The sequence below is a fragment of the Carassius gibelio genome, chromosome B2 (genome assembly GCF_023724105.1).
Source record: "Carassius gibelio isolate Cgi1373 ecotype wild population from Czech Republic chromosome B2, carGib1.2-hapl.c, whole genome shotgun sequence".
In the NCBI taxonomy this organism is placed as follows: domain Eukaryota; kingdom Metazoa; phylum Chordata; class Actinopteri; order Cypriniformes; family Cyprinidae; genus Carassius; species Carassius gibelio.
The window spans coordinates 14,163,256-14,233,889 of NC_068397.1; the positions used below are offsets into that span (position 1 = coordinate 14,163,256).

A 70,634-nucleotide genomic window follows, 5' to 3' on the forward strand; every position below is an offset into this window, starting at 1 on the left:
GAGATGTGTTGCACTGCCTGAGTCAAATGGTGGTTACACCAGATACTACCTGTTTTTAACAAAAGTGTTGCATTTTATAGTTTTCTTCAGTGTAAAAAAAAATGCAAAATGCAATGCATATACTGTATAAGATATACAGTATCATGGATATTGTACTGTTTATATAAACACACAACAGTAAATTATAAATCTAAAATGAGAAAATGTATCTTCAAACTAAATATAAAGGAATTTAAAAATATACATAAAACTAATTAGAGAGAGTTTTATTTAGTCATCACACATAAAAGATACAGAGTGACAGTGAGTGTCAGGGTAAATATTTTATTACTGTTTGACATCTTGGACCCAGGGAAGATCTGCTTTCCTTTCCAGTTCCAGACTATCAACACAAGCTGTCTATAATACAATATGGTTATATAAACATTTCAGGCTTTTTCACAATCAACATTCCTTTCACAGCTTTTGCATTTGGTGCATCAAATCCATTGTAAACCAAATATAATGTAAATAGCCTATCCTGTATACCAACTTTTTTAAAGCCTGTTGAAAAAAAAATCTTACAGTTGAGTTGTTACCTCATTGCTTTTATGACTGAAACATAATATCAAACGAATATGCTTATTGCATTCCAATGCGCATAATTGTTATTTTTTCTTGTCTTTTTTATTTATTCTCACAACTGTCACTGGAAATAACCCTGAATTAAAGTCAATGTGCAGGTAATGCAGTAGCTCTTTCCAAATAATTGTAAATTCAATTTATATAGCACTTTCACAAAATTGCTTTACAATTGAGTTCTTTAGAAACCCCTCAGTGAGCCAGCCGAAAACTCTCTAAAAAGGTATTTTCAAAAGCTTTCCTTGATGAAAGAATCAACTAGCCTAACGAGACAAACACTGGACATAAAAGGGTTCAGGATGTTCAGTAGTAGTACATGAGTGAAATGAATTGGATAAATGATTTACATCATTAGGAGAAACTTAATATATTCAAGCATGAATTTGAAAATCAAATCTCATCACTAGTCAGTGAGAGATCAAACATATGCTTAGTATGGTGTAAAAATTCACTCTGCAGAATGTAAATTCAACCAAACACTGCAAAGCTTTGATGCTATGAGGTCTATGATACAACAAAAAAACATATGATTGTGAAATCGAAAAATGAATCCAAATGCAAATACTGCCATATATCTGTGTGAACTCACTAAGATACATTGTTTTGCATTCATTGAAGGTCCATCCCCTCTCTCTTTCCATCTTCACATCTCTTGCTTTTTCACAGGTACAGGTATTATTCCAGCTCTATCGAGAAAACAAACGGCCTTCTCTAAGCCACCAGAGACTGCTTTCTCACTGAGGCGACATCAAGGACAGACTCACAAATAAGCACAAACATACACATACACTGGCCAGGTTAAAGCACACAAAGGGATCCTTCATACACATCCTACAGCCTCTTTTGGGCAAAAACTTGAGCATCTAATCTTTTGTGAATCCTGTAATCAATTGCCAGTCACAATTAAATTCATCAACTCTGCCCAAGGTGCTCTCTGCCATAATGACATCAAAATCAATCATGATTTCTGCTTATCACCTCATGTTCACATCAGCCCTCTTTGAAGACCCTGTGAAATCAAAATTATTATTATTTTTTAAGCCCATCGAGACCATATACTGTATTTGCTAGTATATTCCTATATGTTCCTAGAAAACGGAGCAAAAATATTTATGACTCATCCTGTACTACACTGAGTATTGACCAATCAGATGCTCTTTATAATGAGAATTTCCCTCACCCAATAGTGTCTCAACTAGAAAGTAGCAAATCATAATTCATGACTGTAACATAACTAAACCCTATTGGCTATTTAAACATGCTTAGAAATACATAGCATAACATCTGATGCAACACTAGAACAGTTTGCTGTTCTAATAAGAAAAACTCTGTAAATGTGTTGATGCGAAATGTTTTGGCGGGCAGAAATAAAAAAGAAGATCCTGGTTTCTTTGAGGATCAACAACAGTAATTCTTGTCAGTCAGAAACCTCTTCAAATTTAATTTAACAATTTAACAAATGACTCATTGTTCTAAATAGTACATTAGGATATGTTCAACATTTCATTGGACATCATGTTGTAATTTCACATTCACACAATACCCTGCATATTCAACCACAAAAAAAAATGATAACAGTAATATGTTTGTATAAAAACAGGGATGCAACCCTACCCTAACTAACCCCCTCTCCACCAAACAAAAAGTTAAAAGGAGGACAACAAGGTATAGATTTTTTTTCCACGCACTTGAAAATAGAAGTGTAAAAATAGCACATATTGACGTTGCACTCAAAGTAAGAAGTCGCACTGGAGAGCAGCAACATTATCCACAGCATTCTGGCTAGTAGGCTTTTCACTGTCATGTGATCTCAGCATAGGTGATGGGATTCTGAAAATCAGACAAAAACATTTAGTTTAACATCTAGGTCAATTACATAACACTCATTTGTTGTCTGAATCTGTTCAAAACATTCAAATGCAGTTTATACATATATGATCATTTGAATAGTAGGTGTAGAATATGACATGCTGACCATGTTTTTGATGTCTGAATTAAAATATTTCTTATCATAAGGTCAGAAATGTCAGGGTGATACAACAGTCCTAATATCATAATGAGAAAAAAAAAATGTTAATTGTTAAACTGGAGTCATACAGGTCACTTGTGAATTATTGTGATGTTTTTATCAGATACTGTATCTGGACCCGGCACCCATTCACTGCAGATGATCCCTTGGTAAGCAAGTAATTTAATTTAAATCCCTCCAAATCTGTTCTGATGAGGAAACAAATTCATCTACATCTTGGATGAACTAAGGGTGAGTAAATAAAAATTTTGGGGTGAACTACCTTTTTTAAAAAGGTTTATATGATGCTGCATGCACTTTTACAAACTGTTAGAACTGAAATGTGTGTTGGCAATGTGTGTACACAACCACCCTAAAATTATTTCGATTTTTTTTTTATCTGCTCATATCTTTACCCTTTTCTCAAATTGAGACGATCTCAGATGCCTGTCTGTGTGACTTCACAAAAACAAGCCATAAAAACCAGCCACATCATAAAAAAAGAATCTGATACCTGCTCTAAAAATTGTCACAAAAATTTACGATTTTTGGTCTTTGAGACTCGAGGAGTGTTAAAGTCATTTGGACATGAGTTGCTTTTCTACCTTCATTTCGTTGAAATGTTAAAGAGCTGGTGCACACTTAAGGCTGTGGGAATAAGTAATATCTACCTTAAAGATTAATGATGTAGCCTTGAAATAACCAAGTGTGGTGTGAGTGCTAGCCATGCATTGCAGGTGCATATGTCTTGGGCTTACACGTAATCTTGATGAACTGCCTCACAGAGCCCCTGGGCTCACCCTTATATAAATCCAAAATGAATCTTGGGAAGTCATATTGAACTATTAATCAAAGATGGGCGGGACTCCAGCTGACTGTAGTGCATAATAGAGTTCAAAGGTGACAATTTCTGATTACCAGACTGTGGGACCATGACCTCAAGGGGACTGACTACCTGTTGAATATTGTATGGCAGCCCTACTGAACAATGCTGTTGAATACTGACACAATTACCAGTGCACATCTGATCTGTGGACAGCGAGGTTCGAAAACATTAATAAGTGGATGACATTGAGGATGGATAGTAATGTGGAAAACATGGGATTTCAAATCATTAAATTTGAAAATAAACAACAACAATAAAAGGTCTGCATGTCTAATCAAACGTTTTAGCTCAAAAGCAGTATGTACTGTAGAAGTGATATATTCAGCTGGATGTGCCTATTTTTTCAGAGACTGGAAGATAAACCCACTGACTAACTCTGATCTCTTGTGACACAGATACAAGAAATTCTGGCCTGAGGCAAAGCAACCGAATGAACATACTGAAAAGAAATAATGGGGTTTACTAGAGAAGAACATTTAACGTTCAGAACATAATATTCTGTGTCCAAAGGCTGTTCAGAGTGATGGTTGTCAACATAATTATTTTATTATTCTATTAAAGAAACTGAACTGAGATTGAGTACTAAAAGAGTACTAAAAAAGAGGACTGTTTCTCAAACATTAAAGATTTCATCTTTAAGCCCCATTAACTAAACATGTAATACCGTTTAAGGTTTTCAAGTCACAGCCATTCAGTAAGAGTTAAAATTTTAATGCTGCAAACTGAAAATTGCCTCAGGCAAAGTCATAAGATGACCCACTTAAAGATGACATGTTGTTCTGCAAATTTTTGAAGTGCGGATGAATGATCTTGTACAAGACATTTGTAAGAAGCTCATCTACAGTGGGTAAACTAAGCAGTGAACACCACGATTTTTCTCAGTAAATATATTTCTAAAGGTGCTGTTGACATGATATTTTCACCAGATTCCGGTAACAATCCAAGTAATCCATACAAATCTATCAGTAAATAGAAAGCAATCCTGCCCCTTGTCAGTATAAATTAATATTAATTAGTTCAGTCCCAAATGATGGTCTATAAAAGGTGTCATGACCAACGTCTCACACAAGAAACATTTCATTATGGGTAAAAGCAAAGAGCTTTCTCAAGACCTTCGCAACCATATAGTTGCAAAACATACTGATGGCATTGGCAATTGAATGTTCCAGTCAGCAATTGGGCAATAATTTCTGCACTGGCAAAATCCATATAATAGAAAGAAGGATGAATGAGAAATGTACAGTCATTCTTGATAAAGATATGCTGCCATCTACCAAGATGTTGAAGATAAAACAAGGGTGGACATTACAGCGAGATAATACCAAACACGAAACCAAGGTAACTCTCATTTGGTTTCAGAGGAAGAAAGTTAAGCTGTTAGAATGGCCCATCATCCATTGTTGTGGATGTTAGTGTTTTATAGTTATTAAGGTTTTCTTTGGTCTTGTCTGTTAAAAATTTTGATTATGATCTCTATTCCATCGTGCTGTGGAAAAAACTGGCCAACCAATCAGATGAATGCCTTTGGTCACATGTCCAGAGCCGCTGCTGTTACATAAAACTATGACTTGATCGCATACATGGATGCACTATTTTGCTAAGTGACAGTGAATCAGAGAAAGAATCCAGAAGCAGCTGTCTTGTGTCGTTATACTCTTGTATTTGGTGTTATTTGATAAACACCAAGGTGAATACAAAAATCTGCACTGGTGATTGAAAACATCACTTGCTAAAAGTGGACCGAATTTTTGCACCAAACATTCATTATTGGTGTAAACAGGCCTTAATACACTGAAGGAGCAAAAAAGAAAGAAAAAAAAAAACACTTTTGAAAGTTTTCTTAGACATTTCTAATAAACAGATAAGTAACGTTTACTGTAAATGGGAAGTATAAAAGCTAATGTACACACTAAAACTAATGATCATTATTTACAACTTTCAAAAATATTTTACGGTATACAGTTAATGATGTCCTATACATAGAAACTGGTCACAATAACAAGGTGTTTTAGTGTACATTCTAGTATACATGAATGCTTGTGGTTAAATACCTGGGACGCTATGTACTTCTCCATAGTGTGCTCCATCCTGGGCTGAGTGATCATGGGACCACTGGACACACTCTCCTCCGGTGGTATCTCACTCAGTAAGGGCTTCCCTTTGAAATTTTTCACCACACACACCACCTAACACAAGAGTGCCCGTAGGGAAAACAAAAGGAAAGAGGGAAGTTTTACACCTCTGAAAGGCTGTTGTAGCACACATACACAGCTTCTCAGGCTGTAAATTATGATTTATGTAAGTCTTGAAAGGGCAAAGATGCTCACATGACTTGTTGCCCAAAGTAAAAAAGACTCTGTGCTCTTTTGGGAAGAGGACACATGCGAGTTCATTTCCTGGAGGAGATTCATCCATTATCAGACCAAAATGAATACTTTCAATGAGACACTACAGGCAATGCTCTGTCTCTGCAAGACTGTGGCATAACGCATGGGAGGGTTTCAACAGAGGACATCTCAGGGCGTTCTCCACTCATGGAGCCCTAAGTTGAACTAAACAGATGGAGGAATTAATTTTCTGAACAATGTGTGCTGCCATTACCATTTTATAACCCTATACAGTATGGTTCAACAATAAAAATAATGCTGGGCCAGTCTGAGAGTGTCATTGTCTTTTGTTTGTTGATTATCTAAATGTTTTTATGCTTAATAAATTGTGATGTACTGAACAGTGTTGTCAAATAGTCCAATAGTGCTTATGTAATGTCCCTTTGGCTGAAATAGCTGTGGTTCCCTTTCAAGTTTAGACAATGTGTGCACCCGTGTCGGAGTTATTTGACACCCGATGACAAACGCAATCTTTGCATCATTTGTTTGGGTGAAGAGCAAACACGCGATGTCTTTGAGGAGGCAATCTGTATGCATGGTGAGCAGGCCGTCTCCGCCATGGGCAGGACTATGGGAGCCATGGTGGCAGCAGAGAGACATCTGTGGATGAACCTGGCAGACATCGGAAAGAAAGAAAAGGCTTTCTTCTCGATAGTCAGGTTTTGCCTTCTGAACTTTTCGGTATTTCCGTTGAGATGGTGATCGAGAAGTTCGGGGAGATGAAGGTGCACTCTGCTACTTTCAGATCCTTAGTTCCACGAAGGTCCAAGTCTGAGCCCGAACAACATAGGGGTCCTGGCCTGTCTCGATCTGAGGATCAAAGACGGGCACAGAAGGCTAGTGTCGTGACTTGCGCTCCTCCCCCATCTGCGGGCAGGGGAAAGAGGAATCAAGGGTCACGAGGAGGTAAGCAGAAACTAAGGGATGTGATCCAGATGAGGCAGTGTTCTTGTCTGAATCAGAGTGATACCGAGGTATCTACTCGTTCCCTTTAGGGATTTTTAACTTCTGCTTTTATCCTCCCCTTCCTAATTCCCCTGTAACCACCAGCTCTCCACCTGATCGAGGTTAGGTGGAAACCTCTCGCGTAACAGTCTCCTATGCTGGACCTATAATGTTTTGGGGTGGTTCTATGTTCATAGCAACCACCTTACTGATGCTCCAGACTAAAAGGAGGCGCCCCTTGAGCGGGGCTCCAGCGCAGGAGGGTGGGTGAGTATGTAACCCTTGCTATATATACTTATGTGTATTAAATTGCTGGTGGTTATGTGTCTACTAATAAACTCTGTGAGTTTCCTTTGCAGTACTCAATTACAGTGTTTACTAAACACTCGCCAGCACCAGCCATCTGGCTTCATGTTCCGGTATTAGGTGGCTGAGATCACAGGTTTCTATGGGAGACTTCTTGGTCATCAGGCCTGGCACAGCACTGAAGGGAATTTCATGGATGTCTGGCCATGTCATCCTGAGGGGTCTCCTGGCCGCTTAGTGGTGCTGTTGCATCTAGCGAGAAGTGGAGGTGGCAGTTACAGAAGTCTTCTTGCATATGCTGCCTCAGGTGATGCTCCCCTCGCCCGAGGTTTGTAAAATTTGAGCTTGTCTCTCCCGTGCCATTCAGCGCCTCTGCAATGCTTAGGAACCTTTAGGTACACACGCTAAGCTTTGTGTACTTTCTTAAAAACACATAGTGGTCAGTGTACACGTGAACACTTTGCGCACTTTCTAAAATCCAAGTAAGTAGTAAGTGTGCACGCAAGACTGCGCACTTTCTGAAATCCTGTATAGTAAGGGTTACGCGCTCTGCTTCATTCCCTTTCTTGAGATGTTTAGACCTTGGTTCCTTGGGCTCCATTCAGCCATTGTGTATTTGTTTATACACTTCAAGCATCGTCTCCCTCAACATGAGGGGCTATTTGGGTGATTCTCGTGGCAGTTTAGCAGTGCTCCCCTTTTTCCAAGGTGGGAGGTGGGCCTTACATGTGCACCTACTATAAATAAAGACATAATCCTTTTCACATACTGTTTGTTGCCTGCAATATAGTAGCCAAGTATGTACTGTATATCCTGTTGCAGCAATAGTCTCTATAATTGAGTCATTGAATCATTTACTCAATCAATTCATTCAAAACACTGATTCATTTAAAACCAGAAAGAGTAACTATGTTTATGTTTGAATCATAAAATAATTTACTGTCATTTACTCTAATTAAACGACTGTGTATTGTGCACAGACATGTTCTCCTTTGGCATTATTTGGAACAATTTCCTCAACCGATGAACTTCTGATGCTAATATTCTAAAATATTTTTTGCTAATACATACAAAGCTAAAATAAAATCTGAATACTCTCCCGACAACATTAACAGGAAAAAAAGACTTCTTATTGTTGAGCCCTGAACTACTTGTAAACTCCTTTGCAAAACAAACTTCTGAGGAATCAGGAGACAAACATTTGCAAGATTATCGCAATAAATCACAAACTGGTCTTCCCCTTTACTGCCTCATGGTGATGTGATTTTTTTAATAAGATTTTATCTGACCATGATTTTGATGGCTATATTCACCTTTCTCCCACAACACCCCCTCCCTCAAACCATCCTAACAGCAGAAATAGGTCAGTGCATATCCCATACAGTATGACCACAGCACCGCAGAAAATAAAACATCCATGCTTCCACAAAGTCACTCACAATGCATTTATGCCTAATGTGAGGCAAGCAGGCATGAGCTGATGTGTGACCTTTCTCTAGGCTCACATTGGGTTTCTCATCTTCACTGTTCACTCTTTATATAACAGTGTGCCCAGCACAGCACAAACGGTAGTGTTTTGTTGAAGAGGAAGGATACACATGTGCCCAATCCTGTGCCCTGACCTAATTACCTAGCCATATGTCACATTTCATCTTCAGTATAAAACATTACTTCATGATTCATGTTTTTCCCCCCATATAAATAACACAAATAGAGTATTTACTGACAAGCACATCTGAAACCTTTTGTCTTAGTATGCAGTCATGTGCACGGTGTGATGGGCAAAAAAGTCAAACCAGAATGACATAAGCAGTTTGATGCTATGTGGCTTCTTTAAATTTAAGATGTTAAGGGCAACTCAGTGCCGCAGATCCCTCCAAACTCCCTCCCCAAAGATACGATGTGTACTATTATACGTACAGTAAAGCACTTTCAAATCTATGAGGCATTTAAACAGAAATTTGAAGCTTGTATTGCTAAAGCACTGCTAAATTATTCAGTACTATGATGTTTGTTGTTTATAATTTGTCTAAATCAGGAGTTTTCAACTTTTGATGTTCCCCACTTCCCCAACAATGCTTAAACAGGTCTGCTTGATTTTTACATAAGACCAGATTCAACAGGAGTTGCAACATATTATTTTAGTTTTTATTTTAGCATGTCTCATCGTTGGTGACTTCATAGGCACTTAGATTTGAGCGCATCACATTATATAACCTTTAAATAACTTCATTTGCATGTTTTATGATTCACAAAATGAGAAAACTCAAAAGGAACAATGTTGCATAATGCTATACATTATCCATGTTACATACAATATTGTTCAAAAGTATAGGTTCAGTACTGTAAAAATAATATTTTTATTCAGGAAGGATGTAATAAATTGATCAAAAGTGACACTAAAGACTTTCATTGTAACAAAAACATTTTATTTCAAATAAATGCTGTTCTTTTGAACTTTTATTTCATCAAAGTATTCCATAAAAGGGTTCCAAGAAAATTAAGCAGCATAACTTTCAATAAAAATATTAGAATGATTTCTGAAGGATTGTTTGATACTTTAGACTTCAGTAATGACTGCTAAAAAAAGTATGCTTTGCTTCACATGAATAATTTTTATTTTAAAATATATTCATATAGAAAAGTTATTTTAAATTATAATAAGATTTCTTCCAAAAATATGAAAAAGGTCGAACCCACTCTAAACATTTGAACGATAATGTATACTCTAATCTAATGTTTTGTCTGTACTGCCATAACTAAATTTATATATAATTAAAAGAATCCTCACAAAATACTATTAGTGTGTGTTCTCAAAAGTGACCTCACCATAAAGACAGCAATGGCTCCTCCTATGATGAAGCCAGCAATGACATCAAACCAGTGGTTGCGGTACTCCACCACTCGATTAATCCCAGTTAGTAAGGCCAGACACATGAGCCCCAGAGAGAGCACCGGCTTTGCCAGCCTTGTCCCTTTGGCCTTCACAGAGCATGTGATGTACATCTGAGGAAAAACAGAGCACTCTGTAATGCATCTTCATCTTAACCACTGTGTAAATGCTTTTCATAGCTCATTTATTCCCTGCTCACATGTGGGCATGTTTGTCTGAGAACACAGATTTCAATTTAATCGTTTAAACAGTGGCTTTCACTATAATAAATGGCACGCTAACATCCACCCATTACTGTGATCAGTGTACAGTAAGTTGTCACAGCACGGTAGGATGCGCAGAGGAAGAAACAGGGTCTGGATCCAAATGCAGGGAAATAATTATTAATTATAAACAGGAACAAAAAAGGCCAACGTGGCAAAAAGAAATCATGGGAACATAGCAGACACAGCCAAAATGCAAGACACGAAACATCAGACATATAATACAGCCAGACTGAGTGGTGTGTGAAACAATATAAAGTCCATGACAATGAGCAACAGCTGTGTGTGTGATTGAGAGACAGGAGTGCAGAGTGAAGGTAAATGAGTCCAGGAGCAAGGGAGAAACACAGGTGTAGCAAATAAAACAATGATGAGATAACAAGATAGGCGGGGGAAGAAAAGAGACAGGACAAAAGCACATGGCACCAAACAAACACAACACTCACAGAAGACAGTGACAGAAAGACAGAAAACTGTGACATAAGTAAACATCTGAATGTATCTGATACTGTTGCAGGTGCATTGAAAATAAAAATAAATTTCCATGGTTCAGCTACATCATTTCATTTATCCAAGACATTGGCATTGACTGGAAGGGTGGCATTTGAAGGCTAGTCTGGTGGTATTTGAAGACAACCAGCTTTGCTTTTGTCCTGGATCAAGCCTTAGGGGAGAGAGCGAAGGTGGGCTAGTCTGGCATTCATCTCACTGTGACAATTTGATCGAGTTCAACTATTAATGTCTTGAGCAAGAAGCACCAGGAGCATTCAGACAGATGTCCTCTTCATTCTCCCAAGCTTCCTTATAATTTTTAGGAAGCTTGCATTTTATAGGTCTAGGAATACATTGATTAAAATGATGGTCAATGAAATAAGCTTGATAATTCTTTCCATGGTATGACAAATTAACAATAAATTATCAATCTTATAATTTTATACTAAACAGGTTTAAAACAACCAACAAACGACCTGCAGATACCCTGACATTACTCATTCTAATTTTATTCAAAACACATTTTTGAGTGCAAAAGCAGATATGAATATGTGTTAAATTGAACTTGGCAGATTTTTATGTATTCATTTATTATCTGAATGTGAGCTAAATGCAAACTTTGCCAGTGTTCTGACATATTTTAGAGGTTTTGAATACTTTTGTCCTACACTTGACAAAGATAACAGGAAATTGGATTTGAACTAAGGTGAATGAATAAATAGTGTCAGAATTGTGATTTTCAGGTAAAGTGCTATTTTTATATTCCATCACATGCCAACTGAGGCAATTAAGTAATACAGCAGCCCTTAGGCAAGCTAGATCTATTGATTCTCCTCCTCTGCTCTAACTATATGTCACAATGCCATTTGGATATGACCAACCCGTTCTCATCAGTCTGCGTATAAATAACACGACTTTACACTTTCTATTTGCGTGTAATGCATACGCCAAATGCCATTTTTGCGTGCATATGATACGCCAGTCCTTCCCATTAATTTCGGTGGAGAGCAGATGCGTCCAAATAACACGCATCATCTTCAGCGGCAGTGACGTCACTAGCGAGGCTCGTTCAGTTCACCTGATGCGCGTACACCTTCAAACAGGTAAGCAAGGGTAAATATATTTTTTTATTCTTCTTTTTGTAATGATATCACGTGGTTAAGCGTATTGTTTTAATTATTTCAGTATTTCTGCATCACGTTAGACAGGGCCGTGTTTTTAAAGGGCAGTTTATGCTCCAATTATGGGTCAGTGGGCTGCTCAGCTAGCCTACCATTGTCATTAGCCTAAGCTAACCTGTACTGTTTATAGACCTGTTGCAGTTTTAAATAAATTTATGATGTGACATATGGGTCTTCAGCTTTTAGACATGACTAATACAAGCACAACAAAGCACCCAACCCAATATCGCGTGATAATCGTGATCGTGTAAAAAGTCCACACATTTAGCATATTTTTACAATACTAGCCTAACTTTTGCTTGACCACGTCATGTGTAGCCAATACACACACAGTAACTACAGCATATTTACCATGCTTCTCCTACTGTAACCGTAGTTTTACTCTGGACTTTGTAACGCACATAACCACGACATTTACTATGGGTTTACCATAGTAACCATAGTTTTACTCTGGTATTTGTAGTTACTAACACACAATAACCACGACATTTACTATGGGTTTACCATAGTAACCATAGTTTTACTCTGGTATTTGTATTTACTAACACACAATAACCACGACATTTACTATGGGTTTACCATAGTAACCATAGTTTTACTCTGGTATTTGTAGTTACTAACACACAATAACCACGACATTTACTATGGGTTTACCATAGTATCCATAGTTTTACTCTGGTATTTGTAGTTACTAACACACAATAACCACGACATTTACTATGGGTTTACCATAGTAACCATAGTTTTACTCTGGTATTTGTAGTTACTAACACACAATAACCACGACATTTACTATGGGTTTACCATAGTAACCATAGTTTTACTCTGGTATTTGTATTTACTAACACACAATAACCACAACATTTACTATGGGTTTACCATAGTAACCATAGTTTTACTCTGGTATTTGTAGTTACTAACACACAATAACCACGACATTTACTATGGGTTTACCATAGTAACCATAGTTTTACTCTGGTATTTGTATTTACTAACACACAATAACCACGACATTTACTATGGGTTTACCATAGTAACCATAGTTTTACTCTGGTATTTGTAGTTACTAACACACAATAACCACGACATTTACTATGGGTTTACCATAGTAACCATAGTTTTACTCTGGTATTTGTATTTACTAACACACAATAACCACGACATTTACTATGGGTTTACCATAGTAACCATAGTTTTACTCTGGTATTTGTAGTTACTAACACACAATAACCACGACATTTACTATGGGTTTACCATAGTAACCATAGTTTTACTCTGGTATTTGTATTTACTAACACACAATAACCACGACATTTACTATGGGTTTACCATAGTAACCATAGTTTTACTCTGGTATTTGTAGTTACTAACACACAATAACCACGACATTTACTATGGGTTTACCATAGTAACCATAGTTTTACTCTGGTATTTGTATTTACTAACACACAATAACCACGACATTTACTATGGGTTTACCATAGTAACCATAGTTTTACTCTGGTATTTGTATTTACTAACACACAATAACCACGACATTTACTATAGGTTTACCATAGTATCCATAATTTTACTCTGGTATTTGTAGTTACTAACACACAATAACCACGACATTTACTATGGGTTTACCATAGTAACCATAGTTTTACTCTGGTATTTGTAGTTACTAACACACAATAACCACGACATTTACTATGGGTTTACCATAGTATCCATAGTTTTACTCTGGTATTTGTATTTACTAACACACAATAACCACGACACTTACCAGGATTTTACCACAGTAACTGTGTTTTTACTCTACACTATTTGTAAAGCACAGTAACCACTAAGTTTGCCATGCCTTTAATATCTTTTTGTGATGTAATTGTAATTCAGTGTTTTTTCTGTCTTGCAGTTACGTCGGATTACATACTCCACAACAACCTGTAATCCAGCAGATCTTTAAAGAAGCCATCTCTTATAAAATCTCTCTCTCTCTCTCTCTCTCTCTCTCTCTCTCTCTCTCTCTCTCTCGCTCTGCTAGAATTAACAGGGAACTTCAACTCCACGCTCCCAATGCTGATATTGAAGAAGCTGTCAAGGGGGCTGAACAAGTCCTTCAAAGGATCAACCCTTCACAGGTAATGTTGAAGACTCTTAGTTATAACTGATTTGCTTTAATGAACGCATCCTTATATTATGTGTTAATCAAATATTTTGGTCACAGATCATTATAACACACTGTCTCAACATGTTTATATTTCAGGAAGGCCTGTCATGAGATTTGAATTTGACCATCTTGTGCATTTATGAAGAAGACCAAAAGCTGCAAAGGCAAACACTTCCAATGGTACGTCAGATACATTTTTCTCAGCATTTGATGTTTCTTAAATTTTGGTTCACTTAGCCCATCAGGAAGAACACTCAACAAAGAGCATGTTGTAGTAGTAATAATTCATCCAATAATCATATTATATTGCACAAGCGTACTTGTACAAAATTCTACAACTTTTACTCCTACTGCTGTTATTGGCCATTACCACAGCTCCCATCAGATTGTGCCCATTGTAAGAGTGTTTATATCATGAAGTTTAAATGAAGTCCATTGAATTCTTTATTAATCTTTACAAATTGGTGCCCCCTCTTCCTGTTTCAACAGTACATGATATCTGTCCACACCTCATAGTCTGCCTTTCTTTCTATGGTGATGTTACTGAACACATCTGTCTTAGAAGCAAGAGAATGGAAATCCTAGTTTAACTTTTCAAGTGCTACAAATCAGATCAATGAATTTGGGCAATCAGATCACTTAAAGTTGTTCACACAAAGACCAATAACTATAATGAGAAGTATTTTAGCATCCACACCAACAGACAATACTGTACAATTACTGCTATGCACACTGCAGTTACAGTATGTTGTATTCTGCCATTTGTTGTTGTCAGTGTTTTTGTTGTTCATAATGTGATAAATTATCTTTGTTTCTTCTTGCAGGATTTCTCACAGATTACTTAATCATTCTTCATCAGCTCTTCACAATATCAGCCCATTCAAAAGCTTCCAGATCTTCCTCTCTTGTGTGACACATCTGCTCTCAGTCCTTTACTGCCAACCTCCAGTCTTAGCATTTCTGCTTGTATTCATTTTTCCTCTACATTCATCACTCCAATCTCTACTATAAGCACTCCTGTATATATATATATACACATAATAATAATAATAATTATTATTAACCATTTATTTGTTTTGCATTTATTCACAATAGAAGCAAACAATGATTACAGGATATATGTTTTAAAGGTGATAATTGTAAAATATTGGAGCATTGTTCTTAATCATTTTTGCCTATTTGGTTGATAAAGGGAAGAAAACAATATATTTTCAACTGTAGCCTTGATTATTCTTTGGCATCTTTTGTCAGGATTTCTGTAAACAAATTCCCTTTTTATTTTTGAATATTAAACTTATGTTTTTTGAAGGGAGTTTCTGTTGCAATTTTGTTTGTTTGTTTCCACTTAGTTACCTCTATGCATTTTTTTTTTTATCAACTTTTCTTTTTTTTTCATAGTGGAATAAACTGGAGAGAGACTGTTCTGGGCACTATGTTTATCTGCGAAAAGTTTGACATATCAATAAACACTGTAAAATGACTAGACAATGAGTGATTGATGTCATGATGTTTGTTTGTTTGTTTTCTATTCCTATAGTTCAACTGGTGGATCTAAGAATGGCAAGTTTTTAGGGTCCATTTCCATGAAACGTAGATGTGATAAATTGTTTACCTTTAATACACTATAAATACATTGTAAATATTACAGAAGGAAAATTGAGTAGTAGAAAAATATTGTGTTTAAATAATCTTCAGAGGTGTTTTTTTTAAGCAAATGAAACATTTTGACATTTATTTTTCACACAGTATATGCAAACGTTTGAGTTTAAGTACTGTACACTAATATTAGTGTAAACAATGTAGCCTATTCAATACAATGGGAATCATTATACCTTCGTTAAAACACAAAACAAAAAAAACACCTTTAATCAACGTATTTCTTGCTGCATCAGGGTAACTGCAGCTTCTGTCCATTCACTACAGGAACCCGGAAGCTCCCGGCATAAATGACCATATATGTACAAGTTAGTGTGACGCCTCTGCTCAACTGGGTTGCCATTGGCTTTGACGTTCCCCTGGCTCTCGCAGAACTCGCTGTGATTGGACTATCTTTTAACCCAAATTATAAACCGCTTAATGTTGCAAAGTCCGTTTGACTGTAATTATTACGTCAGTAACACCTTCAGTTAACAATGCAGTGTTGCTATGTCGTGAGAAATTACCTCTTTACCGAAATCGTAACCCTAACCCTAAGCACAACTCCAATAAACTCCAAATACCAGCGCTAATATTACTCGCGTTCAAACGATAGAATGGCAGAGGCTTATGGGTAATGTAGTTTACAATGTTTAATAATTAAAAAAATGGGAAAATGCAATCTTTTTTAACAAAGGGTCATCTAAACATGTTCATTGTGTAAACATTAATGACATATTTAAGAGGCAGGCTGAAATTCGATATTTTACTAAGTGCACTTTTTTAAACACCTTTATACCACCTTTCCATATATGTTTGAAAACTCTGTCCAACATTATTTAATTAGCATAGCATAAGTAGTTGTCCTGCCAATTTTTTCTTTGACACTATAATCAGACTTTGATTTACAGCCATTTGAAATTTACATTTTTTTGCTCTTCTAGGGGACTCTACTGGGCCCTTGAAGATGGAAGGGCAGTAAAACATACACATACCTTTTCTCATCATGGACAACAGACTGTGCTGGGTCATAATTTTTAAGTTTTTCTTTTCAACAAATTGCCAATATGTAAGTTGTAAGTCATGTTTATCTTAGAATAAGAATAGAACCATAAAAATATACATCAGTGCCTATTTGGAATAGGCTCCAAATATTGAATTATATCAGGTGCAAGGATACAGTATTGAAAGTAAACAAAGACACCAATTTAAACAACCAATACATACTGTGACACTTCATTGTACTTTCACAGTGTCAATGTGTCATTCAGTAAGACAAGGTACAGAGAGTGTGTAGTTTATAGTGCAAAGCCATACAATTCATGCAATGCAAAGAATCATAATATTAAGAGCTATTTTGTGTCTCTGTGTAAAATACTCCTCATATTTGTCCTCCTCGGGTACTAAACATCAGTAATGTGCATGCTCATCTTGCTTATTATACAGTACTGGATTCATGTTGATCTTTCCCTTGTCCATCACCTTCAGTTGTACATGAAATTCCTGCAGCATTATAGTCCATGCAGTATCTTCTAATGCAGCTTTCAGCCTGCCCTTCATCTAACTGAATGTCATTAACGTAACCAAATGTTCATTTCTTAATTAAAACACATTTATCTATTGTTTACAAAATTAAATGGTGTATTTACCAAACACCATTCTTTATATAGAATATTCACCCTACTTTATTATCCAACACCATGTGCAGTACTTTACTGGAGGATACAACATAAAGACAACTAAAGTAGTGTATTAAGACAAATGATATACAATTTTTAACAATATGAAAAATGGGTTATGTTAAAACCATGTTTTTCTAATCAGATGAAACTATGCAAATGCATGCATGGTGAAATGTCTTGAGCCCCAAAGAATCACATCAAGTTTTTAGAGCTCTCCTGCTTTTCTTCCTCTTCTTGCTTGTCCATGTCCTGGACATATCATAATCGTCCATGTCATACATTTTTTTTGCAGTTGTTATGCAGCACCCTACAGCACAACTGATGAACAAAAGACATGTAACTAATTTAAATCAAATATCTTTATTGTCACAATACAATGAACACAAGTATACAGGTGATGAAAGTCTTGGGTGCAGACTGCAGCGTGACAGTATGGATGACAAATGAATTAATTCATGAATATATATGAAATACAAATTCTGAATATATATATATGCAACACACATATATAAGGGACTCAATTCAGGTAGAGAACAATATATGTTAAAAATTATGCTATACAAAGAGCATGAATTGAAAACAATAATAATCACAGTACACATACATCTCTGCAGTAAAGCACGGTATGAATTAGTGCAAACAGAATGTCAGGGTGCATAACAATATTGAGTCCAGTCAGCATAACTGATAAGAGTGCAGGGCATATGAGGTTGGTGGGGTGTGTATGGTTTTACTGGTATGAGTTCAGTTCAGTCTGATTGCCTGTGAAAGGAACTTGTCTCACTGTCTGCTGGTGTAGGTTCTGTGATAACGCATGCCTGATGGTAACAGTGAGAGCAATCCATGGCTCGGCTGGCTGGAGTCTCTGACGGTCCTCCTCACACTCCACCTGGTCTAGATGTCCTGGAGGGCCAAAACATGTATTTAGGTTATGGTAAATCAATAAACAATATATAGTATTTTTATTTATAATTGTTGCACTGGACTTAACATTGATTCTTGTTGAGGATATTGGCCAAAAGAATCCCACCACAACTAGCTCTCGTTGTTTAGCTGTGATGTTTACTTTTACAGGCCGTAACATCTGAGCTGTCGCAGTAGAGCGGTTTGTGAATGCAGTCTTCACAGAAGATAACTGATGGGTTCAGGTAGCAGTGATGCACTCGGTGGCCATTCAATTGATATCTTCATCAACTGGCTTCATCTTAATTCAAACAAACAGACAAAACAATAAGTCAGCAATAACAGCAATAACCATTCTAGAGTAATAGTGTTGGTGAACACAGTTGCAGGTGTCAGTACTCACCATATTCAGTCATTTCCTTCCCAAATCACAGAGATGATGCACAGCTTATTTGCTCATTTTAGGAGCTATAAAAAAGATGTATATGTGAAAAACTATAACTGCGGACTTGAAAAGTCTTTTGAGAGATCAACATCAATGTTGTACCACACATAACTGCATTGAATTCAGACATACAAATTGAAATGTGAAACTTTTCACCTTTCTGTCTTTTCTTTTGGGGCACAAGAAGTCCATGTTCATTCCTCATTTCTTTAGGACTGGTTTGACTGATTTTCTTTGCGTTTCTGGTCTTCAGCTGTAAAACAAGAAAATATTTATTGACCCCATGTTTAATCATTATTGTTGTTTAAAAATATAAATAAAGCAGATATCATTATATACTTCAAGCACAAGTTCCTTGGCAACTCTAGTAGGCTCCTGAGTTCATCTGTACACATCAGATTCAGCGTCTGAGAAAATGCCATCATGCAAACTCTCAGTTTCTGCCTTACAACAGAGCATAAAAGAATGTGTGAGTGAGGGACTACAGCATGAAGATGAAGTGAAAAAGGCAGAGAAAGGCAGAAATTTGTGTATAAATTTAACAGAATGAGGGGAACATTTAAGAGATTTAAGAGAACAGTATTGTCTGTTGGTGTGGATGCTAAAATACTTCTCATTATAGTTATTGGTCTTTGTGTGAACAACTTTAAGTGATCTGATTGCCCAAATTCATTGATCTGATTTGTAGCACTTGAAAAGTTAAACTAGGATTTCCATTCTCTTGCTTCTAAGACAGATGTGTTCAGTAACATCACCATAGAAAGAAAGGCAGACTATGAGGTGTGGACAGATATCATGTACTGTTGAAACAGGAAGAGGGGGCACCAATTTGTAAAGATTAATAAAGAATTCAATGGACTTCATTTAAACTTCATGATATAAACACTCTTACAATGGGCACAATCTGATGGGAGCTGTGGTAATGGCCAATAACAGCAGTAGGAGTAAAAGTTGTAGAATTTTGTACAAGTACGCTTGTGCAATATAATATGATTATTGGATGAATTATTACTACTACAACATGCTCTTTGTTGAGTGTTCTTCCTGATGGGCTAAGTGAACCAAAATTTAAGAAACATCAAATGCTGAGAAAAATGTATCTGACGTACCATTGGAAGTGTTTGCCTTTGCAGCTTTTGGTCTTCTTCATAAATGCACAAGATGGTCAAATTCAAATCTCATGACAGGCCTTCCTGAAATATAAACATGTTGAGACAGTGTGTTAAAATGATCTGTGACCAAAATATTTGATTAACACATAATATAAGGATGCGTTCATTAAAGCAAATCAGTTATAACTAAGAGTCTTCAACATTACCTGTGAAGGGTTGATCCTTTGAAGGACTTGTTCAGCCCCCTTGACAGCTTCTTCAATATCAGCATTGGGAGCGTGGAGTTGAAGTTCCCTGTTAATTCTAGCAGAGCGAGAGAGAGAGAGAGAGAGAGAGAGAGAGAGAGATTTTACAAGAGATGGCTTCTTTAAAGATCTGCTGGATTACAGGTTGTTGTGGAGTATGTAATCCGACGTAACTGCAAGACAGAAAAAACACTGAATTACAATTACATCACAAAAAGATATTAAAGGCATGGCAAACTTAGTGGTTACTGTGCTTTACAAATAGTGTAGAGTAAAAACACAGTTACTGTGGTAAAATCCTGGTAAGTGTTGTGGTTATTGTGTGTTAGTAAATACAAATACCAGAGTAAAACTATGGTTACTATGGTAAACCCATAGTAAATGTCGTGGTTATTGTGTGTTAGTAACTACAAATACCAGAGTAAAACTATGGATACTATGGTAAACCCATAGTAAATGTCGTGGTTATTGTGTGTTAGTAACTACAAATACCAGAGTAAAACTATGGATACTATGGTAAACCCATAGTAAATGTCGTGGTTATTGTGTGTTAGTAAATACAAATACCAGAGTAAAACTATGGATACTATGGTAAACCCATAGTAAATGTCGTGGTTATTGTGTGTTAGTAAATACAAATACCAGAGTAAAACTATGGATACTATGGTAAACCCATAGTAAATGTCGTGGTTATTGTGTGTTAGTAAATACAAATACCAGAGTAAAACTATGGTTACTATGGTAAACCCATAGTAAATGTCGTGGTTATTGTGTGTTAGTAAATACAAATACCAGAGTAAAACTATGGTTACTATGGTAAACCCATAGTAAATGTCGTGGTTATTGTGTGTTAGTAAATACAAATACCAGAGTAAAACTATGGTTACTATGGTAAACCCATAGTAAATGTCGTGGTTATTGTGTGTTAGTAACTACAAATACCAGAGTAAAACTATGGTTACTATGGTAAACCCATAGTAAATGTCGTGGTTATGTGCGTTACAAAGTCCAGAGTAAAACTACGGTTACAGTAGGAGAAGCATGGTAAATATGCTGTAGTTACTGTGTGTGTATTGGCTACACATGACGTGGTCAAGCAAAAGTTAGGCTAGTATTGTAAAAATATGCTAAATGTGTGGACTTTTTACACGATCACGATTATCACGCGATATTGGGTTGGGTGCTTTGTTGTGCTTGTATTAGTCATGTCTAAAAGCTGAAGACCCATATGTCACATCATAAATTTATTTAAAACTGCAACAGGTCTATAAACAGTACAGGTTAGCTTAGGCTAATGACAATGGTAGGCTAGCTGAGCAGCCCACTGACCCATAATTGGAGCATAAACTGCCCTTTAAAAACACGGCCCTGTCTAACGTGATGCAGAAATACTGAAATAATTAAAACAATACGCTTAACCACGTGATATCATTACAAAAAGAAGAATAAAAAAATATATTTACCCTTGCTTACCTGTTTGAAGGTGTACGCGCATCAGGTGAACTGAACGAGCCTCGCTAGTGACGTCACTGCCGCTGAAGATGATGCGTGTTATTTGGACGCATCTGCTCTCCACCGAAATTAATGGGAAGGACTGGCGTATCATATGCACGCAAAAATGGCATTTGGCGTATGCATTACACGCAAATAGAAAGTGTAAAGTCGTGTTATTTATACGCAGACTGATGAGAACGGGTTGATATGACAGATGAACGTTTTTTTTTTTTTTTTTTCTGTCCATAGGGAAGTTATTAATTGTATTATTGTCATAGGACCCATTAAATGAATCTCAAGATCAATTTGGAATTTTTATTTTTATTTTTTACCATTAATCATTAATCATAAAGCTGATAGTGTAATCATTAATATGTAAGCATTAATCATAAAGCTGATAGCATATCATTTCTGATTTATTTAATGACTGGAGTCATGCTGAGTAGTTAACTTGATTGATTATTTATTTCCATGTCTTGATATAGACATTTCTGGCATTGCACAAAAATGTGATGCTTGTACAACTTATGACATTGCCTAACATCTAATGGGTCTAATATTGTATGATTTTGTTCTCAGGACTTTTAGATGCATTTCTACAAAGCTTTGGACTGCATTAAATTAGGGGTCCTAAGTTCTGCTCCTGGAGGGCAAATGCGCTGCAGAATTTAGCTCCGATACCTGCTTGGAAGTTAGTTCGTAATCCTTGATTAGCTGATACAGGCATGTTTAATTGAGGTTGGAGCTGAACTCTACAGGAGTACCACTCTATTAAATCTAACAGATCAACCCAGATGTTAACATGATCGAGAATCAAAGACCTCGGGAGAACTGATGAAAAATGAAAATCAATTTTCTGTGTACAAAATGAGTGCTGTGTAGCTGGGACGGGCCTTGAAGACTTTGGACTTCAAGAATAAATGGAAAATGGCTTTTTATGCTTATAAAAAGTGGTATAAAAAAAAAAAAACACATGTTATGAAACCTAATGCATGCCTGGATCAATAGCATGGATACAAAGCTTCTCTTATTCGAATTTGAAGGCATGTTGGAGCAAAATCCTTTTATGCTCTTTCTAAAATCTTAAATCAGACAACAATTTTATAAGATTAGCATAATCACAAGTCTGTCTGAATAATCAGTAATATTCAGACTAAATATTAAGAAGGACACATTGGCCTCAGGCAATAAAGATACTGTGCTTTTATAAACTCTACCCAGCACTATTTGCAAAAGCTATGCATAAGCTTTAGAAATGGGTCACAGTATATTATTTATTGACTATTTATTTTTCTCTGAGCTCTTTTTATAATGTTAGACTAGTCATAATTTAGTTTTAAATAATCAGTTTCCACTTTCTGTCTGACCCGTATTTACAGTGCATGCTACATTTTCCCACCCTGGGATTTAACTTGTTCATAAACAGCCTTCAAACACTGCAGGATTTCAAACTACATTGCATGTTGCTTTGGATCAGGTTAATATTTCATGTTTGTTTGTTTTGGGGGGTTTTTTGAGTAAAAAATGAATTAGAATGAATCAAAAACCACTGAGTTTGATCTGTCTCTTTCTTTTGTGTTTGTGTATATGCCAAGTTTACTCACAGCAACATAAAGAGCCGCATAAACACTGATGGCCGCCTCTTTGGATGGGAACGATTTGCGAGCATGTAAAATATCATCCTCATTGCCTGTGCAGGCTTCCTTTTGGCTGATGAAACGCACCACCTGTTGGCACCCCAGCGCTGTGTAGTTGGGTTTGCACACCGTCAGGAAGTATGGAGACAGATTTCCTGTTACCACCTGTCCGGCATTTACAAAGATGTCTGTGGCAAAGAGGCCAAATGCGTACACACCTGGTGGAACACAAAGACACACATCTAGTATTTTAGTCATCTAGAAATCTAAGTCTCTTATGGTCAAAAAGACTACTTGTTTGATCTAAAATACATTAAAAGCAGCATTATTGTGAAATATGATAACAATTTAAAATAATGCCCTCTTATTTTAATATATATGAACAAATAAAATAAAATCCTGCAAAGGCAAAGCTGAAATTTCACCTTTGTTTTTGTTTTTTTTGTTTTTTTGCCACATGCTCCTTCAGAAATTATTCTCATATGCTGATTTGGTGCTCAAGAAGCATTTATTATTTTTATCAGTATTGAAAATCTGTGCTGCTTAAAATTATTATGGGAACTGTTATAAAAAAAAAATCAGTATTCTGTTTCAGGATAAATAGAAACTTCAGCATTTGTTTGGAAATATATTTATATTATTATTATTTTTTTATTATTATTATTTTTTTACATTATAAATATATTTACTGTCACTTTTGATTAATTTTATGCATGGTAGCTGAATAAATTTCTTCCAAACAAATACATAAATAAATCTTACTGACCTCAAACTTCTGAACCTTAGTATGAATATTGGTCAAGTGGGATGATTAATTGCACATTATTTGTTCATAATTAATATAACACTTAAAAAAGGAAACTAATCCTGAAAAGCTCAGTGATGCCAAACTGTAATCACATCATGGAAAATGACATCCCATTCAGTGCTGGGTGAGTCCCCATATTTTTTACAACCAGAATATTAGGCACGAAAGCAGAGGAACTGTACTCAAATCTTAATGTAAGCGTGGGCAGCTTTGTCACATTGAATGTTGTCTATGAGCAGAGCTTGGAGAAGCAGTAGACTGAAACTAGTTTACAATGAGCGCTACCGCTGTCAGTATACTCTCACAGCTCCTCTGTCGGCCCCCACATTAACAAGCTTATTCATTATGCTCCAGAGGACTCCGTCTTTTGAGCAGAAATCTAATGTGGCGCAGCACTGAACTTCAGTTGAGGTTTTCTCACAACACAAATCAAGTGTAATCATATGGTTCGTAAAACTACATGATTGCACACTTAAATAGGAAGCAATATGAGCAGCATAACAGACAAGCCAGTCAATTTACTGTGCAGAAATAATGCAAAAACTATACAACATCTCTCTAACACTTACACCATTAGTATAATTACAGTGTTTGTTTCAGGATGAACTTGTTAAAGGTTCATGCTCAGGACAGAGATTTTTTTTTTATTCATCTTTTTGTAGTTTGTCTTTTAAAAGCTAGATACTTGAAGAGCAGACTACCACAATATGGCATACTTTACTAAAACTATATACACAACATTAATTTGCAACTGCAATTCAGACTAGTGAATCAGTTCTTTAACATGTTTAATGTATAATGTTCTTGTCAATCCTGATAAATAACTGTTGTCATGTTCAATAGAAGATGCTAATAAAAAAATAAATAATATTAACTACACTGTTTACCTTCTATGAACCAATTTTGTGTGATTGTCTTGAAAATGGCTATTTCTTAACTTACTGCAGGTTGAGATGTTTCCAGGTGGTCAGTGATTGTTTTACGTGTTTAAAATAAGTAAATGTAAAACCTATTTTCTTGATTTTGCCAGATTACATGATTATTTAAAAAGCAACGCTTCCTTTTACCATCTACTGGATTTGTTGGAGTTAATATCTGGTCTGTTCTGATTTCAGGGGAAAGGAATATCCATATTTTTCCCCCTCAACTCCTCTCTGCAGAAGAAATATTATAAATAATTTAAGAGAATGCTTTGACATGAACCATGAGTGTATCGTCTGCCCCACACAAGAAACTTGCAAGTACTGTATGTGCGTCTGACATCTCCATTTGCCTTTCTTCTGCTGCAGGCAAAGATGTACAAAGAAAGGAAAAAGTCTGAATCTGCATTTGCCCTAATTAGTGTGCTTCCGTCTGTGAAGACATACCAAGAAAGCGAAATGTCCTTCGGACCAGAGGGTTTAGGTAACAACAGTCGCCCATCACAATGATCTTCTCTCGGTTGTCTAGATCCTCAGAGACATACTGCAGCAAGAAGAGTATGGACTCTGTCACTGTAATCTGCAGACAAAACAGCAACAAAAATCAAATAAAAGGCTTTTAATGGTACATTTTGTTTGTAGATACTCTCTCTTTTCTGCTTTTTCATTGATCTTTACTTAGAACTAAGATCTAAATGAAGCTAAAATCGAATTCTCTAAGCTTGAAGACAAAATCAGGCTGTATTTCAGCTATTTGTAACACTCGAACATGCATAAAGACCAATTCATGAACACAATGGAAATGATTAGAGGTTGATTTTGTGCCAGCCAGGTGCCTGTTCCCAGCAAGGTCTTGAACTTGATTTTGCCAAACTGGCAGGGTGCACCGGGGTCAAAAAAAGCACGAAAAAACCACTCGCAATTAGTGCTGAATGGGTTTGAAAGAATAAAGTTATAGAAGGCTATGGGGGTTTTGTGATAACTTGCTATAAATTGGTTCATTCCATTTCATAAGAAACTCAGGATCATTCAAAATGGCTTGCGTCAGTAACAAATGCACTGAATCCTGTAGGGCAACTTTACGGTGAAAAAGACGTTATGGCATCAACTAAAGAATGCTGCTCCTGCTTCAAAGACGTGATTATTGATCGCAAGCACAACATCCAGCTGTCTTCAAATTATGTCTATGAGTTTAAAACTAAATTGAAATCATATTTTGTTTACTGGCTTTTTAAACTTTACATGTTAAATTATATTCTGAGTTTACTGATGTTATTCTTTTTACTGGTTTTTATTTTATTTGTACAGTACTATGGTCAACTGCTGCTTAGCGATATCTGCTTAGTAAATACAAATACAAAAACCTGGGAAGGTGTATTTCACTATTGTAAGTTAATGTTGTTAAATAGAAAAACAAAAGTATGATTTGTTTGTTTTTAATGTCTATAACTTCTGCATTATAAGAAGAGCAGCAAGAAGTCATTTTAGTGGTGAGTGATATATTTATATTTTCTTTTTTTTTGTTTATGCAGATTTTATTATTACTTGGTAATATTGTTTTAATTTATATACAACATTTTTTGCCTCCAATGGGATTATGATGTGCGCTTTGTTTTTTTTTTTTTGTTTTTTTTTTTTTACACGAGTATATCGTGCATATCTTGTTTGATTGCATTTTTGATTTTAAGAGGGGGGCCCCCCAAAGCTGCGTTAGCCAAGGTTTTTTGCTACATATAGCAACCTCATAAAATGATAAACAGATTGCTCGTTTGCACTTTTGTATTACGTCACTTAGGATAAAAGTGTCTGCGACTAACCGGTTCACAGCATGTAAAGACTTCAGCTGCTGAAAGGCCTGGCGCCCTTATTCCAATACTTTTACCAATGTGAAAAAACACAAGAAGTGACAGGTGAACTTGTGAACTCTTGAGCCAGCTCAACAGTGCAGCAAACTCTGGGTTTACAACATCAATGATATCTCAATATTAGCACGGCTGAGCGAGCTGTTGAAGTGGGAAACCTACACCAAGAGTCTGAGGATATATCACTTTGACATCACTTGTTAGTACTGCAGCATGAATCTCTGTTCTTTATCGATTACATATGAGGCATGTACAATAAGTTTAAAAAGACAAACTGCATTGATTAAATGCAGAAACTTTGAATTGGAAACTTAGAGGCATTGCATAGATCATCCAAGACCCATATTACAGAATAGAATATTTGTTGTAGAATAAATGTTTACTTCATTTTCAAGACACATTCCTTTATACATAAACTGACCAACTCTGAGATTTATGAATATACTTTTTCAAGATCAATGATAAATATGGTCTGATCTGTCAATGACAGACAGACGGGGAGCAGTTGGGAGTTTGTTGCCTTACTCATGGGCACCTCAGTCGTGGTATTGCCGCCCTGAGACTCAAACCCACAACCTTAGGGTTAGAAGTCAAACTCTCTAACCATTAGGCCATGTCTTCCCCAAATTCCACAAGTAAATAATAATAAAAAAAAGTTTTAAGTAAAACACACCTATGTTAAGCAGATTTACTGTTTACCATAATACATATACAAGCTTTATATTTTTACAGGATCTTTTTATTTGAAGGTCTGTGGCATTAAACTGGTTTGGAAACAATTTCTATGAAGCCCGTATTTATAATACATTATAAGGGTATTCTTAAGGCATTATAATGAATGCATATAATGAATGACGTACTTGCAAAGACACTTACAGAATGTCAGTTGATCTGTTGGTTGACCATCAAAATAGTGTTAGCATATATTTACAGTAGCAGACATACTAAAACTCCAGTGACTACTAGATGATATAGTACTTATAAACAGCTGTCTAAAGGGTACCATCAAAATAATCAAACTGATATTGCAATAAAAATAGTTTGAAGTATATGTATCATATTACACATTCATCTTATCTTATGGCTGTTTGAGAGAGAAAAAAATGTTGTTATTATTATTATTTCTACTACTACTTATAAGTGCTTTTTGACTGCTTTAAGTAAAGTAGCATGAGAAAAATGGCAATATACTGTATGAGGCAAGGCAAGGCAAGTTTATTTATATAGCACATTTCGTACACAATGGTAATTCAAAGTGCTTTACATAAAAGAAAGTAAAATAATCATGAAGAAAAAAATAACAAAAATAAAACAAGCAATTTTAAAACTTTTAAAATGATTAAAACATTTAAAATAAATATAAAAATAAAAATAAAAAAATAAAACAGTGAAAATATAGTGCAATCTGTTCGGACATTGCACAGTGCTCATTCAATAAATGCACAGCTAAACAGATGGGTTTTGAGTCTAGATTTAAATGTGACTAGTGTTTTAGCACATCTGATCTCTTCTGGAAGCTGATTCCAACTGCGGGCAGCATAGTAACTAAAGGCGGACTCCCCTTGTTTTGTGTGAACTCTTGGTATTTCTACCAAGTATAACTGTCTTGATCCTAGTGATCTGAGTGGTCTGTTAGGTTTATATTCAGTGAACATATCTGCAATATATTTCGGTCCTAGGTCATTTAGTGACTTATATACGAGTAAACGTACTTTAAAATCAATCCTAAATGTAACTGGAAGCCAGTGTAAGGACCTGAGGACTGGTGTGATATGCTCAGATTTTCTGGTTCTAGTCAAAATCCTGGCAGCAGTGTTCTGTATAAGCTGCAGCTGTCTAATGTTCTTTTTGGGAAGGCCAGTGAGGAGCCCATTACAATAGTCCACCCTGCTGGTGATAAAGGCATGAACAATTTTCTCCAAGTCTTGGCTGGAAACAAAACATCTAATTCTTGCAATGTTTTTTAAATGATAGTATGCTGATTTAGTTACTGCTTTGACATGACTAATGAAACTAAGGTCTGTCTCCAGAATCACACCAAGATTCCTGACTTGATTTTTAGTTGTTTGACCCCTAGAGTCAAGGTATGCATTCACCTTGAACACTTCATCTTTGTTTCCAAATGCAATGACTTCAGTTTTTTCCTTATTAAGATAGTTCTGGCACATCCAACTAATAATTTCATCAATGCATTGGCAGAGGGAGTCAATGGGGCTGTAGTCATTTGGAGATAAGGCTAGGTAAATCTGGGTATCATCAGCATAGCTGTGGTAGGCAATTTGGTTCTTTCTCATTATTTGACTCAGTGGAAGCATATACAGGCTAATCAAGAGCGGTGCAAGAATTGAGCCTTGTGGGACTCCGCATGTCATGGATGTCCACTTAGACTTATGCTCTCCTATACTCACATAATAGCCTCTCCCTTCTAAGTATGATCTGAACCATTTGAGTACCATCCCAGAAAGCCCAACCCAGTTTTCCAGTCTCTCTAGTAGTATGTTATGATCGACAGTGTCAAACGCAGCACTGAGATCTAGCAATACCAGCACCGATATTTTGCCAGAGTCACAATTTAAGCGAATGTCATTTATTATCTTAATGAGTGCTGTCTCTGTGCTGTGATGCAGTCAGAAACCAGATTGAAAATTGTCCAGGCATCCATTTGAGTTTAAGTATTTGTTCAGCTGATTAAAAACTACCTTTTCTATAATTTTGCCTATAAAAGGAAGATTAGATATTGGTCTAAAATTGCTCAAAATTGTGTTATCAAGATTGGTCTTTTTTAGGGCCGGGACTTACGCGTTAATTGAGATTAATTAATTACACAAAAATAACGCGTTAATTAAGATTAATTAATTACACAAAAAAATTCCCGCATTTTTAATAACTTATTTTTGCACCGCGGAACGTTTCTAACTGGATGAGTTTCGGCGGACCGATTATACTGAAGCACCAACTAGCGTTCGCATATCACCGCAGCACACATCGAGCCTCAAGTATCACCTCAACTCAAAACATATAGCAGCTAGCGTGGACTTTACACTTTATGTTGAACTATGTATTATTTTGTTGGTGCAACTGGCACTTTATGTTGAACTCTTTATTGTTTTGGCCAAGGTTATTGAGAGTTGGACTTAGTATGTTATGGCCTCTGAAGCAACAGAGAGATGTTTTCTAATAGTCAGGGTTTCCAATGTTCTGAATGTACTTGACAGTATTGTGTTAAAAAACAGTTTACAGAAGGTTCCAGCACCTATAAGCTACCTGAATTTCTGAAATGTACTATTTCTAAATTATTCCTAAATATGCTATTGCTACACTTAATGGCACTGGTCTGCTAGACTTGGTTGAACAAAAATAAACAATATTTTGTTGCTTAAGCTTATGTATTCAGTCATTATTCAATGGTATACTATAAATCCATGAGAAAAAAAAATACTTCTCACTGTTCTCAGGTCAAATATTTATATGCGATTAAAATGCGATTAATTTCACAAAGCCTCTAATTAATTAGATTAATTTTTTTAATCGAGTCCCAGCCCTAGTCTTTTTATAGGATATGAGACTTATAATACATTATAACTATGAGAAATGCAACGTGTTCATTACGTTATAAATAATAATACTCTTAAAAGCTATAACCACAAATAAGTAAATATTATAATATATATAAAATTGTTCTTATGAATATTCATGAGATGATACAACATATTATACATTTTATTATAATGCATTATGCATTCATTATAATGCTTTAAGAATACTCTTATAATGTATTATAAATACGGGCTTCATAGAAAGTGTTACCAAAGTTTTTAAAAGTCCTGGTCTAGTGTTCGATTTATTCAAGAGCTCTGACACAGATAGCAATTAGTATGAAAGCGATTCATCCCAATTTATAATCCATCCTAACATATAATTTGCGTCTTTGCATGCTTTGTGTCACAATTATAATACATTTTTCATAGTTGTTTGTTTCCAAATGAATAGCGGAGGGAGAGGGAGGGTGGTGGATCATACTCAGGTTCAGACCAAGTATTTAAAAAGCCTCAAGAGCAGTTCAAGCTTTAGAAAAAGTGTTCAAATTATATTTCTTGTTATTTGTGGTTGGTCACATTGAAATTGGGGAGAGTAGTGTGAGTCGAATCCAATTATAACAGTTAAAACACTCTGTCTGACAGGTTTCACATCTGTCTGGAACAATTGCCAAAGGTCAGTCAGTGCAACTGCAATAATGAATCCATTCGGTTTGCTCAAGAATCTTCTACACTGACAGTTAAAAGGGTGAAAAATGGTGTGTCATTTAAAACTGGGTAGATGCATAGGTAAAAGTACATTGAAAATGATTGTGGCTTTGACAGGTCAGCAGCATATAAATGCTCTGAACGCACATATAGCCACTATCATACAAGAGATAGGGGCTGTTTGGTTTCAGTATTTTTATGAAAGCTGAATGCTTGATGCCAGCAATACCACTGGTTGGTAGACACACGCTGTATCAGAAATGCCATGGAAAGCTATTGTACGTTTACTAAGTGCTTCTCCACACAGAAAGCTGACTTTGGGGCTATTCACACAGAATGTGTTTTTCCATTCTCCTTCACTACTTTTCCTGAGTCAGAATTATGAGGTGAAAAGTCAAGTTATTACAAAAACTGAGAATTCAGAAACAAAAAGTAGAAGCATAAAAGCTTCAATTTGACACCATAATCATGAGTTAACATGTATTTTTTCAGGGGGACAAACTGGAGGAGAAAGTAGTAATGCAACTCCTGATTAACTCCAGTCAACATTAGTTGTAATGGCATGGGGGAAAATAATTCCTTTGTTTTCCACAGAAGAAAGTCAGTAAGACAGTTTAAAATAGCATGAGGATAAGAAATGCACTTGCAGTAAAGTCTCAGATTTTGTAAACTTATCAGTCGCCTTGTCAGAAATGCCCAAGTTCAGCATAGCAGCAATATTTTGGACTAACACTGTTTAAGCCTGCACTTCAAGATGATATCTGACCTTTGCTGTCCACTGCAGAGCACGTTGGAGGCCAGATCGAAGTTTTCACTCCACACTTGGCTCAAAAGTGATTCTTCCAGCAAATGGGTGGTAATAACAATAATTTGGGGGTGAATTTGTGTGGCCTTAATATATGGCCAGGAAGAGTGTTTTCAGATCGATTGAGCAAATCCATTGGAATTCTTATGAGAGATGAGTGCAGGGAGGCTCTGTGGTGATCCTGGTGCTCTTTAATTGATCCTTGCAGCTGCCAATATCTTGCTCATCATAAATTCTCTTTTAATATACTGTAGGCACAGAACGCTAGAGCCTGGAGCCAAAAAGTGACTTCTCAAAGACAGATCCCGACATTCACTGTGGCCAACCTAGCAACCACTAACCAATGGTGCCCTGCAGATGCAGGCTTTTCAAATCCGTCATATCTCATTTCTTCATTTCTTCTGTATAGCAATTATATTAAATAGGATGAAAATTTTGACTTTTGCATGATTCATGTTCATACAGTAATTGTGTGTCACCTTTAGAGTTTCAAAAGAGATCTCAATAATATAACAAACCCTCCTTAAAATTAAAGATTTCTTAATGAACATTTTTCATAAAAACCAACACCTCTTGAACTATGCTGTTATTTTTATACCTATACTCTTACTAAGTGTCAACAACTGTTTCATTTGTTTTCTATTTTTGCATCTGAGGTACACTATCATTCAAAAGTCTGAGGTCTGTATTTATGTATTTAGTATTATGTTTTTGAGAGACATTTCTTATGTTCACCAAACCATTTTTTTTTACAAAAATACAGTAAGTCATTAAAGCAATGTGGCATTCAGCCAAGTATGATGACCCATACTCAGAAGTCGTGCTCTGCATTTAACCCATCCAAAGTGCACACACACACCATGAACACACAGGGTACCCTTGGAGCAGATGGGGGTTCGGTGTCTTGCTCAAGGGTACCTCAGTCGTGGGAATGCCGGCCCAAGACTTGAACCCACAACCCTAGGGTTAGGAGTCAAACTCGCTAACCACTAGGCCACGACTTCCATTAATATTGTGAGGTATTTCTACAATTTTAAATAACTCTCTTTTAATATTTTTACAGTGGTTTCATAAATAATGAGAATACTTGGCATATTTAGGAAGTTTCAGTTGTTTTTGTTGAATTGACAATTAAAATACCCACAAAACTAACTATTGCCTGAACTACCTGTAATGGAAGGAATTTTCTGGAACATTGAAAATTATGGACTGGCCCCTCAAATTTAGGGCAAATTGGAAAATAAACTGGACAGATCTATTGTATATTCAAAAGACAGCCTTTGGTTTAAGTTGCAGAAGGCATTGAACACTACTCACATGGAACACTACTCAGTGAGTAGTACTCACTCCATCTGATAGTTGTGCTCAGTGCAACCATCTGCATTATGAACATTATGAAATGTACTCAGGTTTGTTGGAGGCCAAAAATTCAACATTTTCAGATCTATCAGATGTTCTAATAATTTTGGACAGCACTGTACAATTGAATTTATTCCTCTTCAGTCTTCAGTTGCATGATCCTTCAGAAACCATTCTAATATGCTGTTTAAGAAACAATTATTATTATTATTATTATTATTATTATTATTATTATTATTATTATTTTCAATTCTGAGATATTGTGCTGCTTCTAATATTTTTGTAGAAATAATGGGTTCATTTTCTGTATTCTGTAATAAAAAAATAATAATTCCTTTTATATAGATATAGATAGATAGATAGATAGATAGATAGATAGATAGATAGATAGATAGATAGATAGATAGATAGATAGATAGATAGATAGATAGATAGATAGATAGATAGATAGATGCCACATTCTTCTGTTTATAATTATTTCTTTTAATTATTGTTATTAACTTTGCAGGCAGGATGACTATTAGACTATCAACCAGGACAATGCAATTCACAAGCTGATTAACATTAACATGCTATTATATAAATAAATAAAAATGCACTGCTTATTCTAAACTAATTTAGCCTTCAATACACACCAACTCACCACGAGTGCAGGGACCCCTGCGACCACCGCATACAGGATGGCAGGCGGGATCGCACTGGTCTCTTCTGGTCCGAGATAGGGCTTCAAATAGGCATTATCATGACAGAAAAATCCCTGGATGCGCACGTTGAAAGTATCGGTGTACTCAAAGTAGTATGCCAGCATGACAGTCCCTGCCATGATGACCAGCTGAAAGTAAAGCATTGTGGATGAGGGTTAAACAGAAAAGAACAGGGTCTTCGGTCTCCTACGATAGAAGTGGCATGATTTCCTCTTATTCCACTGTCACTGCTCGTAAAAAAAAAAAAAAAATCCGCCAGAAATAAGAGCGTATTGAGTAAGTAACAGTCTGAGCGTTGTAAAGTGCGTTGTAGTCTGTGAGAATGAACTGGGCAGCCGCACGCGCTGTAGGCGGGTCTCAATTTAATAAGTGATGGGATGCCTAAAAAACACGGACTTGAACTGTATTATCTTGCAGTGTTATCGATTATCGAGTACTTCAGTTCGTGCTCCATTAAGACTCCAAATATTTTATAGTTTTTACTCGAAGTCTCAATTTGCTGCTGCTTATTATGCTGAGAACTTGTCAAACAAACTCCTCTTCATAATATGGTTAAAGTTCGAGGACCAACATCCAGCTGCTCAGTTGAAGTGTTTTTGTTCAATCTCTAAACACTGAAATGATAGGCCTATATATAATAATAATAATAAAAAGAAAAAGAAAAAGAAAACATTGGGTTGATACATTGCTGAGTTTCTTTGTCATTGGCATACTGCTGAGACTAATGTAGGAAAGTAGAGGCTTCAGTGTATTTCTCAAGTCTGATGAGGCAGGAATTGTGCGCTGCTGCCCTCTTGTGAATGGAGAATAGTCAGGCTATGAGAATAATTTTGCAATTTCACTTAAAAATAAATACAAATAAAGGGGGGAAAAAAAATCTACGTCAAAAATGTAAATTGGAAATTTCTGGAGAATACTTGTAGTTATGTTGTCAGGGATTCTTACTAGTGAAATATTGTGTAATGTGTGTAATTGTGTAAATGCAACCACAGCAACTTCATGACAACCTAAACAGTTCTGAAGTGTGAAAGGAACTGATCAGATGAAAATCATATAGTGTATAACTATCACTGGTTTGATGAAGCATGCGTGGTGCCTCGTTAAATATATCGTTAATTTTTTTTTTTTTTTTTATGTTTTGAGCACTAAAGTGTTCAGGGAGAGATAAACAAGCTTTTGACCTATAGTGTTATTTTAACAAAATGCTTGATATTAAATATAACCCTAAAGTGTGATTAAACATAAAATATGATTAAACAAAGATGAATGAATGAATGAATGAATGAACCAATCAATTAATGTAATATAGTAATAATATAGTACTTTAAATGTCTTTCTTATATTTGTTCACCTAAATTTTTCATGTGCTCCTATTATATAGCATTTTTTAAGAGGCTTGTTTTGAAAATACTGTTTCCTACACACTCTCTCTCTCTCTCTCTCTCTCACACACACACACACACACACACACTCATTGACTTGGGTTGTTTTATTTTTTATTTTATTTTTCAGTGCCTGATCATTTGGAGCATTCTGAGAAATGCATTTATTAATTTATTATTTATTTTAAACCATTTCACTTTTTTAAACTTAAAAAAAAAATGTATTTAACAAGACAATACATAATGATACTTTCAGTGAAGAATAAGAGATTACAGATTATCCCAATTTAAACCCACCCAGAATCCTCCAAAACACACAATAATATATACAGTATATATACCACAAGGGGGAAAAATAAAATAAAAAGGGAATAATTGATAATAATAAAAAAGCTAATAAATAAAGATGAATGAATATAAATAAAAATAAATAACAACAATAATAGATAATAATAAAAATAATAAATAGAAAGATAAAACAAATGAACATTCCTCTCTTTATTATCTATCTTTCCTCTTTTTAGTCGTGGCCTAAATGGTTGGAGAGTCTGACTCGCAATCGAAGGGGGAGTGCATGTACAGTGCTCTCTCCACCCTCAATACCTACCATGACCCTTGATCAAGGCACCGAACTCCCAACTGCTCCCCGGGCGCCGCAGCATAAATGTCTGCCCACTGCTCCGGGTGTGTGTTCACAGTGTGTGTGTGTGTGTGTTTCCTGCTCTGTGTGTGTGCACTTCGGATGGGTTAAATGCAGAGCACAAATTCTGAGTATGGGCTGAATGTCACGTCACTTTTAAGTAGAAGTTAACTATTGTGTATTAGCACTAAGAACAGTTGAGAATCTTTGATGTGGTCTAATAAACAGATCAAACTGATATTTGATGCGGTCTAAAACAGGTCTCGCTCTCCACAGAAATTAATGGGAAGGATTGGCGTATCATATGCACGCAAAAATGGCATTTGGCGTATGCATTACACGCAAATAGAAAGTGTAAAGTCGTGTTATTTATACGCAGACTGATGAGAACGGGTTGCCTGACAAGATTTGAGGGATCCTGAAAGCGAGAATCTTATTTTTTCTAGTTTTATACAGCAAAAGATTTTTCGGATCCACATATCATATGATGGAGGAATGATGTGTTTCTCATCTAGCTATAACAATGGTAAAGGCAATAACCAGGCGAGATCAGACATCGAGAATGAGATACTGCCAAAAAGAGCAGTCAAGGGATTGAGGCCCAAATCTATATTAAGAGCAGTATTAAGTGTATCAAAGGCATTGGACCAAAAGTCTTTCAGTCAAAAGCAACCATTTTGCGTTTTTGACCATAAAGCATAGTATTGTGTCCTGTGCAAGGGACTGTGAGGACCACATGTTGGAAACCACTGCTTTACATACTCAGCATGGACATAAAACTTTTGAGCTGCTCTGCCTATAGATTTCTGCATATTATTATAATTTATCATAATTACTTTTGCAGCTGTAGTAGTAGTAGTAGTAGTAGTAAGTAATAGTAGTAGAAGCAGTAATACTTCTGTTAATAACACTACAAGGCTTGTCATGTGATGCCAGAATGATGGCACCCATGAGGGGGAGACAAAACAGCTTGACTGGAAAGTTCATTTCATGATGATGCTAATCACTTATATCTATATCTTAACCTACTGTATATCTGAATGCTGTATTTAAGTACAGCACATAATGATTTTTTTCGACTATGCATATTGTTCTCAATTGACAGATCAAGCTGAACGTATGAATAAACAAACTGAATCACGTACTGAATTTGGTGCAGAGAAAATCATGATGGGATTGAGCATGCAAAGGACCCTAAATGGAGTTTGTGAAACATCATCCTGACAATTAATACAGAACTTTATTCGATTCTGCTTTAAAACTTACTAAAAGTTGTAAAATAGCATTTCTTTTCTCACACTTATGTTGCACCTTTGACATATGGACTGCTTTTACTACATCAAAACAACTCAAGTATGTTGATGAGGAAAAGAAACCTCTTTTGTGAGTAAAGCAAATAAAGTTAAGAAGAAGAAGAAGAAGAATAGAAAAATTAGTAGAAGAAGAAGAATTCAGATAAAAAAAAATTAAAAGAAAAACTTACTCCACAGTAGGATAAAACTGGATCTAGAAATGAGCTAGAACTTCATTATAAATTGAATTCAATTGTCACTCATCCTATGTAAAATTAAATATCCAGTAGATGGCGCGTGTGTACACTAAAACAAAATTCAAAGCAGATTTATGTCGCCTATACTATTTCTGAATAACTTTAGAAAATTGAGTTTAGAAGAACATTTAAGGAGTTAAAATAACCCCGAGTCATGCTTAATAAAAAAAAAAAAAAAGAAGTTCTACCGAGTCATTCATTATCTATACAGGCTCCAGACAATTATTCTAATTTTGACGTTTTGTTATTCGCTTATCACTTTATGCATAAGCCTATTTAATAGAAGGAAGAACATATTAGCATGTTTATTATTTAGGAACACACGCAAGTTAGATGTCTACTATAAAATATGAATACTTTATGCAGTTTTTTTTTTTTACACTTCAACTTAGCAGCATTCTTTGACGCTCTGCGATCATTTTAGGGACCGAACGTTTTTTTTTTTTTTTTTTTTTGGGGGGGGGGATATGATGTATTTTACAATGTGTGGACTACTTTGATTTATGACTTGCAAATCATTAAAGCGTCTTTTCTAAAAACCATTTCTCCAATATATTAGTAATACTGTACATTTATTACAACATATTATCAAATACAATGTATTTATTAAAGACAACGCCTTATCTACAACCCATCTGAGACCCATTTGACAATCATAACAGTGTACAGAAGCGTGAACGCCCCCACCTCTCTCACGCGCACGTGCGCGCGCGCTCGCTTCTAGTGAAAATGGGTTTTTAGCACACCTCTGACGTCAGCTGGTCAGCATATTGCCTCTAATCAGAAGGCTGAATGTTGGCTTGGAACATTAATCGGTGTTGGACATCGGCGCGTCCTCAGGGGATGGCGATTGTGTTGTCATGGTTTCAGTCATGATGTCGCCAGGTTTGGTACAGCATCTTTCCGTGTGTCTGTATCCGCAGTAAAAGCGCACTTGGGGATGGAGAAAGCGACAGCCTAAAGAAGCGCAATTACTGCACACGGGGAGAAATTACACCAGGTGGGATTCAGTGTTCCTCTCTCCGTGCACCGGGTTCTTTTTTTTTTTTTTTTTTTTTAGGGACGTATCGTTTATCATGTCTGCGAAGGAAAGACTCAAAAGCAAGATGACAAAAGACAGCGTTACCTTGCTGCCCTGCTTTTATTTCGTGGAGGTAAGTGAGCGCAGAACACACTGAGAGAGCCATTCCTATTTGTATCATGTCTAATTAACAGAAGACTGTCTTCATTCACGCGATGGTCACGTTCAAAATCAAAGCAGTCAAGCGGATTGGAACCATAGTCAGTGTTCAGTTCTTCATGACTGCTCGTTAACTTTACATAGGAATAGCCTACTGTATGCTGTTCTGGTCGTGAAAACTGAGAAGGTCAAATGCTTTGCACTTGTTGTTGTATGTCATGTTAATGTTACGGTTAAAAAAAAAAAATGTGTTCTGGCTTTTGCGCATTAAATTTTGGCTTACTTTTTTATGCCTGCCATTCAAAAACACTCTTTTCCTAATTGCACTGACACGGTCAACATGGCCTTAATAGATTTGCCTGTTAGTTTAAAGTCTAAATGAAGAAGATCATCATCACTGGACTGGAAACCTTATGAATATATGTCTTAAAATAAGATATAAACAATGCCGTCTCTCATAGAATTAAGAGGGCGATATTGGGGTTGGAATGTAGACAGTTAATATATGAAGGCTAATCTGACATGGCCTACATATCACAGACAAATGAGTGCTGATCACTGGTGTCATGGAGATGGCATCTTTGCAGTCTTTGATCTGTCTTGTTTACTTGTCAAGCTGCAGCGCTGAATTGCATGTTTCTTGAATATCAAAGAATATGAAACTATTCTGTTGTATGTATTAAAAACCATGGTCATGAACTATAGACTATTGGCTTTCTATTCGGTTTTAACAAAAATCATTCATCTTGAATGTGGGCATAATGCACTACTACAAGATATTTTCTAACAAGACTTGTGAGTGCCTCATTGCAAAAATGCAATGACTTCACATATTACTGTATGTAATTAGTAGTGAGAAAGATTTCATGATAGAAACGTGTCCTCATCCAGATATCAAATGTAAGGTCCTGTAGACAACTTACCTGGAATAGACTCTGTATTTTCAAATCAGACAGAATCAAAGCTCTTGACTGCACTGAAATTAATATCATGTTCTCAGGTGTGACCTGGTTGCCTTCTATAGAGTAGCCTTGCTGCAGAGACCTTGTTTCTGTTCTAAGATGAGAATGCATTAAAAATGATGTAATTTAATATGCTTTGCTTCACTAATTTTGCCTAATTAACTTCCCTGTTTCACTAATATTTCAGTTTACTAAGTGAACTACGACAGAGAAGTTTAATTTGTCCTCTCATGAAAAAAAATTAAAATAAAACAATTATTTTGACACAGTATGCTGGCAGACTAGTTTAGGTTGTAAGTTAATATTCCACACTGCTTTCTGGCCAATACATTCCTATTTTATAAAAAAATAAAATATGGAAAAACAGTTTTTTTAAATATCAAATAGCTTTTTATTAAACTCTTCAGCCATGTTTGGCTAGCAATTTAATGATTTAAAAATGCATAATATAATTGTACTGATTTACTGATATAAAATGATATAAAAATACTTTTAGCAGATAACTAATAAATAGCAAATATTGAAATTGTATATTATTTTATATAAGTAACACTTTAAGGTGTCCTTATTACATGCATGTAATCCTAAAACAAGCCCTAATCATAGCCATAGTAAGTACATGTAATTAATTAAAGGGGGGGGGGGGTGAAATGCTCGTTTTCACTCAATATCCTGTTAATCATGAGTACCTATAGAGTAGTACTGCATCCTTCATAACTCCAAAAAGTCTTTAGTTTTATTATATTCATAAGAGAAAGATAGTCTGTACCGATTTTTCCCGGAAAAACACGACAGGCTGGAGGTGTGACGTGTGGGCGGAGCTAAAGAATCACGAGCGCCAGTAGGCTTTTGTGTTGAGAGCATTTGGAAGCTGTGAAGGCTGAAACTGAACGAGAGCAGCAGTAGCAACGACTCGCTCCGAGCGGGGCTCGAACCCGGGTCTCCGGGAGGGGAGGGGGACGCACTAACAAGGAGGCAGAGATATTTTAAGCAGTTTTACTCACCGCATGCGGTTCCAACACACGATCGTGACCCTTTTTCGTTGGGACTGCATTATCCTTAAGAAATAAATGATGTGCAAATCCGGCGTCAAACTGGGCCTTGTTTGTAAAACAAGCATCTTCGAAATGCAGGGAACAAACAAAAACACTTGCACAACTCCGTTGATGCTCTGTAAAAATAAACTCCATCCACTGGTCCCTTAATGCTGTTTTTTTTGGTAATCTGTGCAGGGTTGTCTTGCCCTGGCAACCAAAAACACACTCCTTTTGTGATATTTCGCTCTCGCTCTCGCTCTGATCAGTGAATGCCTGTGCTCTCTCATTGCTCTGCTATACGGGAGCGCACGCTCTTCTGGCAGAAGTGCCCTTATAAGGAAATTCCGCTCCATCGTCACACAGAGCCATACTCGAAAAAAACTTTCCGAAACTTGTGACAAACCGGAAGGAGTATTTTTGTTCCAAAAATACTCCTTCAAACGTACAACTTAATTTTTTAAACTTTGTCCATGTCTAGCATGGGAATCCAACTCTTTAACAGTGTAAAAAACTCAGTATGCATGAAATAGCATTTCACCCCCCCTTTAATATTACTCAGTACTTATACTTATACTGTAACAAAACACCTTAAAATAAAGTGTAACCTAAAAATAAAGCTCTAAACTAAAGTAAACAGTATGAAGTGCTGTACGTCAATTTAGCCATCAAAACAGAATGTTTAGTATGTTTTTAAAGACTGGGTGAGTAGTAGACAGCAAAGATCTTACGGGTTTGGAACAACATGAGGGTGAGTAATTAATGACATTATTTTCTTTTTTAAGTAAACTAAACCTTTAAATATAAAATTTCAGACAATATATTATTGAACGATGATTAAAAAAACAGCCAATAACAAATCAAATTTTTATATTTTTTTAAAGAAGAGGTAAATTGTTACATTATTGTTAGAAAGCATTATGCAAGTTTTGATGGCTTACATTAAAAGATAGCCTATATATTGCAATGTAAGCTGTGTGTTTGTGTTGTGATAACATAAACAAAATAATAAATGAGAAATGTTTAAGGTTAAAGTTTAAAGACATCTTCAGTTGCAATTCACTGCTAAACATCTGCAAATATACAGTAAAACTACTGAATTAATTTGTTTGCTATAGAATTATGGGTGGACCGTAGACAATAACTGATATTCACAGTTTAGAATGATTTCCAATTGGTCCAGTGCTTATCATAGAGGTTATTAGTATTTGTGCTGTAAGATGCAGCTTCACTAGGAGTTTAAACCACAGGGGCTTTTTCTGCAGATGTTCTCCCCTTTTTAGAAGGGGCTTGATTACAGTAATTAAACCCCCTACCCCCACCTTTGATCTTCATGCTGTCCGCTCAAGCTATCGCAATTATTCAGTATGATGGCATATTTTCACTTTGCATAGCACAGCACAATATATATCCTCATGGGAGCTGAAGACATTTCCAGCTGATTCTTGTTCTTTGAGATACTATGGGGTGAACGGTGTCAATGACAACAGTAATTCTAGGATATCTAAAGAAGTTCCATGCATATTCACCTGAGAATAACCTTGATTCTCCCGTAATCACACATCTTCTGTCTAACCTTAGTGTGAACCTAGTACCGATGACGAGTGTGAAAAGCCTCAGGGGATTTAACTCCAGCATAGCTTCATCCAAACCCACAGTATATGTATAATGCTGATTGTAGCAGTTAGCTTGACAAGGACCAATACACAGCCTTTTTCATTCAGGTTTTTAGAAGCAAGGATCTCCCAATGCATTTTCTGCTTCAGCACCAAGAGCGTTTTCATTTCTTTTTTTTGGAGACATAATTTGGGGTATTATTAACTAATCTGAGGAAATATGATTTAAAAGGCTAACAGCGGATCTGGGGTGTGTTCCCCAAAAGCATTGTTAGCCTACTATAAAATATGTTACAACAAGCAATCCTAACATGCAGTACATTCTTTACTGTCCATTCCATTTGAATATACAGTACTGAGCAAAAGTATAGGCCACTAGTATTTTCACCAACAAAAATCATTTATATCTTTTGCTGTAGTCTGTCAGTAGTAAATATCAGTTTACATTTCCAAACATTATTTTTGCCATTAATTGTAATAATCCAGTGAAATTTTTGTTTGCACAAGGAGTCTGACAACAGCCAGTGCTCTAAATCATGAGGAATTGTGGCAATCTCTCCAAGACACTTCAAGAAACCTACCTGCAAAGCTACAGTATCTGCACATAGTGTGGTCACACCAAATGTTGATTTAATTTAGTTAAGTTAATAGAAGTTAATTAATAAAAATCTATTTATGGCATTATTTTTCATGGCATCCTCACTTTACAGCATTTTTACACAAGTGCCTAAAACTTTGCAGAGTACTGTAGCTTTGCAAAACATTGCCATAGTTCTTCTGGATTGAGTCCGCCTCAGTTCCTTCTGTTTCTTCATATAACTCCAGACAGACTGGATGATGATGAGATCCGATCTCTGTATGGACCACTGGCTGTTGTCAGACTCCTTGTGCAAACAAAAATCTCACTAGATTATTACAATTAATGGCAAAAATAATGTTTGGACATGTAAACTGATATTTCCTACTGACACACTACAGCAAAAGATAGAAATAACTGATTTAAAACCATATTTGTTGGTGAAAATACTAATGGCCTAAGCCTTTTGCACAGTACTGTATATACACTCTTAAACATTAAGCAAACTAACTGGCATCTATTGTTCCATGAAGAAACTTTCAAATCCATGGGATCTTTGCATTCCTCAAAAGGTACTTTATCTTGTAAAAAATTCTTCAGATTATTGAAATTATCTTCACACTAAAGTTCACACCACCAGTGACACTCAGCAACAACATTATCCCATACATTTTCAGTGGAGAGCTGGTTACTTCCTGCGACTTGAGCACCAGTGACTTATGCAGGGTGTACCATTGAGTGAGTCATGTGACAAAGTTAAGAAAAGTTTAACTTTATGCAAATGAGCAGGGAATTTCCTGAGCAACAACCACTAGGAAGTTTGTGGGTCCCACTTTATATTAGGTGGCCTTAACTACTATGTACTTACATAAAAAAATAAGTACAATGTACTTATTGTGTTCATATTGTATTGTAAAACACTTTTACTGCTATTGAGGTGGGATGGGGGTAAGGTTAGGGAGAGGGTTGGAGGTATGGGTAAGTTTAAGGGTGGGTTAAGGTGTAAAGTATGGGTCAACAGTGTAATTATAAATGTAATTACAGAAATTAAATACAGATGTAATTATACATCTGTTTTTTTTAAATATAAGTACAATGTAAAAACATGTATGTACACAATTAGTACATTGTACTAAATTATTAATTAAAATGTAAGTACATAGTAGTTAAGGCCACTTAATATAAAGTGGGTCCAGTTTGTGTAGTTAGCTATGTGATGCAGTGAGCAGTTTTGCAGTTCATATTTACAGTTTACCCTGCAAAATGTTGATTGTTAAGGACTAGACAATTGATTATTTGTCAAATTTGAATGACGTTTTAGTCATTTTTTGCCGTACGAGTTTAATTAGTTGATTGATCAATCATTAATCCAGTTAATGATTTAATGCAGTGCTGTAGTTTATATAACTACATAATATATAAGTTTATATAAGTGAGCAGTGTTGTAGTTTATATAACAACACTCTTCAACGGCAGAATGCTACGTTTAATTCTCATAAGTCTAATTAGAATAATCTATATCTATAAAAAATTCTAATGTGTCAATAATCAGTGCTGTTTTTGAAGAGTGTACTTGTGCAAAAATGTGTAAGTCAAGCATAAAATAATGCAAAATGATATTCATTAGAGCGGTATCTCAAAAGACCTCAAATCCATTAATTAGTGTAATGTATTTTTCCACCACCTGCACATGATGCCATTAATGTCTGTATTGTTGAACCAACGTAGCTCAAAAGAGGTATGGCCATCTTATTATGGTTTCAGGAAACTGAACGTGACTAATTGGTTAGTTTCATACTTTAGTAGTTATTAGTTACATCATAGTATGGGAAATACTCGCAGTGGCAAAATACAGATGAGAAGTCACATGATCAGATACAGTACCTTCATTGTGATATAATAAGCTGATTACCTTGTCAATGGAATAATTAACACCTATCATGTTTGCAAATTAGCCTGGATGAGTCAAACTAGTAAACTATGGGACAGTGCACCATTTGTCTGATAAAATTTGGATAATTTAATTGTTGCTTTCAACACATCTTGCATATTTAGTAAACAAGACACATCTAATAATAATATTTCTTCTGTTTTATCTCCACAGCTCCCAATTCTGGTGTCCTCTGTGGTCAGCTTATACTTCTTGGAGCTGACAGATATTTTTAAGCCAGTGCGTTCAGGCTACAGCTGCAATGACCGCAGTCTCAGCATGCCTTACATTGAGCCCACAAAGGAGGTCATCCCCTTCCTCATGCTCTTCAGTCTGGCTTTCGCCGGGCCAGCGGTGACGGTAAATGCCAGATTGACACTCTTGTTTAGTCTAGACTCTAGAGCAGTGGTTTTTAATCCTGCTCCTGGGGAACCCACTTCTCTGCACATTTTGTATGTCTTCCATACTGCATCTGTGGCCTAATGGTTAGACAGTTGGTCCTCTAACCCAAAAGTTGCAAGTTTGAGTCACGGTGCTGGCAGGAGTTGTAGGTGGGAGAGAGTGAATGAACAGTACTCTCTTCTACTCTCAATAACCATGGCTGAAGTGCCCTTGAGCAAGGCACTGAACCCCCCGTTGCTCCCTGGGTGCTGTATTTATAACTACCCACTGCTGACTGTGTGTGCTAACTTCTCACTGCTGTGTGTGTGCACTTGGATGGGTTAAATCCAAAGCACCAATTCCGAGTATGGGTTACCATACTTGGCAAATGTCACTACTTTCACTTTCACTTATCTGACACACTCGTGAATCTCTCTCCTAACTAACTCATGATCTGAATTAGGAGTGTTAAATAAGGGAGACTCACAAAATGCGCAGCAATGTGGTTCCCACGGACCAGGATTGAAAACCACTGGTCTAGACGTCATTCTTACTTATTCATGCAGGCCTAATGTTTGATTTCAATTTAGAGGGGGAAGAATACAGTGAATAATAATTCATCTATATTTGATGGTGTGCCTCCAGTTTCATTGAATTTGCTTCATTGAATTGTTGCTAGCTTTGCCCACACATTCCTAGTTCATGTACAAGAAATCATGTGATGTCTTCAGCTTTGTCTCAGCCATGAACCATGATTTGCTGATTGCTGGTCAATTACAGGCAGTATTACGGGAACATTCTCATTCTCGCATCTGAAAATCTGTGCAGGATGAGTCAGTTATATTTTTGCTTACATTTACAATATTTACTTACTTGCAATACTTCCAAAGCAACTTAAAAACATGGGACGACTGCAAATTTGTCAAACGAATTCACCTTGAGTATGGGTCTCTCTGCTTTCACCTCAGCTAAATTGTTGTTAGTATTTCTATTTGTGTTTTCTATCTCCATTTGTATTTATTTTTCTTATTATTTTTTGCCTGTCTCATGCATGTTTTTGTTCTTCCCAAACTGTCAGTGAAATTTTGTCTGCCACCCACCCAGCATGCATTTCGAGCATCAGTTGGGCGACAAGGCACTAAGCCTCTCCAGGCATGTTGTGAGTCTATTACCGAGACCCTAGGTGTTAAAATTATGAGTCTAATAAATTGCCCTCAATTGCATTTTACCATCTGCATACATGTTGAGATTTACAAGATTGAAAAATCTTCAAGAACTTGTCACATTTCCTCTGGGTTTCAAAAGCTGGAAGTTTGGAAGTGTTTCAGTATTGTGGCTTTTGAGAGTCATATTTTAACTGCACTACTGTACAAAAGTTTTGGGTCAGTAATATCATATTACATTTAATGACTAAATTAATCCTTTTATTCCGCAAGAATGCATTAAAATCATTCAAAAGTGATTTATATTTACCTGACGCTTTTTTCCAAAGCAACTTTCAATTGCTATATATGTCAGCGGTCACACACCTGTGTAGCAACTAGGGGTTAAGTGTCTTGCTCAGGGACACATTGGTGTCTCACGGTGTATTCAAACCCAAGTCTCTCTCACCAAAGGCTCGTGTCTTATCCACTGCACCAACACCACGCCATTATTTAACTCCACAAAAAAAGCACATCTTAAACTGTTTTGCACTTGAAATGCCTGTGATTGTTGTTGCTAGGAGGAGGCACCACAGAGAACAAAAAACTTTTGTAAGGGAAGGGAATTTTTTCCACACTTTTTCATTTAGAATGCCAGAAGAACACATTATCTGAACATATCGTTTGCCAAGCCATGCTATTTTTTATTTGCTTTTTGGAACCTTCAACTAGGAGTCATGCCATACGACGTCTATCAAAACCTCTTGCAACCCTTTTTTTTTTTGGCCTCCAGTTCTTTTCAAAGTGATCTCTTTATTCTTCATTTGTGACTTTGCTAATTCGCGCTGAGCTTGGAATATTTCATTGGTCGATATGTAAATTAGATGTTGCATCTGTGTTCTTTCATTTACGCTTCCTGAGTAAATCACCCACAGAAATTTCCACGCCTATCAGTGCTGTTTTGGAATTGTGCCATGGCGCTAATTGGCCCTGTTTAGTAAAACTGGCCCTTAATTTAATAATGTCATGTGGTGTGGTCCATTTTAATAAAAGTAATAAAATTTTTCAAAACATTTTTGCAAGGCATAAAGAGCATTTTACAAATACCAATTATTCATTCATTAATATTATTACATTTTAGTTGTATGAATTTCAGTATGTGAGTTTAATTTATTTCATTATTTTTATTTATTTTTTAATTATTTTTTTTATTTTTATAAATCAGTACATCTGAACCAAAAATAAAGCTTACTGTCATTGCCCCAGCTGTTTATTATATTCACAATGATTTGTTATTCCAGTGCTGGTCTCATCAACATCATCTTAAAATTGCCTCGCTCCACCTATATTCATCAGAGAGCAGATCCGTTTAATGTTTAATGACATATTTGTTTCATCAAATCCCAAGCACATCGCTTGGGTGTTTTCGTCACATTAGGTGCTCCAACAATCTGGCCTAATTAATTTTGCAAGGTGGGCTATGCTCATTTGAGTGCTATCACTGTTGGTTCTCCTTTGCATTTTGCATTTGTCAGCCACAGCAAGTAAGTCTGTGGTTGGTCTGCAGTGAAGCATCGGTACAAATGGCCACCTCAGCCCAAACATTTGCATCATATTTTTTACTTTTGCTCCACGTTGAATCACTTGACAACATTTTTCGATGCTAAATCACCCAAATGAGCTTTGGGCCTCAGTACTGTATGAGTATTATAGCTGAGCCTTTGCTAGCAGGCGGCGTGTGAATGTGTTTCCTGCTGGTAGCTCCAGCTGTTATGGCAGCGCCTGCTGCACTCGAGTGCTGTACTTGACTGTAGGTGTGCGGCAAGTGTGATCTCAGGAGGGTTTGATCTTGTTCATCTCTCTCACTCTCTATATCGTCCTCCACAGCAGATGCCCCCTTCAGAAGCATTTACTGTACATATAAATCTATGGGTTTCTGCTTTTCACTTACATGGAATTAACAGTTTAGTCATTGCGATAGTGGAGGTCTGGGTGACTTTCAAGAAACCCCCTTCCCACATCAATTATTATTATTTTCTTTTTAGATTTGAATGAAATCCCTCGCATATGGCTATGAATTAATTAATGAATGGATGGATTGATTGGAGTGATTACTTTAATTACAATAATGGATTTGATGTTTCAGTGTTTGTATTAGAAATTACCCCTGGAAGCCACTAGAAAGTGTAAGAATGGCGGTAAAAAGAGGGTGCTGTGTGTTTGGGTAAACACAGATGACCATCTTCCCACAGATTATGATTGGGGAAGGGATCCTGTACTGCTGCTTGGCCAGAAGAAACATCGCCATCAAAACAGAGGCTAACATAAATGCCGCCGGCTGCAATTTCAACTCTTACATCCGAAGAGCTGTGAGGTTTGTGGGTGGGTGTACATATTTCTGCTCTTTGCAACTCTATAAAAAGCAATATAGCTTGTATAAATATTATTGGGAATACTCTTTTGATCTTGACTCATTCTGTGTGTTTTATAGTCTTGTACTATATCGAGTTTGCCATTAATAATGAAAGCGCCATCTATTTTATTGTAAGCTTATGAAGTCTTCTTGCTGCTTATGAAATGTTGTATACGCTTTATATGACTAAGGAAAAAGCTATGTGCGTCTACTTTTGTCTAATTTTCAGGGGTCCATGTTTTTGGCCTGTGCATCACCGCACTCATCACAGATATTATCCAGCTGGCCACAGGATACCATGCCCCCTACTTCCTAACTGTGTGCAAGCCCAACTACACCAGCCTCAACACTTCCTGTGATGAAAACTCTTTCATTGTGGATGACATCTGCTCTGGGCCTGATCCAGCAGCAATCAACTCTGGCAGGTCAGAGAGCGGTATCTGTGTCAGATTGTAGCTCGTCAACATGCATGATCATGCCCAAAAATGGTGTAAATTTGGACCAAGCATTACATACTATTTTATCATTGTGACTATTAAGTCGGTGTGAAATGTTGTTGTGATGTTGTGAACAAGAAAAAATTTAGGGCAGGATATAATTTTACCCATTGGGAATTGTTTGGATGGGCTTTTTTTTTTTCTGCAGAGCAAAGAGAAAACTGACAAAACACTGACAGACAAGCCAGAGCAAGTTTACTTTTGGTATGAAATAAAGTCTCTGTTTTAGATCTCTTAATCCTACCCCATAATTAAACTTAAAAACTACCTTACTAACTATTAATAAACAACAAAGTAGGAATTTATTGAGGAGAAACTCTTAATTAACAGTGTTTATGTGTTCCCAATTAAATTGTTTCCAAACATTTTGATTAAAGATTATGAAAAAATATATATATATTTTTTTATAGTAGCATACAACGAGTCAACCACAATAAGATGGGGAACATGCATTAAGAATGTAAATAGAGTCCTTTTTTTATCTGGTCTGTATGAAAAAAAAACATTCTCAAAGTACTGAGATTTGCCTCTATTTGTAATAATCTGTTTGATTTTTTTGTTCTGTTTTCTTCTCTCTTTTTTTCAATCCTACTACATATTGAGATATGTCTGTAACATTTCAGTATTTCTCATCAAAAATCTGCAATTAAAATTCCTGTGTCATGCAATGATTCAAGACTGACTGTATGAAAACCTCACACAAACAAAGATTGTTTGACACATTATTGTTGACAACATTTTAATGGGCCTGCAGCACGGCAACTCTTATAATATAAGTCCCTTATAATATAACAAAAAATCCCTGCTATAAACAGTGTAGGTAAATGTGAAGGCAGCAGAATGAATGTGGCGCTGTCCAATGGCACATGGCTTTCCTGTAAAACCCACACAGAGTTCAGTCTTGTTGCTTCGCTCACAACCCGGCTGCCCATTCCAGCACACCCACACACATCCATTTGTGCTGCTCTGCTTTTCAATCTTCCACTCGTTTCATGCACTCTCAATAGCCATGATTATATGTAACGCAGACATTTTGTATAACGTAGAAATTAGACGTAAAGAGGGTCGATGTGGTGCGTGTGTGTCCAAAGGCTTACGCTTCTGTTACGTACATTGAAATGTGTGTCCAGAATATTTAGTTCTTGGAAATAAAAAGCTCTGATCTTGTTTGGCACAATATATGGGTTTGGGGACTATAGACATTATTATCTGCGGCTTTCGATTCCCATCTGTCCTTTTGCATGGTACACTACCTCAAATGTGTTCAGTGTGAAAATGACCTGAAAATCTAACAAGGCTGTCTCTCATTACAGGAAGTCCTTCCCATCTCAGCACGCCACTCTGGCAGCTTTTGCGGCTGTGTACATCTCCGTAAGTAATCCAATTGACTCGTGGCACAGTTGACTCAAGCGATATCAAACTGCATGCCAAATAATCCTACTGTCCTTTCAACTATAAGGCATTTTCATTAAACTTCAGTCAAAAGGCTGGTCTCCTTCCACAGATGTACTTTAATGCCACTCTGACTGACTCAACTAAGCTCCTGAAGCCACTCCTGGTGTTTTCCTTCATCATCTGTGGCATTATCTGTGGTCTGACTCGCATCATTCAGTTCAAGAACCATGCCGTGGATGTCTACTGTGGCTTTCTCATCGGAGGGGGCATAGCTGTCTACCTGGTGAGTCTTGTTGCTGAGGCTTTTAAAGGCGCTGTGTGGATAATAACTCACTTTACATATTGCTGTGACAAATCCATATTACTCTATGAAACCTGACCCTGGAAAAGAATCATAGAGAATTATTGAGGTGCTAATAAGACAATGCTGTTTTAATGGAGATAAAAATAGCTCACACATGCAGATCCCTTGTGGCTTCTTTTCTGCTCTCCACCCACACAAACCCCTCACATTCCTCCCACCATTTCTTTCTTTCTCTCTCACTAACTGTCCTTCTTTTCCTGCTCAATCTGCTCTTGAGGGCTATGTACACCCTGTGATTTCTAACATTAAAATCAATGCCAAAACTCCTTTAGGAGGAATTAACACTGTTAAATCAGTACATCAGGTCCCGATTTTATTGTTTGCTTAGCATAGTGTATGCTAATCAGGTCAAGCGAATTACCATGTAATGCTGTTTGACACTCTGGCTGTGAGTGATATGAGGAAAGCTCTTAAAAGTTAATTTAGGCTTAAGATGGACTTCAGTCAATGTAGACACCATATGTATTACTTGTTTGGAGAATGAAAACAAGTCTGTCGGTCATTCAGCTAAAGTTAATGTTGAAAATATATCTTGGCAAAGCAATTACTTGTGACAAAAAAAAAAAAAAAAACGTAATCTTTTGAAAATGTGTTGTGAAACATTACATGACCTTGAGACAACACTGCTGAAAAAATATAATCTTCTGGTCAGACTGGTCTGTTGACTGGTTCAGGGGTTTTTGGGCACGTCACAGATGGTGATAGAGAGACTCTCTGGCTACCCAGCTAAAGCTAAGACTGGACTCAACACTAAAGACAGTTTCCATTTCCTGGAGAATATTCTAGCCTTTGACAGTCAGAAATAAGCACCTAATGACTGAGTCAGTCCACAACAGAAACCAGCTAAAGACTAGCTTGACCAGGCTTTGAGACCATATAACAATTTGAATAGACTATACAAGTGTCTCTCAAATACAAATTTTCATTTGCAAAAAAATAAATAGCAATATCATGACTAAGATCTATATGGCATCTATTGATTGATGTTGCTGTATATATTCTACATTTTTGCACTACCCTAGGGTCTGTATGCAGTTGGAAACTTTAAACCTAGTGAAGACACATCACTAAAGACACATGTACATCCTCCTCTCCGGCAACCACAGCCACCACAACCTCCACCACAGCCCCAGCCAGTGGTGCCTCCACCTGCCATGCGGGAGCCTCTGAGACCTCTACCAAACTTGAACACAGATCCACCACGCTTACTGCCCCCTAAGAGCCTGAGCATGCGGGAACGTCCCACCTCAGCTCGCTCTGAGAGTATCCTGCTACGTGGCCCATCCCACAGAGAGAACATGTCCAGTTTGAAAAGGGCAAGCACAGAGGTAGAGTGCATTACACCTCCTAGTCCCCTCTGCCAGGAGAGCTTTGTTTCATTTAGTAACACTCTGCCCCGTGTGCACTCAACTGGATTCGAAGAACCGGTGCCTCGCCGCCATGCTGCTATCCATGCCTCCATGGACTCCACACGTTCTAAGCAGCTGCTCTCACAGTGGAAGACCAAGAACGAGAACCGCAAGCTGTCTCTGCAGGTAATGGAGGCTGAGGCTGGTCAGCTTTCTCCCCAGCGAAACATGGAGCTCCGCTGCAGCTCTGAACCCTCAGCCATGGGCTTAGATGGTGAGCTCCGTGGTGGACCACCTGGACAGTACATGAAGCTAGCTGCTAGTGCTGTGCCATTAGCCAATCATAATAGCTCTGGTGGCCTATCTGGTGGAGCCAGGGTATCGATCCAGTCACGACCAGGATCGTCCCAACTGGTGCACATCCCTGAGGAGACCCAAGAGAACGTGAGCTCCTCACATCAAGAGGATGGTGGGGAGGTGAATGATGGTGGGGGAGGGGGCGGAAATGCACGGGCGAAATGGCTGAAGGTGGCAGAGAAGAGCACCGCCTGTCGGACTAACAGCCAGCCACGTATCATGCAGGTCATCGCAATGTCTAAGCAGCAGGGCATGTTGCACGGCAGTCCTAAAAGTGAGGGGAGCACCGTGAGTTGTACCGGATCCATCCGTTACAAAGCACTCATGGATCAGGAACCCAGCGCGGGCATTGTTCGAGTGGAGGCCCACCCTGAGAACAAGCCTGTGGTTAAACCACCATCTACAGATGGCAGCGGGTCCTGGAGGTGGAAACCGCAAGAGCGAGGAAGCATCCGGCAGTCCCTTGAGCTCAACGACCTGAATCGGGACTCCGAAAGTTGCGAGTCATTGAAAGACGGCTACGGCTCCTTCGATGGCAACCGGAGCCTACCTGACATGAGCAATCCCCATCATCCCCATTTCCACCATCACCACCACCAACAGAGTATCACCACCATCCGAGTTACACCGGTGGAAGCCAGCAGTGAAGCCACCTCAGAAACTCTCTCCTCCACCTCCAGTCGAGACTCCACACTACGCAGGAAAGGCAACATCATCCTGCTGCCCGACAGAGGACCTAGTCCTGATAATGCTAGGAACCTGCCTCACTTTTTCAAACTCTCCCCTACACCTCCCCCCATTTTGACTTTCAAGGAGTGAAAGAAACCCCTTACCTTACCAATCCTCTAAGAGTTGTCCTGCTCTCTGAACTCTGAAGACTAGAGGCTCTGTTAGGGGACTGCGCAGAGCCAGTGATTCTGGACACATGTACTGTACATTCCCTGACCATTAGACACAACTGCACTCTCCAGAACACGTAAGGCAACATTGTGCATTTTCAATCTACATTCTGTAGGCCTCTTTACTATAACATAAGCACAAAATATAAAATTTGGGACTGTTTGGTAAAGGTGATTGTTTGATTTGCTTATCTCATTCGGATTAGCTTTGTTATCGAATCCATTGTCTTATCGGAATTGTCTGTTGTCTCATGGCAACGTGGGTGCTTTTAAAAAGTTTGCAAATTTATATATATTTTCTCAATATAAATATTTGTATGAATACTGGACCATTCAATCACATCTTTTCATGCTTAAGGAGAAAATTTTGCTTTTAAATATTTTAGCTGCGCTTTCAATCAGACTCATAGCTTTTAGACAAATAGGAGAATGTTATTGTGAAGTTTACAGAGGGTTTTAGCAAAAATGTATTAACCAAATGGATGTTTTGTTTAGGGGGCTTATTTAACCATATGCACTGTGTGTTTTAGTGACCATGAATAAGCAATTTTCATTCAAACAGCTGAAAGCGCTCTTTGCTGGCATAGAGACAATACATGTATAGAGACTCAGCCTTTGGCATTATAAAGCAGAGGACAATACATTCTTCAAAAATTAATGTCATATCGCCTTTGTGTAATATAAAACTTTTATTTGGTTCCTTAGACCAATGAGCACTATTTTACTCATATATATTGATTTGCAAACCCCCTTATTTTGTACTCTGCTTTGAGCACAGGTGTAATTGTTTTATGGCCCCTTGCTGTAAGTTTACAGTGCTGTATTGTGCATCATTTTCTTACTTGTCCCCCCATTTTGCATGGCAGGATGGGGTTATATAGCTACTGAGGTGTGCCATCTTTATTTTTAAGAGTGTGGGCATAAACAAATGACTCATACTTCACTGCACATTGCAGAGAAGCATAGACAATATGAGAGCAATAGGAGGCCCCCAAAGGTTCTATGGGAATTCATTGCTTATTTTTGTAAAAGTCTACAAAATACTAATAATCATATTCATAGAGTGCCTCAAAAAGTATTATATGCCTATTAGCTAGTGATAACTTAGCTCCATCTTGCAGTAACTGTACAAAAATGTTGCTGCTGTAATGATTACGGTGCAGAATTGACAGATGTTCACTTTGCTTTTTGTGACTTTGCTTTAAATATCCACTGTCTGTGCCATCAAATGGCACTGAAGAATGGGCACAGTCACTGCATAATGACAAGTGCTGCATAAACTAAGGCATTTTAATAAAATACACAAATAGACAAGGCTAGGATTTGTCCTGTGTGGAGTGTATATTTCTAAACAGTTCTAAACTATGTATTTGTATATCTAGCTCATTGTTTACATCCTTGTTAGGATCATGTTGTAATATATACATAAATATTGCCAAATAAGAATGTTTGTTGAACAAGGTGTCAGATACATGTAGTTGATTCATGTACAGTGTCATCTATTTGATGTTGGTTATTTTTGTTTTATTATTATTATTATTATTATTATTATTATTATTATTATTATTATTATTTAACTTTCATTGGTATATATATATGTATATATATATATATATATATATATATATATATATATATATATATATATATATATATACATATTTTGATGTGTCTGTTTTAAAAGAGTGACTCTGAACCAACAGTTCATTTCATTTAAAGTTTTATATATGCTTATATAGTATAATTGTACCCCACATTATGGCTTTAACCTGTCCTTACATATGCATGGTGACTTAATACTGTATGTACTGTAACTAAATTATTTGTTTTGTTTTGCTTTTCTTTTGTAAATGATGCCTTTAATAGTGATGGCTGGTCCCTTGATTTATACTCTGTTTCATTCTGCGGAATCAACCGAATAATTACTAAATCTTTTTACCCGTGTAAATAGGTATTTGTAACTTTGCCAACAAACTGTTGAAATGTAAGACAGATCAGTGGGTTATTATTTGAGTGTCGTAGAGACACTTGCTTTATGCTCTAATCCAGATATGGTGCATCAGAGTAATGGCTTTTTTTTTCGGTTGAACCTGTTGACAGATATTTGGAAGTTTCGCCTTGTGGGGTTTTGTTTAGCAATGTATTTTGACTGAGGATGATATGTCTTAATATATATTGAAATAAATGTTTGGTATCACAGTCAAAATAAGCATTTTTTTTCCTGCATGGTGTCATAAATTATCAAAAAGTATATAATCACTTTTTTATGTGCCTTTTTGTATAGTGCTCCCTATTTATAGCAAAAAGTTCTTCTACACTATATGTGATGATGCATGTTCCTACAGACCACCCACAATCTGTTCAATACTATCTGATGCTCATTGCACACAAAACTAGTAGGCCTAAGCATTTTCTCAATCTAGTTCAAATATGATTTGCTTGGCAATTGCTGTATGGACCAGATTATTTTTTACAGTCCATAAAAGGAAGTAGTGTTACCGTTTGCAATGTTAGCAAAATAAAGTTGTTGTTTTTTTTTTTTTTCATTTAATTTAATTTAATTATTTTCAGCTTATTTTTCTGTACACTCCTAGAGCCATGCCATCATAAAACAATGTTGTGCTGGTCTATTGTTTTGGTATATCATAGCTCAATATATACAGTGATGTAATCTTCCTCCAAATGGCACATTTGCACAAACCTATGAGTGACTGATTTACATGTTAGTTTCTTTCTGTTTAAGTGAGCGGTTCTTGGCCAGAATAATCTACAGAAAAAAAAAAGTAAACTGTGTTGGCACGTACTAAACTCTACTTCCATTATGCCAGGCTGTTCGGCATGGTTGGCAGATCTTTCTTGCTATGCAGTTTCAAATGTGGTTTTTAGCATGTTGCTATGTGTTGAAGCCATTGTGTTTTGGTAGTTACTAAGTTTTTACTGGCTTAAGAGTATTATCAGGTTAGTTATAGTTCATTTTACCAAGATAAATTGTAATATGTTACTTGTCAAAAGGTTCTGCCCTAGTTGAGATCTCTAAGCCCACAGCTGTACCAAACTCCTATTAAGTTTAAATTTACATCTCGCAAATCGTCTCTGGGTTACGTATGTAACCCTAGTTCCTCGAGGGAACGAGACGCTGCGTCGAAATGCTTTGGGGAACACGTTTAGCATGAGCGACTCTGAATATCATATTTAATCTGTCTTATAGAAGAGTGTGACGTCATGGGCGGGGTGACGTAAGCGACCAGGAGCTATAAAGGCATGAGCCGCGCAGCCGGCATCAGCTTTGAGTACCAGGCAGCGCTGGCAGGGGTGCCAGGGGTATGGCCTCGAGATACGTAACCTAGAGACGTTCCTCTTCAGGAACTCAAGCTGCGTCGAAACGCTTTGGGGAAACGTTGCCAGAAACGAGTACCAATGCTGCCAGATGACCAAACCCCTGCCTACACTCTAAAAATGGCTGGGTTAAAAATAACCCAATTGGCAACCCAGCACTGGGTAAATATTGGACAGAACACGTGCTGGGTTAAAGTAACCCAGCATGCTGGTTTACACATTTTAACCCAGCATGCTGGGTTATTTAGAAAACCCAAGTTAGAGTCATTTTTACCATTTGTGGGTTTGCATTTTTATGATTCTGGGTTATTCTTGCTGGGTTATTCTCATAATTTCACTTTTGCTTAACAAAGCAATCATGGATTAATAAATAATGAAGAATACAGGTTATTTAGACTGTTAAAAAATTATTTTAATGCCATCTGACATTCAAAAATTTGTACCAATGACAAACAATATGGAATTTTCCATTTTTTTTTTTGTTTCCAGCAAATGCAAAATAAATAAATAAAATAAAAATCACAGAATTACAGTTGCAATAAATAAGAAAATTATTTCTGAATGACCTGTGTCTAGCTGTTTAACTATTACATTTTGAGATTTTTAGCTATTTAAATACACAGTGAAATGACATTGACAATTAACATTCTTTAAATTTAAATGTAAAATCATTTAAAGATGTCCTTAAATTTATATCAAGTATATAAAGACTCCTACATAGGTAGATGTGCACTGCTTAGGGTAGTTCAACATATAGTTCACCCAAAAATGAAAATTCTGTCATTTATTACTCAACTTCATGTCGTTACAAACCCGTAAGCCCTTCGTTCATCTTCAGAACACAAGTTAAGATATTTTCGTTGATATTCGAGAGCTTTCAGACCAGGGTGAATAATTAGTGACAATTTTCATTTTTGGGTGAACTATTGTCAAACACTTAAGCTCTGAAGCAAAGATCTACACCTGAGAGCAGTGTACTCCGTTATAGAGCCTGTCTATGGAAGGACAATTTTCAAAAGGAATTGCTAATCATATTTTCAATTGCGTTTTCCACATGTGACAAATTGTGACAATCCAAACACAATTGCAAATCTTGAACAAAAACACTGTTTCAAAAACACTGAACAAAAATTGCGGTTTCAGTTTTCATGAATGCACAGTGACTGCCAAATTTCAAATGGAAAAACAAAGTCAGTTTGTAGCTGTATTTTCCATGTATTATGAGTGAGTAATAAGCCTGTCATATTGATCAAATACTGCATCATAGCAGCTTTACAGTATTAAATAGGAAAATAGTGTGTAATAATGCAAAGGGACAAAAGTAAACACTCAGTTTTCAGTTAAAGTCAATTCGTCATTGATTCAGTGATGTATCGTCCCTCTGTGCAATCAAGTCGATGATATCGCTTGATATTAATTGTCCCCAACTAAAGAAAAACAAGGAACCAAAACTCCATCGGTGACAGAATGGAGAAAAAACCTTGTGAGAAACCAGGCTCAGTTGGGGGTCAGTTCTCCTCTGACCAGACGAAACCAGTAGTTCAATTCCAGGCTGCAGCAAAGTCAGATTGTGCAGAAGAATCATCTGTTTCCTGTGGTCTTGTCCTGGTGCTCCTCTGAGACAAGGTCTTTACAGGGGTCTGTATCTGGGGCTCTAGTTGTCCTGGTCTCCGCTGTCTTTCAGGGATGTAGAGGTCCTTTCTAGATGATGATCTCCATCTGGTCTGGATACGTACTGGAAACGGGTGGCTACAGTGACCTTGGAATAAGAGAGAAACAGACTAATGTTAGCATAGATGCAACATAAGAACAAGTACATGAGGTTTTATGAATTACCATGTCTGTTTTTTCACTGTGTCGCACATGTTACCTGCCAAAACTCAAATGGAATCTTTAGCATCTGAATTTCCAATGCCTCACATTGAAAACTGTCAATTTTTGTCAGAGGTGGGACCATACTATGGAGAGTGTTTGTATTGGGAGGTGACGTCACTCAAAGACAACTGTGCAAAATGCTTTGAACAATGGAGGTTAAGGCACTACTAAAGGCAGCTGCCGCTCCGAGAGATGTGTGATAAAGAACAGACAGTGCAACCCGGATCTCCCTATATTCTTGGCACCTCACACAATAAATAATTCTGTCATTTTTACCCCAAATGCAGCTACTATCCCCTGCTAACCGTTAGAGCCACATGGTACTATTGGTCAATATTCACCATTAACCAAATGCTTTTCACCTGAGGAATAAAATATAGGGTAAGATGCAATAGGTAAATAAGAGTAGAACTGCAATGTTGTTTTGCTGACGTGCATCAGAGTGCAAACAGTGAGAGATTTGGGGTAAAAACTACAAAATATCTCCCAATACAAACACGCCCCATAGTATAGTCCCACCCTTGACACAAATTTACAGCTTTCTGTGTAAGGCATCTGAAATACAAATGCTTTTCAATTGAGTTTGGACTATTTCACAATGTATATGTCCACATGTGGAAAAATACAATTAAATATACAATTTGCAATTCCTTTTGAAAATAGTGCAGAATATCCTTACCTGTCCATTGATTATGATCAATGCCTGAGAGATCTGCTGTCATTTTTAAATCGCCACGACAATTGGATGGGGTTTTGTGGACTCTGCTCAGTTAAGGAATTCCATGTTTGTTCCAACCTTTAAAATAAAGTTTTAAAAAAAAGAAAAGATATAACAGTGATTCAGTTCAATTAACTGTGTGAAGTTAATCATGAAATTGACCCATCATGATTATGAGTTAAATTCACCTATGAGTTGGTCTACAGAAGCAGAATTCGCTCTAGTGATTGGCTGAAAGGAGTGCTTTCAAACTGTCTAATCAATGGGATATTCCAGTCATTATAACACTCTAAAAACGGCTGGGTTATTTTTTAACCCAAAATGCTGGGTTGAGTCTGTTGGGTCATTTTGTTGGGTTATTTAATTTCTTTTTAAACACTTTTGGGTAGTTTCAATTTACCAGGTGTTGGGTTAAACCTGCTGGGTTGCATCGCTGGGTTGTTTCAGGCCAGCGCTGGGTTATTTAACGCGCCTTGAAGATGTTTAAATCGCTCCCCAACTGTCACTTTGGAAGAACAACGGTGCAAAGCCACGGCTTTCAACTGTTTTAAGGTAAGTTTATTTAATGTTTTCATTAATAATTATTTTAAATTGGCAGAATTATAACTTTTTTTTTGCAGCAACAATACTGTTAAACGTCTACAGGCCAACATTATTTACGTTAAATGATGAACTGTTTACCTCAAACGGCCAACCTACGTTACGCGACTCGCATAATCGTGTTAAGGTATCTGAGACGACAGATTAATAAAGTTTTATTAAGTTTCAGACAGTGACGGATGGCTGAAATATGCGAATACCTGTGGAAATAGAGGAAAAAGTAGTTTCTGACACTGAAAAGCGAATTTGATATTTAAGTGAGTCAAATGAGTTCAAAAAGTGAATACGACTTTCTGCTCTAATGTAAACGCCTGCAGTTGTCCATATCGACATTTAAATCATACAAATTACGTACAATATAGTCGGACCGCAGGTCTAAAAGAACCGACGACCCAGTTCAAGTAAACCGGTTCAGTAATTCTCGAACAAAGTGATTCCCTGAAAAGAATCGACGTCTCAGGGCATTTCAAAGTGCGCGCACGCACAGCGAGTGACGCTGGCCGCGTTAGTGAAGTGATTTGATGCTTTTGTGGTTTATAAAGTCTTTTTACATACAAATTATAATTCAAAATGTGTTTTTTTCCTGTCAGAAAAGCGCATGGATACATTTGTGAGAGAAAAACTCGTCGAGTGCAGTCTTAGGCGTCTAACGGTAAGTTCGTGTTTATTATACATTTTACATAATTGTTTGTCTGTGATAATCAACTAACGTTAACACTTACGTACCTTAAACGCACATATATTTTTATTTCGTGCTATAGTTAAAGCTGCACCAGAATGTACCTAATTTATGAGCGTAAACATCATATATTAATTTTCCAGATCGTGTTTTCGACTTGTCCTTATCACTTTGGTACATCTATAAGTTTTTATATATGGACTGTTTTACCTACGTGACTTGTCATAGAAATGTCTGTGTGCGCATGCAGTGTGATCTCCCTTATCTGTGCCAGTGACTGTGTGTGTTTGATATAGCCAGCATATTAATATAAAACTGTGATTTCACTCTAAAAATGGCTGGGTTAAGAATAACCCAATTGGCAACCCAGCACTGGGTAAATATTGGACAGAACACATGCTGGGTTAAAGTAACCCAGCATGCTGGTTTACACATTTTAACCCAGCATGCTGGGTTATTGAGAAAACCCAAGATAGAGTCATTTTTACCATTTGTGGGTTTGCATTTTTATGATTCTGGGTTATTCTTGCTGGGTTATTCTCATAATTTCACTTTTGCTTAACAAAGCAATCATGGATTAATAATGAAGTCCATGATAATGAAGAATACAGGTTATTTAGACTGTTAAAAAATATTGTTAATGCCATCTGACATTCAAAAATTTTTACCAATGACAAACAACATGGAATTTTCCCTTTTTTTGTTTCCAGCAAATGCAAAATAAATAAATAAAAATCTCAGAAATACAGTTGCAATAAATAAGAAAATTATTTCTGAATGACCTGTGTCTAGCTGTTTAACTATTACATTTTGAGATTTTTAGCTATTTAAATACACAGTGAAATGACATTGACAATTAACATTCTTTAAATTTAAATGTAAAATCATTTAAAGATGTCCTTAAATTTATATCAAGTATATAAAGACTCCTACGTAGGTAGATGTGCACTGCTTAGGTAGTTCAACATATAGTTCACCCAAAAATAAAAATTCTGTCATTTATTACTCAACTTCATGTCGTTACAAACCCGTAAGCCCTTCGTTCATCTTCAGAACACAAGTTAAGATGTTTTCGTTGATATTCGAGAGCTTTCAGACCAGGGTGAATAATTAGTGACAATTTTCATTTTTGGGTGAACTATTGTCAAACACTTAAGCTCTGAAGCAAAGATCTACACCTCAGAGCAGTGTACTCCGTTATAGAGCCTGTCTATGGAAGGACAATTTTCAAAAGGAATTGCTAATTATATTTTCAATTGCGTTTTCCACATGTGACAAATTGTGACAATCCAAAACACAATTGCAAATCTTGAACAAAAACACTGTTTCAAAAACACTGAACAAAAATTACAGTTTCAGTTTAGTGACTGCCAAATTTCAAATGGAAAAACAAAGTCCCTTTGCAGCTGTATTTTCCATGTATTATGAGTAATAAGCCTGTCATATTGATCAAATACTGCATCATAGCAGCTTTACAGTATTAAATAGGAAAATAGTGTGTAATAATGCAAAGGGACAAAAGTAAACACTCAATTTTCAGTTAAAGTCAATTCGTCATTGATTCAGTGATGTATCGTCCCTCTGTGCAATCAAGTGGATGATATCGCTTGATATTAATTGTCCCCAACTAAAGAAAAACAAGGAACCAAAACTCCATCGGTGACAGAATGGAGAAAAATCCTTGGGAGAAACCAGGCTCAGTTGGGGGTCAGTTCTCCTCTGACCAGACGAAACCAGTAGTTCAATTCCAGGCTGCAGCAAAGTCAGATTGTGCAGAAGAATCATCTGTTTCCTGTGGTCTTATCCTAGTGGTCCTCTGAGACAAGGTCTTTACAGGGGATCTGTATCTGGGGCTCTAGTTGTCCTGGTCTCCGCGGTCTTTCAGGGATGTAGAGGTCCTTTCTAGATGATGATCTCCATCTGGTCTGGATACGTACTGGAAACGGGTGGCTACAGTGACCTTGGAATAAGAGAGAAACAGACTAATGTTAGCATAGATGCAACATAAGAACAAGTACATGAGGTTTTATGAATTACCATGTCTGTTTTTTCACTGTGTCGCACATGTTACCTGCCAAAACTCAAATGGAATCTTTAGCATCTGAATTTCCAATGACTCACATTGAAAACTGTCAATTTTTGTCAGAGGTGGGACCATACTATGGAGAGTGTTTGTATTGGGAGGTGACGTCACTCAAAGACAACTGTGCAAAATGCTTTGAACAATGGAGGTTAAGGCACTACTAAAGGCAGCTGCCGCTCCGAGAGATGTGTGATAAAGAACAGACAGTGCAACCCGGATCTCCCTATATTCTTGGCACCTCACACAATAAATAATTCTGTCATTTTTACCCCAAATGCAGCTACTATCCCCTGCTAACCGTTAGAGCCACATGGTACTATTGGTCAATATTCACCATTAACCAAATGCTTTTCACCGGAGGAATAAAATATAGGGTAAGATGCAACTAGGTAAATAAGAGTAGAACTGCAATGTTGTTTGCTGACGTGCATCAGAGTGCAAACAGTGAGAGATTTGGGGTAAAAACTACAAAATATCTCCCAATACAAACACGCCCCATAGTATAGTCCCACCCTTGACACAAATTGACAGCTTTCTGTGTAAGGCATCTGAAATACAAATGCTTTTCAATTGAGTTTGGACTATTTCACAATGTATATGTCCACATGTGGAAAAATACAATTAAATATACAATTTGCAATTCCTTTTGAAAATAGTCCAGAATATCCTTACCTGTCCATTGATTGACTGAAGAGATCTGCTGTCATTTTTAAATCGCCACGACAATTGGATGGGGTTTTGTGGACTCTGCTCAGTTAAGGAATTCCATGTTTGTTCCTACCTTTAAAGGGGGGGTGAAATGCTATTTCATGCATACTGAGTTTTTTACACTGTTAAAGAGTTGGATTCCCATGCTAAACATGGACAAAGTTTCAAAAATTAAGTTGTACATTTGAAGGAGTATTTTTGTTCCAAAAAAACCTCTTCCGGTTTGTCACAAGTTTCGGAAAGTTTTTTTCAAGTATGGCTCTGTGTGACGTTAGATGGAGCGAAACTTCCTTATATGGGTCCTAAGTGCGCGCTCTTCTGCCGGAAGAGCGCGCGCTCCCGTATAGCAGAGCACTGAGAGGCTGAGCACAGCCTGATCAGAGCGAGAGCGTCGCGAAAAGTCACAAAAGAAGTGTGTTTTTGGTTGCCAGGGCAAGACAACCCTGCACAGATTACCAAAAGAGAAACAGCATTAAGGAACCAGTGGATGGAGTTTATTTTTACAGAGCATCAACGGAGTTGTGCAAGCGTTTTTGTTTGTTCCCTGCATTTCGGATTGCACATCGTTTATTTCTTAAGGATAATGCAGTCCCAACGGAAAAGTGTCACGATTGTGTGTTGGAACCACATGCGGTGAGTAAAACTGCTTCAAATATCTCTGTGTTGTTAACTTAGCTATCAGCTGTAAGCACATCAAGTAAACAACATGCGATGTTGTCATCAAACTGCACTTTCCACATGTAACGTACAGCTTAAAAAAAAGAAAAAAAAAAGACGACATAAAGTGGAACTTAGTCATTTTCCAAAACCGCTAAGCAAATATATACAGTTTCAGTACATACCACATAGCATACCGCCTTTGCTGATGCTGCTCTTGTTAAATTTCAGCCTCTGGATATGTGTCACAGCTTCCACATGCTCTCAACTCAAATGCCTACTGGCGCTCGTGATTCTTTAGCTCCGCCCACACGTCATGCCTCTAGGCGCTCGTGTTTTTCCGGGAAAAATCGGTACAGACTATCTTTCTCTTATAAATATAATAAAAATAAAGACTTTTTGGAGTTATGAAGGATGCAGTACTACTCTATAGGTACTCAAGATTAACAGGATATTGAGTGAAAACGAGCATTTCACCCCCCCTTTAAAATAAAGTTGAAAAAAAAGAAAAAATACAAATTGTTTTAATAACAGTGATTCAGTTCAATTAACTGTGTGAAGTTAATCATGAAATTGACCCATCATGATTATGAGTTAAATTCACCTATGAGTTGGTCTACAGAAGCAGAATATGATATAGTGATTGGCTGAAAGGTGTGCTTTCAAACTGTCTAATCAATGGGATGTTCCAGTCATAATAAATCACAGTTTTATGTTAATATGCTGGCTATATCAAACACACACAGTCACTGGCACAGATAAGGGAGATCACACTGCATGTGCGCACACAGACATTTCTATGACAAGTCACGTAGGTAAAACAGTCCATATATAAAAACTTACAGATGTACCAAAGTGATAAGGACAAGTCAAAAACACGATCTGGAAAATTAATATATGATGTTTACGCTCATAAATTAGGTACATTCTGGTGCAGCTTTAACTATAGCACGAAATAAAAATATATGTGCGTTTAAGTTACGTGAGGGTTAACGTTAGTTGATTTTCACAGACAAACAATTATGTAAAATGTATAATAAACACGAACTTACCGTTAGACGCCTCAATAAGACTGCACTCGACGAGTTTTTCTCTCACAAATGTATCCATGCGCTTTTCTGACAGGAAAAAAACACATTTTGAATTATAATTTGTATGTAAAAAGACTTTATAAACCACAAAAGCATCAAATCACTTCACTAACGCGGCCAGCGTCACTCGCTGTGCGTGCGCGCACTTTGAAATGCCCTGAGACATCGATTCTTTTCCGGGAATCACTTTGTTCGAGAATTACTGAACCGGTTTACTTGAACTGGGTCATCGGTTCTTTTAGACCTGCGGTCTGACTATATTGTACGTAATTTGTATGATTTAAATGTCGATATGGACAACTGCAGGCGTTTACATTAGAGCAGAAAGTCGTATTCACTTTTTGAACTCATTTGACTCACTTAAATATCAAATTCGCTTTTCAGTGTCAGAAACTTTTTCCTCTATTTTCACAGGTATTCGCATATTTCAGCCATCAGTCACTTTCTGAAACTTAATAAAACTTTATTAATCTGTCGTCTCAGATACCTTAACACGATTATGCGAGTCGCGTAACGTAGGTTGGCCGTTTGAGGTAAACAGTTCATCATTTAAAGTAAATAATGTTGGCCTGTAGACGTTTAACAGTATTGTTGCTGCAAAAAAAAGTTATAATTCTGCCAATTTAAAATAATTATTATTGAAAACATTAAATAAACTTACCTTAAAACAGTTGAAAGCCGTGGCTTTGCCCCGTTGTTCTTCCAAAGTGACAGTTGGGGAGCGATTTAAACATCTTCTAGGCGCGTTAAATAACCCAGCGCTGGCCTGAAACAACCCAGCGATGCAACCCAGCAGGTTTAACCCAACACCTGGTAAATTGAAACTACCCAAAAGTGTTTAAAAAGAAATTAAATAACCCAACAAAATGACCCAACAGACTCAACCCAGCATTTTGGGTTAAAAAATAACCCAGCCGTTTTTAGAGTGCATATAATCTTGCAAAAGTAGAAGGCATGGACCACACCACAGCATTGCAGATGTCCAGCATGGGCGCACCTGCTAGAAAGGCCTTGGAGGTCGCCATACCCCGTGTAGAGTGAGCCTTGGCTCCCGACAGCGGGGGATGACCAGAGGACTCATAGGTGGCATTGATAGTCTCAACTATCCAACGACTAATAGTCTGCGTAGAAGCAAGAAAACCCCTCTTGGGGGGAACGTAGCATACAAGCAATTGTATGTTTTCTCCACAGGGCAGCTCTGTGGACGTATGCATCCAGCACTCGAACTGGACACATAAAATTTAGATTCTCTTGGTCGGCTCCCGAAAGGGAGGAGGACAGAAGGCCTGCAGCACTACAAGTTGTGGTATGATAGAGGGCACCTTAGGAACATATCCCGCCCGAGCGTATATGAACACTTTGGTCATGCCAGGTGCAAAATCAAGATAGGTAGGGGCCGCTGAGAGGGCCTGTAAATCTCCTACTTTCCTCAGAGAGGTTATGGCCAACAGAAAGGCGGTTTTAAGAGTCAGATGTCTAAGATATCTTGAATCGGCTGGAATGGAGATTTGCAAAGAGCCTCTAACATCACAACCAAGTCCCATGGGGGAATACGGGACTGTACTGGAGGTCTCAGCCTCAGCGCACCGCGGAGGAAACATGTAACTAAGGGGTGTCTTCCCAAAGACTGACCATCGAGAAGGGCATGGTAGGCTGCAATGGCTGCCACGTAAACCTTCAGCGTGGAGTGGGTCAACCCTGCAGAGAGCCTGGCCTGTTGAAACTCCAGAACTGTACCAACTGGGCAGTTTGCTGGGTCAAGCTGGCAGTCTCTGCACCATGAGGTGAAGAGTTTCCACCTCAGGGCGTACAGTTTCCTCGTTGAGGGAGCTCTGGCTTGGAGGGTGGTCTCAACAACCTCGGTTGAGAGACCGGATGCTATGAGTTGTGCCTCCTCAGGGGCCACACCCACAGCTCCCACAACTCCAGGCAAGGGTGAATTATCGTGCCCTGTACCTGTGAGAGTACGTCTGTCCTGATCGGTATCTCCCATGGAGAGCCGTCGAGGAGCGAGACCAGATCTGCGAACCATACTCTGCCCGGCCAGAACGGGGCTACTAGCAACAGATGGACCCCGTCCCGATGTACCCTCACCAGAACTCCCGGGAGCAGAGCAACAGGGGGAAAGGCGTACAGACTAAGCCTCGGCCAGGTCTGTACCATAGCGCTCAGTCCCAGAGGAGCTGGATGAACTAGAGAGAACCAAAGGGGACATTGTGATGTCTCTTGAGTCACAAAGAGGTCTACTTGAGCTCTGCCAAAAACTCTCCATATCTGCTTCACCAACTCAGGGTGAAGCTTCCATTCCCCGGGCCTCTGCTCCTCCCTCGACAGTATGTCTGCTCCCATATTTAGTTTCCCAGGAATATATACTGCTCATAATGTGAGGAGTTTGCTCTGGGATCACACAAGGATCTGGTGCGCCAGCTTGTACAAGGGGCACGAACACAGACCTCCCTGGTGGTTGATATAAGAGACCACCGATGTGTTGTCGGTGCACACCAACACATGGTGACCCCTTAGGTGAGGGAGGAAGTGCTTCAGTAAACGATAAACTGCTAGCATCTCTAGACAATTGATATGCCATGTCAGATGGTGACCGCTACACAGACCACGGGCAGGGTGGCCACTCATGACTCATGCATCCGTCACTAGCATTACACGGCGACAAGGATCTCCCAGCAATTGGCCCTGATTCAAGAACCAAGTCTCTTGCAGATTTACAAGGCACAGAGGCAGCGCCACGTGACCTTGATAGTTTGAAGTGGATTGCCCAAGGGGAAAATCCCTTGGTCTTGAGTCACCACTGTAAGGGTCTCATGTACAGCAGGCCAAGAGGTATCACGTTGAGTGAGTGGCCTTCTTTGACTCTCTCGAATGAGGTAAGGATCAACTCGATATGAGCAGGGGTCAATTGTGCCTGCATTGCGGTCAAATCCCATACTACGCCTAGATAGGTGGAACTGGAGAAAGTACGTGCACTCTTCTTGGCGTTCAATCTCAAACCCAGCTCCCCGATATGTGCGAGAACAACATCTCGATGCCTAGCCGCAACCTGCTCTGGCTGAGCTAAAATCAACCAATCATCGATATAGTTGAGAATGCGGATGCCCTGCATGTGCAGGGGGACCAGAGACGCATCTACACATTTTGTGAACGTGCGGGGTGAGAGTGCAAGGCCGAAGGTAAGTACTCGATATTGGTAAGCTTCGCCCCAGAAAGCGAACCTCAGAAACTTCATGCGTTGTGGAAGGATGGATATATGGAAGTATGCATCTTTGAGATCCATTGTGACAAACCAGTCCTCGGACCTGATCTGAGTTATAACATGCGTGATCATGAGCATGAGCATTTTGAACTTCAGTTTCATAACTGATCGATTTAAGACCCGCAGATCTATGATCGGATGCAACCCCCATCCTTCTTTGGAACTATTGAAATACCGGCTGTACAGTAGAACCCGGACTCCCTGTTTTGAGGAGGGACCACCTCAATGGCATCCTCCCCTAATAGGGTTTTCACTCCTTGTTCCATAACCAGAGCCTGCTCAGGGCTGACTAACATCAGAGTAATCCCGTTGAATCTCGGCAGTGGAGAGCCGAACTGAATACGGGAGCATTTTTCTACTGTGCGCAGGACCCATTGAGATACATTTGGCAGTAGTTTCCACGCTGCTAAATAATCTACTAAGGGAATCAGTCTCTCGAGACTGACCTCTGGTTTAAGAGGCCCCCGAAGGGGCGGCGAGCATCCCAGCTCCGCTACGCACGCAGGCGGAAAATAATGAGGACAATGGTCGCTGGAGGCCGCTGCACCCTGGAACTCTGGCAGGGTTGGCAGACCGGCCCCCAGAGGGCGCTGAGGCGAGACGGGCACCGTGTAATGCGGTGTACACTGCTCTACCCCAGTAGGGACCGCCCTCTGCAGTTGTGACCAAACGTGTCAGGACTTCTTAGCTGAGGACCTCCCAGCCTGAAGTACGGCCCTCAGATCCACCTTAGGCTGGGAAAACCCTGGTTCAGAGCATTGCTTCAGCCTACGGTCCCGACGTGGGGGAGCGCAGGTGGCAATGCTCTGATGATAGACTGGAGGTATATATAATTTCTCAGAGTGAGATAAATGTCATTATAATCCTCAGAATTTAATGCAAACAAACAATCAGACGAGTAAACACGGTCTGCCTTGTTGATATAATTCATATCTAACTTCTCATAGTCAGATAAATACTGAATTTAATTCCTCAGAAGCAACCGCTGCGCGTGTTTCTGAACCTCGAGAATGAACTCTAGATCTAGGGAACACGGGTAGAGATAAGCAGAGCCGTCTTTGACCCGTCCCCATATATGCGAGAAGCACAGTCAGCCCCCATATTTTTGAGAGCTGACTGCGTGAGCTGCGTTCCTTATTAATGCTGCTCGTTATAAAGTTAGACATAATATGCTTGTGAAACTGATGCTTGTGTAACTGTTGTCTGTGCAACTGATGTTTATGCAGCTTATGTTTGTGCAACTGTGAGCTCATCGACGCCCTCCGTTTCAATCTCCTCTGAGAAAAAAATGCGATGCGTCACGGCCGTCACTCTGGGGGAAGGACCGCAACACTCGAGGGTTCCACCTCGGCGAAAGCGGGACCGACACCGCAAGGAACGCTGGTGAAAACTCCCTCTTGTGAAGAGTCCTCCGGGATTGAAGCGTCTACACTGGCTTGTACCAGTGCAGGCAGTCGGCTCCCTCAAGAGCCACAACAATAAATAAGACTGACAAGACAGAATGACATGCACACACAGAGCGCTTGCTGAAAAACACAAAGCTGATGCCGGCTGCGCGGCTCGTGCCTTTATAGCTTCCTGGTCGCTTACGTCACCTCGCCCGTGACATCACGCTCTTCTATAAGACAGATTAGATATGATATTCAGAGTCGCTCATGCTAAACGCACTCCCCAAAGCGTTTCGACGCAGCTCGAGCTCCTGAAGAGGAAATAATTTTTTCAGATCCCTGCACATGACATGTAAGGAAAAAATTTATAAATTGTGTGCACAATTAACAAATTTGTTCCCTTGTTTGTTTTCTTCCTGCATGTCATGTGCGGGGCTCCATAGATTTTTGTTTCAATCATGGAATAAAAAAAGTAATTGCGACATTATATGTCTCAATTCAGACTTTTCTTCTCACAACTCAGAATTGATAGATATAAACTCAAAATTGCAAGAAAACAATGGCAGGATTGTGAG

At 37.6% G+C, this 70,634-nt stretch overlaps 2 protein-coding genes and 2 long non-coding RNA genes across 13 annotated transcripts; 2 read left to right on the plus strand and 2 right to left on the minus strand.

Annotated features, from left to right (window-relative positions):
• Positions 1–308: 308 nt before the first annotated feature.
• plppr5a (phospholipid phosphatase related 5a) lies at positions 309–34,498 on the minus strand. The gene is made up of 6 exons (XM_052549650.1): positions 33,929–34,498; positions 25,463–25,595; positions 23,255–23,505; positions 9,983–10,159; positions 5,567–5,701; positions 309–2,451 (listed from the first exon to the last, which is right to left on the minus strand). Exons 1-6 carry the CDS (start codon positions 34,130–34,132, stop codon positions 2,422–2,424), a joined length of 930 nt encoding a protein of 309 aa, XP_052405610.1. The 5' UTR covers positions 34,133–34,498; the 3' UTR covers positions 309–2,421.
• LOC127951650 (uncharacterized) lies at positions 11,769–15,623 on the plus strand. Of its 5 annotated transcripts, none has more exons than XR_008152694.1 (4): positions 11,769–11,904; positions 13,880–14,105; positions 14,231–14,314; positions 14,959–15,623. It is a non-coding gene; the product is annotated as an uncharacterized LOC127951650 (long non-coding RNA). The 5 variants fall into 5 exon arrangements; XR_008152696.1 differs by having other exon boundaries at positions 11,852–11,904; positions 14,009–14,105; positions 14,959–15,201; XR_008152697.1 differs by having other exon boundaries at positions 11,896–11,914; positions 14,009–14,105; positions 14,959–15,202.
• Positions 17,796–21,850, minus strand: LOC127951651 (uncharacterized). 6 transcript variants are annotated; one of them, XR_008152701.1, is made up of 8 exons: positions 21,620–21,850; positions 20,118–20,329; positions 19,909–19,992; positions 19,139–19,243; positions 18,956–19,052; positions 18,758–18,822; positions 18,443–18,655; positions 17,796–18,354 (listed from the first exon to the last, which is right to left on the minus strand). It is a non-coding gene; the product is annotated as an uncharacterized LOC127951651 (long non-coding RNA). The 6 variants fall into 6 exon arrangements; XR_008152700.1 differs by having other exon boundaries at positions 21,630–21,849; XR_008152703.1 differs by having other exon boundaries at positions 20,118–20,214; positions 21,630–21,698.
• Positions 34,499–38,299: 3,801 nt separating the features above from the next.
• On the plus strand, positions 38,300–55,847 carry plppr4a (phospholipid phosphatase related 4a). Its single transcript, XM_052547665.1, has 7 exons — positions 38,300–38,714; positions 45,034–45,219; positions 48,635–48,764; positions 49,025–49,220; positions 50,606–50,663; positions 50,797–50,970; positions 52,074–55,847. Exons 1-7 carry the CDS (start codon positions 38,637–38,639, stop codon positions 53,574–53,576), a joined length of 2,325 nt encoding a protein of 774 aa, XP_052403625.1. The 5' UTR covers positions 38,300–38,636; the 3' UTR covers positions 53,577–55,847.
• Positions 55,848–70,634: the final 14,787 nt, after the last annotated feature.

Excerpts from the sequence above, each read along its gene's own strand:
- plppr5a (XM_052549650.1), bottom strand. The coding sequence starts at position 34,132 with ATGCTTTACTTTCAGCTGGTCATCATGGCAGGGACTGTCATGCTGGCA. Across the intron at positions 25,596-33,928 it reads CAGGGGTCCCTGCACTCGTG|ATTACAGTGACAGAGTCCAT; the intron begins GTGAGTTGGTGT and ends TTTTGTCTGCAG. Across the intron at positions 5,702-9,982 it reads GAGCCATTGCTGTCTTTATG|GTGGTGTGTGTGGTGAAAAA; the intron begins GTGAGGTCACTT and ends CTCTTGTGTTAG.
- plppr4a (XM_052547665.1), top strand. The coding sequence starts at position 38,637 with ATGTCTGCGAAGGAAAGACTCAAAAGCAAGATGACAAAAGACAGCGTT. Across the intron at positions 49,221-50,605 it reads GCAGCAATCAACTCTGGCAG|GAAGTCCTTCCCATCTCAGC; the intron begins GTCAGAGAGCGG and ends CTCTCATTACAG. Across the intron at positions 50,971-52,073 it reads GGGGCATAGCTGTCTACCTG|GGTCTGTATGCAGTTGGAAA; the intron begins GTGAGTCTTGTT and ends GCACTACCCTAG.